The 65,071-nt window shown below is 46.4% G+C and overlaps 1 protein-coding gene across 2 annotated transcripts; it reads right to left on the reverse strand.

The window, feature by feature from the left end:
• Positions 1 to 18,939: 18,939 nt before the first annotated feature.
• On the reverse strand, positions 18,940 to 53,776 carry HACE1 (HECT domain and ankyrin repeat containing E3 ubiquitin protein ligase 1). 2 transcript variants are annotated; one of them, XM_068160451.1, is made up of 24 exons: positions 53,615 to 53,776; positions 50,514 to 50,568; positions 48,441 to 48,530; positions 47,482 to 47,586; positions 45,679 to 45,754; positions 44,722 to 44,853; positions 43,497 to 43,579; positions 41,164 to 41,260; positions 40,640 to 40,741; positions 38,182 to 38,288; positions 37,135 to 37,285; positions 35,519 to 35,841; positions 34,277 to 34,345; positions 32,958 to 33,045; positions 32,046 to 32,157; positions 31,308 to 31,405; positions 31,085 to 31,172; positions 29,849 to 29,998; positions 27,581 to 27,777; positions 23,813 to 23,944; positions 23,016 to 23,114; positions 22,644 to 22,714; positions 20,313 to 20,426; positions 18,940 to 19,871 (listed from the first exon to the last, which is right to left on the reverse strand). In XM_068160451.1, exons 1-24 carry the CDS (start codon positions 53,688 to 53,690, stop codon positions 19,769 to 19,771), a joined length of 2,718 nt encoding a protein of 905 aa, XP_068016552.1. In that variant the 5' UTR covers positions 53,691 to 53,776; the 3' UTR covers positions 18,940 to 19,768. The 2 variants fall into 2 exon arrangements, with proteins under 2 accessions (XP_068016552.1, XP_068016549.1); XM_068160448.1 differs by having other exon boundaries at positions 37,039 to 37,285.
• Between the last annotated feature and the right edge of the window lie 11,295 nt (positions 53,777 to 65,071).

Genomic DNA, 65,071 nt, shown 5'->3' on the forward strand with positions numbered 1-65,071 from the left:
GTTTGCATTTAAAGTTAGACTGGGAGAGACAGCAAAGAGTAAGAAACAATGCAGAGAGATAAAGAAGGGCTTGGAGAAGATATGTTAAATAGTAGGAAAGCTAATAAATGCAAATGAAGTTTGGTGCAGATAAGCACAGAATGAGGAGGCTGAAGCAAAGAACAGAAGGGAGGAACTGGCTGTTTGGTACCAATCAGCTCCACTGTAATGACCAAGAATAAGATCTGGGGAATTACTGTGAATGAAATCCCTAAAGCCTTCAGCCCAGGGAAGGAACTGATTGAAATAAACACAGTGATAGGCTTCATTAAACCACCAGAGGAGAATGCTCAGCTTCCACACCCTGCCAAGGGTAGGAGTGAAATGCACCAAAGCAAAAGGATTAAGCCCCTGAAGGAAAAAGCAGCACTAACCTCCTAGAGCAAGATGGATTTCTGCCCTTGGCTTGTGTCTGGAGTCTGAATCTTCTCAATTGCTCTGCTCCTTTTGTTACTATAATGCCCTCTTTTATTATTTCTCTTCCTTCTATTATTTTTTAATCCAGCCTATAAAACTTTATGAGAACTTAGCTGAGGGAGGACAGCATCTTCACAATCACCCTGATCTATTCTGTGGGTCAGGCAGATTTGAAAAGCATAAATCCAAACTCTGCATTGGATGTCTGCCTGGACTGCCAGATGACCTCGGAGGAAAAGTTAAAAGCAATATGCCTGCAGTGTAGCAACCTTCAGAGCCTGTCAGCAGAGCCTGGGATGTGGCAGAGAGGAAGCACACTGGGCAGAAGGAGAGAGAGCCTTGCACTGATAAAGGTCTGGTGTGGAGGTAATTCAAGAGCTCTGCACAGAGGAAACTCATCACTCCAGCAAGCCCCTTTGCCCAGTCATCTCTCACAATAAAGCCTCCAAGGCTGACTGGGCAGCTCCTGACCACCACTGCCAACGTCTGGGGCAACCTGATGGCTCTTCAATCCCTCATCCTCACTGCTGACTCTAAGAGCAAGGCAGAGGAGAAGAAAGGACAGAGTGTGACAGCCTGAAAAATCCTTCCTCTCAGTGCTGTAAGGGTAGCACAGAGAGCAAACGAGCAGGGTGGCCTTTAAAGGTCCCTTCCAACCCACTGCATTCCATGATTCTAGGAGCTTCTCATTCTATGCTCCCAGGACTTTTTTGAGCCTCTAAATAAAATGCAGTTGTTTGAGTGGGGCACTTCGTTTCCATGTAGTTTGTCAGGTTCTCTTTCAAGCTCATGTAAACTTTCAGCACACACAATCTTGTGGCAAGAATTGCCATGGGACTACCCAAAACAAGATCATTCTCCTAGCTGAGGCCTTTCTAGTGATGAGCAGGACAGGAGATAAAGTTTTCCTCCTTTTTTACCTCAAGAAGTAGGGAGTTCCAAAGCTTGACCTGCAGCTAACTCTTCTCCACCTTCCCACATTCACTTAGGATGCACCCAAAGTGAAAAAGAAGAAAACCAGAGGGCTTGAGGCACTCTGTTGTGGTGACGTTTTTGCTCCACAGCTTTCCTGCTCTGTTGGGAAACAAACCAACCCTTTCCTTTTGGGCATCATCCTCACCTTCAGCAGCTATGGCTGCAGAATGATTTCTTGCTGCTCCTCGTGTCTCCTGCTGGCCAAGTCGATTCTGTTTTTCATGCAGAAGAGTAACAAGCAACCAAAATGGCAGTGATGTGATCAGGGCTCCGACTGCTGAGCTTCAGCTGCAGCTCCCTTCATTGCCTGCCAATGTATTAAAAAGGCCTCCTCTGGTCTGTTCCTGCAGACAGCTGTGTTCATAATTGCACTTTCCAGGGCACATTGATTCTCATCCTCTTCTAATCCTCCTATTTTGGTCAGTCCAGTGTAGGAAAGCTCTAACAGAACATTTTCAGGCAGTCACAAAGGTTAAAAGAACCTATTTACCACAAAATGAGGCTTCACTTGCAGGACTGCAAGCATCCTCTGGCCTCAGCAGGGATCCAGTCTTTATTAGGACCCTCAAAATATCCATGCCCCAAATCAGGAGCCCTCAAGGTTGGGTCTCTCTGCCTCAGCAAGGCTACTTTGCCCTCCTCTGCTGGCACAACAGAGCCCCAAACCTGGGGTAAGTGCTGCCTGGGCATCTCTGAAGGGCACAAAGGCTCCACAGACAACCCAGCACTTTGCCCAGATGTTCCCAACACAGCTGCACAGAGCTGCTGCCTTTAACCCTTTGAGTCCTTGTGTCTTTAGTGGGAGATCCCAAAGGGCAGAGAAATGCCACAGGAAATTTTGCATCACCACCAAACCACCCAAACATCTGCACAGTGTGCCTGGCCCAGTCTCAGCTGTGGCTCTGCAGCAACAAGGGCAGCTGGCAGACATCAGAGCAAGCCCAGAGGTAGAGGAGGGAAGCAAATGTTGAAAGGGGCTAAATATCCCACCTTCAGCACCTCTCAGACACAGCTCTGTCTTTGGGTCGTTGGCTTTGTGACTTTTTTCACCCTGCAACAGAACAAAACAGAACAAACCAAAACCCACAAACACACACACACTGAATAACCCAAACAAGCCCAGCCCCAAAAGACCACAAACAAATAAACCAAGCAAAACAATGCAAACCCAACCCACACATACCCAAACCAAGACCAAAAATAAAGCACAAACCACAAAGCAAACACTAAGAAGCCACTAAAACCGACCCAGCAAACAACCAATCCTAAACCAAAACCAAAGTAACAAGGGGAGGGGGGGGGAGGAGGGGAAATAACCCAAACCCAACCCAAAACTGAAAGAAGGAGCTGGTGAAAAAGAAGCATTTGCAAAGCACACCTTTAATAGCCCCTCCTGAGCACACCCAGCTGAACTCAGATGCAAAACTGCTCTCTGCTAAGCTGCATGCAAGCATCATAAGCTCTCATTTTATCTCTGCTCTCTAGATTTATTGCGGTGCTGCTCTCTCAAACTTCCACTCCAAACAGCATTCCCATTACAGACCTCCTCCCTGTCTCAGTGCTTTCAGCTCCTCTCACTACGTGCAGGATGCTGTAGCTTGGCATCCAAAGTCCTCAGTCCAGATGTGAGGTTTATTTTATTTGGCTTTTTTTTCCCCCAAAAGAAGCTCAAATGAGTTCTGCAGTTTTTGATTTACAGGCACATAAAAAGTGTAAGATTTACACTTTAAAGAGCTGGGAAGGGTGTCTGAAAGCCAGAAATGATTGGAACTAGGGGAGAATGAACCATCCTGGGTTTTAATCCTGGAATCATCTCTTTGAAAGGCAAAATATTTTTGCTGAGATCTCATCTTCTGGGCAACTACCCCTTTAAATACAGCAAAGGCTAAATGGGTTCCACTCGCATTAAAGGGGCTTGGGGGTAAGAGGGAAGGAACAGAGAGTTTTGCCTGTGATACTTGGGAGGAGGGAACAGTTTTGGTGTTTGTAGTTATGGCTCAAGGACTCCCAAGGCATGGCCACAGGAACAAGTATAATTTAGAATAGAATAGAATAAACCAGGTTGGAAGAGACCTTCGAGGTCATCAAGTCCAACCTATCATCCAACATCATCTAATCAACTAAACCATGGCACCCAGCACCCCATCAAGTCTCCTCCTAAACACCTCCAGTGATGGGGACTCCATCACCTCCCTGGGCAGCACATCCCAAGTGCCAATCTCTCTCTCTATGAAGAATTTCTTCCTAACCTCCAGCCTGAACCTCCCCTGGCAGAGCTTGAAATTGTGTCCTCTTGTTCTGGTGCTGCTTGCCTGGGAGAAGAGACCAACCCCCACCTGGCTACAACCTCCCTTCAGGTAGTTGTAGAGAGCAATAAGGTCTGCCCTGAGCCTCCTCTTCTCCAGGCTAAGCAACCCCAGCTCCCTCAGCCTCTCCTCACAGGGCTGTGCTCCAAACCCAGGTACAAACATCAGTCAAATGGGATGCTGGCAAAGCTGGCACTGCATGCAAAAGCTTCTGACCACAAAGGAGCGTGGCTGGTGGCTGATCCCTTAGAAATGTAGCTGCTAAAAGCTGTCCACACACTCTAGAGCAGGTCTCTGAGTGTGGTCTGAGCCCAGGGCACTGTTCCAGGTTGCCCAAATGAAGCAAATTCAGTTGTTGCTGTTTTTTAGGGAAGAATTCTAGGGAAGAAAGTGTTGTGGTATCACAGCACCAAACAGTAGCCTTTGTTCTACAGCTTCACTTTTCCAAGCCTCAAAATCAAACCACTTGGACACAGAATCATTTCAAACTAAGTTAGGGAGCTCAGTGTCCTCTGCTGGGCTTGTTGCCCTGAGCAAGCTCAGCTGTGGGCAGAGACTTTTCCTCCAGAGCAATGAACCCTGCAGTGACACACAAGCCCTGAGTATTTACTTCACTCATCAACTGCCACACTTGAGAACATCAACTAAACGTTTCAGCATTCTCTTTACTCCAATCCAGTTCTACAGAAGCAGAATGCTGGTTGGAAGGAGGCCTCACACACCACATCACCACAAGACTATCAAGCAGAGGGGTGTGAGATACGCTACACTGACATTGCTGCCGAGCTGGAGAGACCTGCAATGCAGTAACTGTTTGGTAGGAAATGAAAGGCTGGGAAGGTTTTCATTTCCCTTGCAAGGACTGGGAGCATCTCCTACTTCAACACACTTTATATAAACAAATCCTTCTTCCAGGCTTTTTTTTTTGGGGGGGGAGGAGGGAAACAAACAACAAACCAAGCAGAGTTTACTACTAAATGACTACTCTCTGCAAGCGGCAATTCCAGCTAGCAGCCTGTCATTTGTCAGGGACAGAGAGCAGAATGCTCTTGGACTGCTCCCAGTTAATCCTAGCCCAGTTTATCTTGTGTGCATGCCTGCACAGCCCAGAGGTGTGAGCAGCAGCAAATCTTGAGGCACATATGCTGCTGCCTTGTTCAGCAGCTTTTAAGGCATCTCTTTTAAGCCCTTCAGTAAGCATTGCATCCAGTTCTGGGCTCCCCAGTTCAAGAGGGACAGGGATCTGCTGGAGAGTCTCCAACAGAGGGCTACAGGGAGGATGAAGGGACTGGAGCACTGCCTGATGAGGAAAGGCTGAGAGCTCTGGGGCTGTTTAGTGTGGAGAGGAGAAGACTGAGAGGGGATTTAATCAATGGTTATCAATATCTGAGGGCTGGGGGTCAAGAGGGAGGGGACAGGCTCTGCTCAGCTGCACCCTGGGATAGGACAAGGGGCAATGGATATAAACTACAGCAAGGAGGTTCCACCTCAACATGAGGTGAGGGTCACAGAGCACTGGAAGAGGCTCCTCCAGGGAGGTTGTGGAATCTCCTTCTCTGGAGACTTCCAAGACCCATCTGGATGCACTCCTGTGTGACCTGCACTAGGTTAGTCCTGCTCTGTCAGGGGACTGGACTGGATGATCTCCAGAGGTCCCTTCCAACCCCTAGCACCCTGTGATAAAATGTTCTTCCAAGGTTTGCTGAGTATAGCTTGGGCCTTTGAACTCTGGGACAACTGCAGCTTTCTGGGAACCCCAGCTCACATTCAGCAGTTTGGAGAGAGGCAATGAGAGAGGAAGAGAGATTTTCCTAAACAAATGAGTTCTGATATTGGCAAGAGTCGACTTTATGCTTTAATGCCTCATGGTGGAGCATTAAAGTGCTTTTAAAAGAGAGAATGTCAGCATCTGTGGTTAGTCACCATCCACAACACATTATTTGAAGGAAAATATTACCCACTAATGGCAGCACAGTGGAAATTGCTCCCTGGATAGAAAGGGTTTACAGCAAGTAGGAAACAACTTGGGGGGGAAGGTTTGCTAATAGTTTTACCTTCTCTTTGCAACTTTTCACATCCTTCTTTGCCTCTCCTGCAAAGTTGACTCCTTAAGAGGAGAGAGCCTTTGTCAGAGTGTGTTAGTTACTCACGTGGCTCCCGTGAGCTGCAGAAATAAACCACTGCGAGCTGCAAGCCTCTCCCAGAGACCATGCAAAACACTGCCCAGGAGCTGCTGCATTGCCTACAACTATTGCATTCATTTCCAGCTCTGCTTCTCACTTACCACCTCGGCCACTTGTCCCAGCACAAGGTACAATTTGTCTCCTCAAAAGCACCCAGCCCAGTCAAAGGTTAAATTTCCCTGGGAAGGCGACTGGTAATGATGTAGTTCATCTTCAGTCAGTGTAAGTACACTGTGCCTGGACTTTTATGTTAGCAGGCAAATGCTCCCTGGAATAGCATGGGTCCAGCATTAAGCCTGGCAGCTGCACCTTGCCTTCCACCAGCAGACACTGCTGAATGCCAAAGTTTCAGCAAAGTTTGCTTTCAGAGCCAGATTTAACTCTTTTGTTCTCTTGCACACTACAGCAGCTGCACTGATGCCTTGTCTTTCCCTCTCCCCTTCATCATATCTTTCATCTGACCAATCTCAAGTGGCTTTTGAGGTATTAAGGTATTAACCCAAAATGGTTAAGATGTGACCAAATGAGATTTCTTCCCCTGCTTTTGATCTGTTTGAGTTTCTGTTCCCTGGGTGGCTGGTATCCAAAGGTGGGATTTTTCCTGGTTTGCTTCCACAGCCATCCACAGAAGTCTCTTCAAAGCTGTGCTCCCCCTGACTCACTTTGAACTGCCAACACACAGGATGACCTTCATCAGGTGCTGATATTTGCAGAGAGTGATGCCCTTTCCGATTTCCACCCCCAGTCCTTTTCCTCAGGAGTCTGGAGAACAGCACTGAGGCAGAAGCACCTGGCAGCTCTCTCAGAGCCTCTCTCTCCTGTTGACAGAGGGCAAGGAGTCAAGGCAGGAAGTGGAGGTCAAGGGAGATGCCTGCTCACTCACAGAGCTCATGGGAGCTGAGGGGGGAATCTGAGCAAGCAGCAAGATTTTTGTCTCTCTGAGTGCCTCAAGGGAAGGAAAAATTAAATGCTGTTTTTCACCCAGTAAAATCACAAATATGCTTAACCCACACTCACTTCATGCTGCTTCAGGCAAGAACATCCCATAGTTTGGGCAGATACCTGTCATCCTGAGCTGCCAGTTCACATTCCAGCTGAGCACCCTTTTGACTCCTCAGAAGACAGGTTTGTGGGTTCAAGCCTAGCAAGTATCAGCCTTGATGCTCACAGAAATTGACACATCTTCTGCCAGCTCCCTGGATGGCTGCTCCAGGTGCTAGCCAAGAGCACAAACACAAACAGAGCTTCTCTCTTTTAGCTTGTGACAAGGACAAACCAAACTAACTCACCTGAGCATCCCTCCTGCTCAGGAGCACAGGCAGGCACAACCCTCCTCTCACATCACAAACTCCTTTCTCCAGAACTTGTAGGCAGCTCAAGGCTGAGCCCAAACAGATCACCTCTGCAGTGGGAAGAACAAAACAAGCTAATAGTCCACCAGTGGCAGGAGGAGCAAGATCCTGAGCCCTTCCAATACATTCTCCCCACCTAGCAGGAACAGGCTGTTAGCTGTCTGCACAAGTTATCCCCACAATCTGTAAAATAAGGAGACTCTGCTCAGCCTTCCCTCCCTGAATATATTGAAGCAGTAGGACATAACTCAGCTGCTGCAGATTAAAACTGTAATTCAGAGGCCCAAGTATCTCACAGGTGAATTAAACCTGTGTTTGAGTTTTGTGTCTTAAGCATTTCAGCTGAAAGGGAATGAGAAAGTTGTGTTAGTAGTTATTTAGTGTTTTCCATAGACCTCCCTATCATACTCAAAAGCAAATGGTTTGCATGAGCTGCATGTGTAGACAGGAGGCATAAAAAGGCTGTGCCAAGAGATGTTATGGTGATGCAGATGCAATAAGACTGCTCTGTAAAAGTGCTTTCCGTGCAGCAGCTCATTCAGAGGCTGGAGGATATTTTTTGTTCATGATCCCAAATCTGCACAAGACAAAGCCAATTGTTTCCATGGCTGTGGAGAGCCATTCTGCACTTTGGTCATACTCTTTCCTTACCTCTCCTCACGATATAAGTTGCCCAGGAGCCAGCAGTCTGCTCTCGTAGCCAAGGCGGCCAACAGTTTCCAGGGGTGCATGAAAAGCGTGGCCAGCAGGTCAAGGGAGGTTCTCCTCCCCCTCTGTTCTGCCCTGCTGAGGCCACATCTGGACTTTGTGTCCAGTTCTGGGCTCCCTGTTCAAGAGGGACCGGGAACTACTAGGGAGAGCCCAACAGAGGGCCGTGGAGATGATGAAGGGACAAAAGGATGAAGCAAATCCACACACTTCTTTACACTTTCCTTTGGAGCACCATCGATGCAAGTTACCTGTCCCACCAACTCTCCTTTTCTGTTGGCTAACTTCACACTTCCTAGGGGCACACTGGGTTCCACCAGGGGCTGTGCAATGTAATAAAACAAGCTAACGTGACAGGACCCAGCTCCTGTCACTGCCCAAAGCGTGAGCAGCCACCTCCCCCACGAGAAGTCAGCCTTTAAACACCAGTGTTGCAACCCAGTAGCATTTCCACCTACATTTTGCAACGATGCAGGCACCATTCCCTGCTGAAGTTCTGTCTGTCTCCTGCTGCTGAGCCCTTCCAGGTGCCAGAACCCTTCCAGGTGCCAGAACCCTTCCAGGTGCCAGCTCAATGCACACTGCTAAGAGAAAATCCAGCACACCTTCAGCTTCACAAGGCCATGCAACAATCAAAGCTTTGCTCTCTGCTACTTGACCCAGACATTCTTAACTACAAAACACTCCAATCTGCAACCCAAGATCCTGAGAAGACCTCCTGCTTCAGGGACAAAAGGCAGAAGCTGAGATCATCACAGAGTGAGTGGGGTGCTTCAACACTTGCTCTGTCATCAGTAGCTTCACACATCGGCTGCTGCCAGCAGGCTTGCAGGAAGGCAGCTTGCTGGATGTCTAGAGACAGCAGTGATGGCATGCCAGCTGTTTGAGAGGGAAAGGAAAGCAGCAAGCCTAACCTCCAGGGCCCAGCTCTGTACAGGGCCATTGGATGGCTGGGAAGCAGCAGGGAACCAGATCCACATCCTGCAGACTCCAGTTCGATCAAGGGGCCCTGTGGGATGCCAGCAGTGTGCAACAGAAAGGCTCATCAGATGGGGTGGGGAAAATGCACAGACAATTGACTGAAGCAACATTTGTGCCCAGATAACCTTCCCAGCTCTCAACTAAAACTTCAAGGAGGTGTCAAAGGAGTAATAGAGCCCCCAATAACAATTACATCACTTGTCATCCCATGAGATCTTGGTGTTTTTCAGGCTGCAGGGCTGCTCATCCATTGCCGAATTACAGCTGGCTGCAACAGCCATTTTGCAGCACTGCACAATAGCTGTTATGAAGGAAATGAAGAATAAACTTCTTCTATTGATCCAACAATGGGAATCTTCAAGAGGCAGGATGTAACTGCCTGAGCTGAAGTAGAGGAAGGTTGCAAAACGCCTGGAGGGATGAGCATTAACAGAGTACAAAGTTAGCAAAGTGAGCCTTGAAACGGCTGAGAAAGCTCTCTGAAAAGTTACAGAGGACACAGCCAGCTTTGATTGCCCACATCTGGGTGCGAGGAAGAAGGGAATCTCAGCTCTGCCCAGCTATCCCATCCTCCTTCCCCCACAAATACAGCATCCTTTCCAGCCCAAAGCCCCACTCCCCATGGTCTTGTCGCAGGAGTAAACAGCAACTCTGTATGCAAACAATAATTAACTTGGTCTGAAAATACAGAGTGAGGAAGGAAGATAAGGAAGGCATCTCTCCAAAACAGCCTTCTTCATGGTCTCTGTGGGGAATTACACTACTTACAGCCTCTTAGGGTAACAGTCCTCCCTCATTCTGCCTCCCAGAGAAGCCCTGGCTTTCTTGCAGAGCAGCAACACATCCCAGGAACACCTCGGACTGGCCTTGCACAGTGTCTGATTTGTTCCAAAACACAAGGTCCAAAAGTAGCTTCTAGGGGAGACTTTTACTCTACAGCCTGTTCTGTTGCCCAGGACAGTCAGGAGAAGGTTTTCTTCCCTTCTCTTCTAGAGGTGTTACTTATCCCTTCCCAATGCAGAAAGTCTGCAGAAGCATGTCTAGGGTAACCTGCAAAATATTTGGCAAGCAAGGGGAGAAAGAGAGAAAGAAGAAGAGGGGAAAGAAAGGGAGAGAGAGAAGAAGAGGGGGAAAGAAAGGGAGAGGGAGAAGAAGAGGGGGAAAGAAAGGGAGAGAGAGAAGAAGAGGGGGAAAGAAAGGGAGAGAGAGAAGAAGAGGGGGAAAGAAAGGGAGAGAGAGAAGAAGAGGGGGAAAGAAAGGGAGAGAGAGAAGAAGAGGGGGAAAGAAAGGGAGAGAGAGAAGAAGAGGGGGAAAGAAAGGGAGAGAAAGAAGAAGAGGGGGAAAGAAAGGGAGAGAAAGAAGAGGGGAAAGAAGCAGAGAGAAAGGAAAGGCAGCCACTGAGGCTGGGGAGGAAGAGGGAACACATCCAAGAGCTGGCATGTCCTAGGTTAGCAGCAAGCAGTGGCTCAGGTTTTTTGCCCATTGAGCTGCTAGCTTATGACATTGCTTTTATCCTCTTGCAAGCAAAGATGTTTTACTGCCCACATCTGAGAGGTGTCTGCAGCCCCAGCTCCACAGCAAACAGCTGGTGGGGACTGCTGCATTCAGCACCTGCACACAGCACCTCTCTGTGGAGACTGCTTCCCCAGTTTGCTCTGGGTACCTCTCTGACAGGCAGCAGCAGCAATGCCTTCCCCAAGCACTCAAGTTTTCCCTGGAGCCTGCTGATCAGAGTCTTTTCCTGCCATACCTGAGACCCAGCCATAAAGAGGAAATACGGTCTTAGGGCAACATAAGCAGAACCACATGCTCCTCAAACCCAGGATGTTAAGGACTCCTCCAGAATAGGTGAAAAAAAACCTATAGATGTGGTGTAGGGCAGATGTTAACTCTCATATTTCAAGGTGCTCTTCTTCGTGGGGAAAGAGAATCTAAAGAGAGTAAAAGACTGTTTTAAGAGAAGTGTCCTTAGGTGTGCTGCCTGAATTCAGTCAAGATTTAGGCCAGTTTCTGCTCAGAACATAAACACAGCAGTTTGGGCAACAAAAAGAAAAGCCAATAAACTAAAAAGGAAGGCAATGACAAAGCAAGTGAGACAAAGGTCCAAGCCCCCCACCTCCCACAGGCAGCACTCTGCTGAAGAAGGACTAACAGACAAACACTAAAGTCACTAGAGGAAAGGGGAACTGAGCTCATGATCATCTAATGCTGCTCATTAAAGCAATACTGGATGATGCCCCACTTCCAGCAGCTTCTCATACCCAGGTACAAGCACTGGGCTTCACTGTATTAAACTAAGAAGTAAAACCCCCCAAAAAGTTGTGTGCAGCAAGTCGGTATTGCAGGCACATGGTGGAGGTAGTGTCAGAGTCTCTACATATAATTTCATGATGACTTTCAGAGTTTGTGGCTGGTGAGCACTGAACATCATTTTCAGCACAGAGAATCTCCTAACTGTGTGTGTGTGACAGCCAGCAGCTCTGCTTTGCTCCAGCTGCCAGAGGAACTCAGTAGGATGGCAAGACAGGAGAGCAAGCAGACACCTGAGGCACCCAGGAGTCTACCTGAGCAAGCAGACTCCTCAAAGGCTGTCTCCGAGGAGCAGACAACAGAATTAAACCCCAGGTGAAAATACAGACACTACATCTGGACACTTCCAGATGTCCCTGCTGAGCTCATCTGCTCTGTGAGGCACCACACAGACGCACAAAGGGTGTCTCCTTCCCTCAGAAGTTTATAGTCTCCCTCTAATAGCAGGGACCTGCGTGCAGAGACACAAAGTGATTTACTGAGGTTGCAGAGGGGGTCAGTGGCAGAGGTAGACATCAAATGGGAGGCTCAGCAGTCTCTGTGTAATGTCTGTCCACTGAACTTTGCTGGCTGTTAAACACAAAGACACACGAGCAAGCAGTAGCCCCTGGTGAACTCGCATCAAACCAGTCCAGGCTGAGTAACAAAGAAACCTTGATACTGGAGTCAAGAGAGACACCGAAGCAGACACAGACCCTGCAGTCCAGCATGGCCAGACAGGGCCAGGGAGGGGTTTCTGTGAATGACAATAAGGAAAAGATTTTCTTCAGGCTTTTTACACACCCACATACACACAGAGATAAAGCCCACACATGCAGTGAACACACCGGCCTCTTGGACAGCATGGATTTAAGGATGGATGTCCTGAGGGTGGAGCTGGGCTCTGCCCCGTGATGCCCAGGGATAGGAAAAGGGGCAGGGAGTATAAACAAGAACACAGGAGGCTTCACCTGAACTTCAGGAGAAACTTCTTTCCTGTGCTGAAGCCCTGGAACAGGCTGCCCAGAGAGGTTGTGGAGTCTCCTTCTCTAGAGGCTTTCAAAACCTGCCTGGGTGTGCTCCTGTGCAGCCTGCTCAAGGCAAACCTGCTCTAGCAGGAGGGAGTTGGACTGGACGATGCCCAGAGCTCCCTTCCAAGCCTGAGCAGTCTGTGACTCCATGAAAACACCCCTGCTGTTCCACACTCAGGACACTGAGCACTTCCTCCCTGAAGCTACCCTCCCCTTTCAGCAGCCCCCTGGTAGCAGAGACACCTGGGCAAGCCTTGCCCACGGGCATGCAAACCAGCAGCGCTCCTCCAGGCTTCGGTGCTCTCTCCGGCGCACAGCCTTTGTAGAGCAAGGTGTTTTCATCAGCTGGACAGCACCAGGGTTCAGTTTCCTTCCAGCAGAGGTTAGAAATGTGACTAGACAGCAACAATTGCTTTTTAATCTAAGCAAACTGATCTGTCAGGGCCAATCAGCGCCGTGAAGCCATCCCAGGAGAATCTTAATAATCTGGATGAATCACTCGGCGACGGCTGAAGCTCGATAGCTGAACTCTTGGCACAGAATGTCACAAGCACTTAAGGCAGCAAGGACACCCAGCTGCAAACACCTGCCTCAGCCTCACACACCTTTCTCTGGGAGAATTTCTGCTTGCCTGTTAGAAAGAATGCACGGGAGGAAAAAGTCCAGCTGATTAATTAACAGATGGATAAATGTGAACTGGGGGAAGAGGAAAGAGATGAAGCTATTCCACTCTGAGCAGGCAGGCACAGGGAGCTGTGTTTAGCATCTTCTATCCCTACCATGAGCTTATAGAATGTGATACAGGTGGCGAGGAGAGGGGAACAAGAAGGGGGTTCCCCTGTTGGGGAGGGGGGGAACAAGAAGGGGGCTCCCCTGTTGGGGAGAGGGGAACAAGAAGGGGGTTCCCTGTTGGGGAGGGGGGAACAAGAAGGGGGCTCCCCTGTTGGGGAGAGGGGAACAAGAAGGGGGTTCCCTGTTGGGGAGGGGGGGAACAAGAAGGGGTTCCCCTGTTGGGGAGAGGGGAACAAGAAGGGGTTCCCCTGTTGGGGAGAGGGGAACAAGAAGGGGGTTCCCTGTTGGGGAGGGGGGAACAAGAAGGGGTTCCCCTGTTGGGGAGAGGGGAACAAGAAGGGGGGTTCCCTGTTGGAGAGGGGGGGAACAAGAAGGGGGCTCCCCTGCTGGAGAGGGGGGAACAAGAAGGGGGTTCCCCTGCTGGAGAGGGGGGAACAAGAAGGGGGTTCCCCTGTTGGGGAGAGGGGAACAAGAAGGGGGCTCCCCTGTTGGAGAGGGGGGAACAAGAAGGGGGTTCCCTGTTGGGGAGAGGGGAACAAGAAGGGGGCTCCCCTGTTGGAGAGAGGGGAACAAGAAGGGGGTTCCCCTGTTGGAGAGGGGGGAACAAGAAGGGGGTTCCCTGTTGGAGAGAGAGGAACAAGAAGGGGGCTCCCCTGTTGGGGAGAGGGGAACAAGAAGGGGGTTCCCCTGTTGGAGAGGGGGGAACAAGAAGGGGGTTCCCCTGTTGGAGAGGGGGGGAACAAGAAGGGGTTCCCTGTTGGGGAGGGGGGGAACAAGAAGGGGGCTCCCTGTTGGGGAGAGGGGAACAAGAAGGGGGCTCCCCTGTTGGGGAGAGGGGAACAAGAAGGGGGCTCCCCTGTTGGGGAGGGGGGAACAAGAAGGGGCTCCCCTGTTGGGGAGAGGGGAACAAGAAGGGGGCTCCCCTGTTGGGGAGGGGGAGAACAAGGAGGGGGGAACAAGAAGGGGGTTCCCCTGTTGGGGAGGGGGGGAACAAGAAGGGGGTTCCCCTGTTGGGGAGAGGGGAACAAGAAGGGGGTTCCCCTGTTGGGGAGGGGGGAACAAGGAGGGGGGAACAAGAAGGGGGTTCCCCTGTTGGGGAGGGGAGAACAAGGAGGGGGGGAACAAGAAGGGGGTTCCCCTGTTGGGGAGGGGGGAACAAGAAGGGGGTTCCCCTGTTGGGGAGAGGGGAACAAGAAGGGGGTTCCCCTGTTGGAGAGGGGGGGAACAAGAAGGGGGTTCCCCTGTTGGGGAGGGGAGAACAAGGAGGGGGGAACAAGAAGGGGGTTCCCCTGTTGGGGAGGGGGGAACAAGAAGGGGGTTCCCCTGTTGGGGAGAGGGGAACAAGAAGGGGGTTCCCCTGTTGGGGAGGGGGGAACAAGGAGGGGGGAACAAGAAGGGGGTTCCCCTGTTGGGGAGGGGGGAACAAGAAGAGGTTCCCCTGTTGGGGAGAGGGGAACAAGAAGGGGGTTCCCCTGTTGGGGAGGGGGGGAACAAGGAGGGGGGAACAAGAAGGGGGTTCCCCTGTTGGGGAGGGGGGAACAAGGAGGGGGGAACAAGAAGGGGGTTCCCCTGTTGGGGAGGGGGAGAACAAGGAGGGGGGGAACAAGAAGGGGGTTCCCCTGTTGGGGAGGGGAGAACAAGGAGGGGGGAACAAGAAGGGGGTTCCCCTGTTGGGGAGGGGGGAACAAGAAGGGGGTTCCCCTGTTGGGGAGAGGGGAACAAGAAGGGGGTTCCCCTGTTGGGGAGGGGGGGAACAAGGAGGGGGGAACAAGAAGGGGGTTCCCCTGTTGGGGAGGGGGGGAACAAGGAGGGGGGAACAAGAAGGGGGTTCCCCTGTTGGGGAGGGGGAGAACAAGGAGGGGGGGAACAAGAAGGGGGTTCCCCTGTTGGGGAGGGGGGAACAAGAAGGGGGTTCCCCTGTTGGGGAGAGGGGAACAAGAAGGGGGTTCCCCTGTTGGGGAGGGGGGGAACAAGGAGGTGGGAACAAGAAGGGGGTTCCCCTGTTGGGGAGGGGGGAACAAGAAGAGGTTCCCCTGTTGAGGAGGGGGGAACAAGAAGGGGGTTCCCTGTTGGAGAGAGAGGAACAAGAAGGGGGCTCCCCTGTTGAGGAGGGGGGAACAAAAAGGGGGCTCCCCTGTTGGGGAGGGGGGGAACAAGAAGGGGGTTCCCTGTTGGAGAGAGGGGAACAAGAAGGGGGCTCCCCTGTTGAGGAGGGGGGGAACAAGAAGGGGTTCCCCTGTTGGGGAGAGGGGAACAAGAAGGGGGCTCCCTGTTGGGGAGAGGGGAACAAGAAGGGGGCTCCCTGTTGGGGAGAGGGGAACAAGAAGGGGGCTCCCCAAGGCAGCCTTTCTGGTTTTGAAGGCTAATTTCTTTTTCTCTCCAGTGTCCATTTTAGAATATATATAACAATAAATATTTATAGAAGGATAAAATGCCTATATATATATATATATAAACAAGATATCAACATTTCATAGACCCAAACATTTGAATTCTATATTAGTCTGGAGAAAAAGGAGGCTGAGGGGAGACCTCGCTGCTCTCTGGTACTCCCTGAGAGGAGGTTGGAGTGAGGAGGGGGTTGGTCTCTTCTCCCTAGTATCAGGTGATAGAAGGAGAGACAGCAGCCTGAAATTGTGCCAGGGGAGGCTAAGGTTGGAGATGAGGAACAATTTCTTTGCTGCAAGAGTGGTCAGGGATTGGCACAGGCTGCCCAGGGAGGCAGAGGAGTCCCCACCCTGGAGGTGTTGAAGAAACCTTTGGCCATGGCACTGGGGGACATGGCTTAGTGGCCATGGTGGTGCTGGGGTGATGGCTGGACTGGGTGATTTTAGCTTTTCCAACCAAAACAATTCTATGATTCTACATTTTAGACAGATAGATTGATTGATTGATTAGTGGTAGTACTGAAGTGCTCCTCACCAGAGTGTTTTCTTCAGGCTGTGGAGATTCTGCTTTCCTCTAGCAGTGCTGCTAGCTGGGTGATTTTTGTGCAGATGAAATGAAGCAAGTTTCCCCTTTCAGCCTTGTAGCTGGGGCTTTTGCACACACTCCTGTGCTGACCTTACCTTCCTTTGGAATTGGTGGGTGGGTTTTCAGCTGAGCTGTTGGAATCAAGGGCAAAGCAGTGGTTTCTGTATGCTGCTGCTGCTGCATCTCTCCACAGCTGGCGCTCCCAGGAATGTTTAGCATGTCCACAGAAGAGCGTTTTGCCCCAGTTAAGAAGTTAAATTGGCCAACTCCTAAACTGATGCTAGGAATCAAAGCTTTAAATCAAGGAGATTAAACCTCCTGAGGGAGTGTGGAGCTGTAAAGATAAGTGCTTTTCCGGGAAGAACATCTGTTTACACCCGGCTTTACTCTAGATAATCATACAGCTGATAGACTGGGGGCTGTGATCTATGTCTCAGAGACACACTTGGCAGTTCAACAGGCTCTGTGCTCTCTGAAGGCAGCCACAGTCAATATACTTCTGCAGGACTGGCTCAGAGGCAGCAGGAACCACAGAAACTCATCCAGGTGTGCTCTGAATGTCTCCAGAGACACAGACTCCACAACTTTTTCAGATCTGTTTCTTCAGAGACAACCAACTACAAATAATAGCAGGTGTTGATGGCTGAGGGAGCTCTGGATTCTGTTTGTCAGCCACAGACACCAGGCTGGCAGAAAGCACCGGGAGGGATGAAAGCAGGCTAGGGCCAACACTAAGCTTCCAGTGCCTGAACGTCACAGGACCTCTTGTGTGCAGGGAGCAGAACTGCAAAGGCTGCGTTCCTTGAGAGAGAAAGCAACCTGCTGCATGCCAGAAGGGAATGGCAGTGGCTTGGCTCCACTTCTACACCCAACTGCTGAGCAACAGCCCAGCTGATTTTTCCAGTAAGGCTTCTGCTTGTCAAGTCTTGCTACAGAGGACTGCCTGCATGCATACCATGAGAGACAAAGCAGGGGGTTATCTATCTATTCACAAGCTGTAGAAGAGCCATCTGAGCAACCTTCTTTGCCCTTCCTTGCTCTGTGCACTGCACATCCAGGCTGGATGTCGTGAAGACAGCCTCCACTCCTAGCCAGACTTGGAAGGGGAAGAGCAAGGCTTTGCTGAGCACTCTTGCACTGGACTTGCAGAGCTGAATCAGCTCATTGGACTCCCAAACCAGCCCAGATAAACTAGAACCACAATGAGTTTATACTCCTAAATAAAGAGCCCACATGCTTTCCAGAGCAGAGATGGTCCTCATTTAGTCTCTTTTTACTGTCCACATGGAAGTTTCCAACTGTCTGGGAGATTCAGGCCAAGCATCTTCTCCCTCTGATCCCCTTGTCAGTCCTACTGACTATGGAACATACAGGAGGAGTCATTAAGCTACATTTCACACTTTCTGGCTTTAATGGTTTTGCAACATTAGATGCACACATTTGCAAGCATCCAAACCTAGGCTCTGCTATCTAACATTTCATACAGATAATAAAAGTTAATGAGCACTCATGATCTATGATCTGACAAGGCATCTGTTCTGCTCTTTCCCAGATAAAACACTCACCCTGCCTTGTTCTGGCACAGTGGGAGAGAACAAACACCAACCAATTAATCACTCTATGTTAAGTTACAGTTTCTCCACAGGCCTTTCACCCCCCACTGCTAGCAGGGCACAGGTGTCCTAAAGAGAGCCTTGCAATGCAATAAGGAAACCCTGCTAACTCCACATGCAGCAGACTGGACTGGTTAGAGCTGCAGCAGGACAAAAATCAACCTGTTCAAAACAAGCAATAATGAGCTTGCTGCTCTGCCAAGAGTCCTGCACCAAGAATTCTGTTCCCATTTCCTACCTATTTTCACCATACTTGACTACAGGAAAAGGGTTTGAGACACTTCCATTCTGACCTCTCTAGGGAGGTACAAACATGACAAGAAATACCACAAGGCATTTGCCATGGGACATGGCATTTGGTCAGGCAGTGGAAGAGGTTTGTCCAGGGAGGTGGAGTCACCATCCCTGAAGGTGTTCAAAAACTTGTGTGCAAAAGGCACTTTGGGGTATGGCTTAATGGTGGTGTTGGGCTGATGCTTGGACTCAATCCTAAAGGGCTTTTCTAACCCAAGCAATTCTGTGATTCCATGACTGACAGCAGTGGGGAGAGGAAGGAGTGATCTGTTTCTGAACCCTTTGTGAGGCAGGGAGTACTGTCAGGAAGGAACTGGTGAGAAGATTCAAGCTCTGCACTCCATTAGATTCCAAACCCAGCTGCTAGGGATGCTGCTTGGGACTGAATGCACCAAACCCCACTCCTAGTCTGAACCAAACCAGTATTGCAGGCCTACCCTTGGGACTCTAAAAGCCAGTCTGGTAGATATAAAGAAATTCTGTACAGTGAAGGTGGTGAGACAGTGGAACAGGTAGTGGATGTCCCCTCCTTGGAGGTGTTCAAGGCCAGGCTGGATGAGGCCTTCAGCAACCTGGGCTCAGTGGGAAGTGTCCCTGCCCAAGACAGGGAGGTTGGAACTGGATGGTCTCCAAGATCCCTTCCAACCCAACCCATTCTATGAATGCAGGAATCAGCTGCTTACCCACAACAGATGCTGATGAGCCATCCCTGTGTACTTCTATATATTCTTTGAGTAATATACTCTAATTTTAACACACATTTTGACATGAGATTCTAATCACCATCAGTCTTGCCAGACACATTCAGTAAGCTCAAGTTCCTTGTGCACTTGCTGATGTCCACTCCTACACTTGGAGAAAGCCTTCTCCAAAGCTGCTCACTGACAATTTAAATTACAGGCAGATGAGTAAAATCCTGGAAGGGGGAGGAAAAAAAAACCCCACCCCCTCCAAAGGCCTCTCCAAACCACACAGACTTGTCAGACTCTGGTAAAAATATTCAAGTTTAATAATACCCTCTGAACATACAATTATGTCAAGGAAAGAATAAAGGCATTCAAAAACAAATGGCTAGGGATCTTAAATAGTATTTACAAACTCTAAGCTGCAAGTTGCCTATAAAGTCACCAATGCTTTAAATAGTTAGTAGAATATAGTGTAAATTCCAATATAAATTAGATATGAAGTTCATCTGTTGTTTCTTCCAGGGATAACAGCTCTCATCTTTACATCCTATGTACATTAAAATACTAAAAAGGTATAAAATCTCATTTGCTGCTCTGCAAAGGAATGGAAAATACATCAGCTCTGTCTTCCTGTACAGTGTCCAAACTGAACTCTCTGTAGTGCTCCCTGCAAAAATAAATGGCACTTTCCCAGGCAATGAGGCAGAAAGTCCAAGGCTGCCCCTCAGCAGTTTCCCATCTGAGTGCAAAGTGAACTGAAAGGCAGAGGTCATTCAACCATACAGATGAGAACAGAACCAACCAAAGAAAACCCCAACCCACCAAACAGAAAGGTAAACTGTGGGAAGAGATTCCAACCAACCTCCCAACTTAGGCTGAAGTAAAAACCAAAGAAGCATGGAAAGTGACTTCCATACAGAGTCTGTCATCTTCAAACCTGAAAACACAGCACACTGAGGAGTCTGCCAGCATATCATGGAGGAAAAGTTGATGATCCTGGAGGAATTCTGAAGCCCAGCCCTGCCACTGGGCTGCAGCACCTAAGCTGCTTGCTCCTTGACAGCTTCCAAAATCGCCCCTGCCGCTTGGAATTGCACAGCAGTGGTCAAGGTGAGCTTTAGAGACTTCATTATGCCATTGTGTAACCATAGCTTCCACAGTGCAAAGCCACAAGAAGCCTGTCCTTAAGGATTTCTTTACTTGGGTATTCAGGTAACTTGAGCATGTTGATACTGCAAAGGAAAGAACAAAGCCACAGCACAGGTCAGGAAGAAACTCAAACAGCAAAGTTTTCTGGATGAAAAAACCCAAAGGCATCACACTTAGGGAAGGAAACAAAGCTGTGCTGCATTCCAGCACCACTGAGCACTTGAATGTATTGCAGGAAATGAAGGATTTCTCTTTCACTTCAGGAAACTGCAACACAATAATTGAACTTGAGCATTGCCTTATTGATCCCACTGCCTGGAGCTGAGCAAAATAAACCCTGAGCAAACATCATGTAACAACACCTGGGTTAAAAGCCATCACTTTGGTGTTGGATATTGAATACTCTACAAACTCTGATTTGTTAGTCTTTCAGTGAAACTATTCAAAATGAATCTACTTTTGACTGTGATTGACATAAAAAAGCCCTGGGTTAAAGACTCCCTCAGTGAGAGCAGCTGACCTACCACGTGCTTGAGGTTGGTAGAAGGTTGGCAGTGTATGGCACAGCAGCAATTGTGAAGTTTTGCAGTCCACTGCCACCCATGATATGGGCAAAGCCACCATGAGGCACCCTGGAACTGAGAAAAGTCACAGGAATTAGACTGTTACAAGAGTGTTATAAGCAAAAGTAGTAAAACATATCACCACTGCACTGCTCTCTTACTGCTGACCAATCACTAACCCTTTCACATCAAGCATCTCCCCTTCTTACCCATAGAATGGGGTGGGTTGGAAGGGACCTTAAAGATGACCTAGTTCCAACCCCCCTGCCATGGGCAGGAACACTGTCCACTAAACCAGGCTGCTCAAGGCCTCATCCAACCTGGCCTTGGAACAGCTGCAAGGAGGAGGCATCCATGACCTGTTCCAGTGTCCCACCTATAAGATCATCAAGTCCAAGCAGTCCCTAATTCCACCAATGAGCCAAGAGAATTCCACATTCAAGTCAGCAATAAACACAGCCCCTAGCTGCTGGAAAGTCTCCTTCAACCCATCACTAGATAAAAGATTTTACGGTGTAACTTACTAGCAGGCTTTTCATACACCAGGTCAGAATTGCACAGGATCAGGGCTTTGAACATTTAAAAGCAATACATGGCTGCCAACTTCTGCCCCCAAGAAAGAGTTTTCCTTCCAATATAGTCAAGAAAGCCTTGCAGATAGGCACCAAGAAAATCTTGCCTCTTACAAGATCTGCCCCCTTCCACTGCTTGTACAAACACCCTTCAATCCCTTTGGCAACTTCAACACCACCAAAATGTTGAAGTTTACCTCTGGACAAGATGACCTTTGAGGATCTCTTCCAACCTGATGCAATCTGTGACTCTTGAATCCTAACTCTTCTACCTATTGTTCCACTTACTCTGCATAAATGTAATTGAAAACAGCGCAGAAGAGACACTCAAGGACAGTTTCCTCCTGTTTTGCTTCACTTTGAAAAGTAGTTTTATGGATCAGTAAATTATCCCAAATGCCATGAAGCAGCAAATACCCCTCCAGGATCATTTGGAATGTTTTAAGCAGCATTTGAAAGAGGACCTTACATCTTAAAAGATCCTTATGTGAAGTCTAAACTTAGAAGTAAAGTAGCCCACTAACAATAAAAGGCAGGCAGCTGACATGCAACAGATGTGCAGCTAGAACTGCAGGACTCATTTCTGCAGAGAACTCAGTGTACACAGAGCTAGCTAAAGAATGAAACTCAGACTAAATCAAGTGAAACTAATAGAAATTAAAGACTGTGCCACTTGATACACCCATGACTGTGAAATTCCTTTGAATAAAAGATGAGGTTTGGTGACCTTGATTTGTATTTCACCAATGCTTAACCACAGAGCTTATAAACAAAGGGTCAGCTGCTCTATTACCCACAATCATGGAATATGAAGGCAGTATCACCTGCACCTACCACCAGGAAAAAACAGTACTGGGATGACACAGCTCAGGTGCCACACATTCCCATGGATCCACAACGCTACCTGGCTGCATCCACACACCCAGCAACCAGCTCAGCAACTGGCTCAGCAACTGACCCAGCTCACAGCAGCATCTGCTGCACAAAACCTTCCCCCACTGGCCCCAAACCACAAAGGAAATAAAAGTGGCTTCCCCTGAAGAAGTGGTGGAATTTAGGACAGAAATCCTACCTAAAGCAAACAGCATCTTGCATAAAGTTACAGCTTCACTTGATCCTGACACACTGCACTGACAAATTCAACTCAGCTTCAGGAGGGGGCTGTGCAGTGCACACTGACTGAGGTGATCCCTAGTTATCTCATGTATTAAAGCCTGCATTGATTACTGGAGAAGCCAAGAGCCACATAAATATGCAACAGGAAGAAGAATATAAAGTGCAGCTCAATTCACTACTGCCTTGTTAAAAAATGCCTGGCACAGCAACAGAGGCCACTTGCAAAGTAGTCAACTACAATAAATAGGTGATCAATCACTCTGCTGGCACTACAGGCAGCAAAAGTATTAACAGACACTTTGTCCACTTTGATCAACATACAGAACATCAAAGCATGCAAAAAGGTTTCTAGTTAGGCAATTTTCAATGGCAATATTTAGCCCAGGGAAGCTGTGGATGCTCCCTCCCTGGAGCTGTTCAAGGCCAGGCTTGAGCAAGCTGGGCTGGTGGGAGGTGTCTCTGCCCATGGCAAGGGGGGGGGTCAGAACTCTATAATCTTCAGGGTCCCTTCTGTCCCAAACCATTCTCTGGATCTGTGAACATGAAGTCTCCTGACTTACCTCAGAGTACCCAGACAATCAGTTGTTACAGAAGAGATTCTCACCTGCCAGTAACAAACTGCAGCAGTAAGACTCTCTCTTCCTGAGTTAGTTCTTCCACAACGTCCCAGAACCACTGCATGAAAAACAAGTTAGTTTGTATTTCCCTTTAAAGACTTGGACTTGGTAACAGCAATGCAATACATAGAGTACTCATGGGTCTGCTACATGAATGATGGACTTTTCCACATGAAATCCACACACAACTGAGGCACTGAATGTATGAACACAGGACAAAAACACTTCACAGAGGTATCTGCCAGAATAAAGCTTCCATCAATACAGGCAGCAAAGGATGCCAGCAGCAGCATCTCTTTTGCTTTTGGATTAAAATGCAATAGCCTGTAGCAAGCAACCACCACCATGAATAATCTTACCTGAATAACTTGGTCTCCTCTCTCATAGCCACTGGTGTATTCTGTATTTTTCAGCCAGTCATTCACATCAATTTCTGGCATCCCAGACAACAAAAGCTCCTGCAGAAGCAGCAGAGAGATTGTGAGCATCCTCCAGACTAACCATTTCAAGGGTGTAGGCTACTTTAAGAAGTAATGCCTTAAGAAGTGTAAAAATCAGAGAGCTTTCTCTGTTTAGTTGCAACCTCAGGAAGCTGCATTTTAATACAAGATTCAGAGAACTTCCCATGATCTCTTTCATTTAAGTACACAGCACCAAGAGAGAGAAATTACTGCCAGAGGATCAACACTAAAAAAAGCTCTGATTTTTGGCAGGACTTGAGACAAAACTTGAGATGTGTTGGTTACAGAAGATTAAACCACCACAAAAAAACTCCCAAACTTATTGGCATTTGATTTTGTCACTTGGGAAAAGCAAAGACAATAGAGAGCATCTTCTTACTTTTAAAGGACTTCTGTCCTCCTGACAGAAAACTGTTTCAAAAGGCTCCAAGGCCCCAACATCCTGACTTCACTTGGAAATGACAGTGTGAAGCATTTATCATGAAGTTAGCACCTTCCAGGATGATGGTCATTCTAATCAACTAGGATAAGCAGGAAGAGACACACTGAGAGCCTCACTGCTGGATTTCAAGAAGCAAAACCCAAGTGAAAGACACAAAATGTTTACTTTTTGAGTACTGAGCTTCACCTCTACATTGCTACTGATAAGTAAGCTGAACAAAAGCACTCTAAAAAGTGTTAAGTCTTCTGCTTACCAGTTCATATTCATCAAAGAGCTGGATCAATGATGGTGGAATGAACATATGGAAGCCTTGTAAAAAGGCATTTATCTGAGGCTGAATGGCTCTGGTCATTCTGAGCTCTGTCACAAGCTGGACATACTCAGCCTGCAATGTAAAGAACAACATTAAGACATCTAAAAGCCAATCTGCACAGAGCTGATGTGACCTCACACAAATGCAGCCCCAATACATCAGAATTCTCCCTGGAGATCTTCAAGGCCAGGTTGGATGAGGCCTTGAGCAACCTGGTCTAGTGCAAAGTGTCCTTGCCCACGGCGGGGGGTTGGAACTAGATGCTGTTTAAGGTCCCTTCCACCCCAAACCATTCCATGACTCCATGAATCTCACCTGCTATATGAGTCCCTGGCTGCTTGTCATACATGGAAGCAACTCAACAGAAATCACAAGACCCCTCAGAATTCAAAGCCCTTTCTACTCTTCCCCTTTCAGTGAATCATTCCATTCCCTCTCTGAAGCCTCAGCAGCACATCAGACACCAGGAATACCTACATACTTTCAGAGCTGCATATGCATTCCTGCACAGTGCACAACAGGTTCAAGCCAGTCTGCTTTTTTAAGAGAGATCTGATTGCACACATGAGACAGATGCCAAGAATATGATGACAAAGTCTAGTTTGGGTGAAGGGTGGCTGTGTGTTTTCCTTTGAGGTAAAGCAAGCAAAGACCTTGCTTCCCTGATTTCACAACCACATATACTGTGAGACAAGGATCAGTGCTCCTTATGATGTTCAGACTCAAGAGAGCAGCTCCACTCCAAAGCTGTTAGGGGAGGAAAAAAGCTACACCACTTTGTACTGCCAAGCAGAGAGGCCAGGCCACAGACAAGTCTTGGGAGGGCAGAGAAGGCCACAGGATTGGGGAGATTGGTACTGGTTTTTTACAACAGCATTTGGTCAGGCTTTGCCTGGCTTTAATTTGGGGCTTTTTCCTTGTAAAAGAGAAAGCTGACAAAGATGTGCAAAGAACAAAGAGAAACACACAGCATGGCCGATGGACAAAGCCTGACTCTGCCCTTTGAAGTCTCTCCATTACCATCACAAAAAGCAGCTGAACCGCTGCTAGAGCTGCCACTTCAGCTGGCACTACATGGATGCTCCACCTGCAGAATCCCGTGGTCCCACAACCATTCACCTACAGCACAGCTGGGCTGAAAACACCAAAAAAAATCCTTCTTTCCAAGAAAAAAAAACCCAAACCACTTTTCACTCCCACTCCTCTATGGGCCATCCACTCCTGGTTTGCTTTCCAGTAAGAGGGAGATAGAATCACCGAATTTCAGGGGCTGGAAGGGACCTCGAAAGATCATCCAGAAGGTTTGGCTGGTTTCATTTGAGCTCTTGGCATGGGATTGGTTGTTTCTGGTGGGTTTGTGGTTTGGACTCACTGATAATTTCCTATTTTTTTAAACTGCTGTCCTTTAAAGAGGCAATCTGCTAATGTGCAAACACAGCAAATTCCCTCAGAGGCTGAATTCCCTTCTCCCAGAGGTATAGAAAAACACAGCGAGCTTTCAACAGCGATCTTTTCTTCCTCAGATAAAAGCAAGGGGGAAAGAAAAAGAGAGAGATCTCTTACAAGGGAAAAACAACACAAATCATGTTTTATAAAGCAGACTCTTTGCAATTGGACTTGTTAGAATTGCTAAGCAAAACCACACTGCAACATTCTGCCTTGTTAAAGGCACTGGGGGAAATCCCCAGACACCACAGCTCTCAACCACTTAGTTCACCACTGTCAAAACCCAACAAGCAAGAGAGTGGCACCTTGCAGAGGTTTCTTGGCAACAGTTTTTTCCATCTTCAAGTTTAAAAGTCAGTTAATATCAAGGGTTTCAAAGCCACCAAAACAATGAAATGCTTCTTACCACCTCTCAAACGAAAGCTAGACAAACCCTCCTGCCACAGCTGAGGAGCTCACAGAGAGGCATCTGCTCGGCATGTGCTCAACCACACTTTGTAGGCTGTGTCCCCAGTCAGTAGTTAACAGAGCCATTTCAGCTGCTAATGACTGAGGGTATCCTGGAGCAGGCAAACTTCTAGTTCCATGCTGGTAAGAGTTTTTAAACTGTGATTTCCTAGCCACTATTCATGTCAACTGTTTTATACATTGAGAAGCTAAAACTGCCCAGAAAGAAGAATCACAGAGCTGTCAGGGTTGGAAGGGACCTCAAAGATCAGCCAGCTCCAAACCCCCTGCTATGGGCAGGGACACCTCACACTACAGCAGGCTGTTCAGAGCCACATCCAGCCTGGCCTTCAACACCTCCAGGGATGGGAATCAAGAGCCTTGTTTTCTCTGATAGGTAATAAAGAAGTCAATCATTCTTCACAATTAGCCTTGTTTTAGCATCTGTATTCCTCCATCACTGACTACACGGCAGGAAACAGTGCAGGAGCAGGCTGGCAACTTGCATTCCTGTTCCTGGAATGCCACTCTGCCTTCATGGAAATGAGGATTAAACACACAGGAGTCCAGTGCCAGTTGCTCCACCACCAGCGAGAAGTTTGTCAGAACAGATGCTGACACCAAGTGGTCATTTCCCACACAGCAGCTGTCTGCACGACATGTCCAGCACTGCATGCCTGCAAGGGAGGTTTGCTGGACACGTGTGAGAAACAGAACACAAAGCAGACAAAGTGCAAAGAAGTCAATGACAAAAACTGCAGCTCTGCCCAGGATACTCCTGCAGCTGGGCAGCCTGTTCCAGTTGGAGGTCTCCCTGCTGACTGCAGAGAGGTTGGACAAGATGACCTCTGAGGGTCCCTTCCAACCCAATGTAATCTGTCAATCTGTTACTCAACTGTTCATTTGTGTTCCTATTTTCTTTCCAACAGTTCTGTCAGGAAGAGCCTCACAGCTGAACACTCAGACATTTTAAATGGCACTATTTCTGTAACTTGCTAAGCTGGAAAAGGGAGAAGAGTGCTGGCAACTTTGTGTTTTTATCTCAAATGAAGCAGAACTTTTGCTTCCAGTTAGAAAGTCAACCTGAACATGAGCCAGCAATGTGCTCAGATGGCCAAGAAGGCCAACAGCATCCTGGTGGTGCCTTGGTATTTGGCATTGGTGAGGCCACACCTCAAACACTGGGTTCACTTTTAGGCTCCTCACTACAAGAGGGGCTGGAGAGTGACCAGAGAAAGGCAACAAAGCTGGTGAAGGGTCTGGAGAGGATCAACTGAGGTTGGTTAGCCTAGAGAAAAGAAGGCTGAGGGGAGACATTGCTCTCTACAACTCCCTGAAAGGAGGCTGGGGATGCTCTCTTCTCCCTAGTATCAGGTGATAGAACAAGAGGAAATGTCCTTCAATTGTGCTGGGTAGGTTTAGGTTGGATATAAGGAAAAATGTCTCTCCTGCCAGAGTGGTCAGGCATTGGAACAGGCTGCCCTGGGAGGTGGAGTCACCATCCCTGGAGGTGTCACAGAAACCTGTGGCCATGGCACCTGGGGATGTGGTTTAAGGGCCATGGTGGGGTTGGGTCAATGGTTGGACTTGATCTTAAAGGTCTTTTCCCACCTTAATGATTCCATGAACTGTTGCCAGCAGTTGTTCACAAAGTCAGCCCAAGTGTTTTTCTTATCCATCAACTTGAAATAAGCCTGTGTGACTATACTGCAGGAAGCAGTGCAGCATCAGGCTAACAATGTGCATTCCTGCTCCTGGAATGACACTCTGCCTTGATGGAGAAGAGGATGGGGAGCCCAGTGGCCCAGCACTCACCTTGTTCTCCTGTGTAACCAGTATGCCTGCACCCCCCGGCTTCAGCGGCACTTCCTCCATCGCTCCAAACACATCGGTCTCAACAGAGAAGGTCAGCTCCAAGCCCAGGTCACTGATGTCATTATCTAAAATCCACTGCAAATTCTTGGCATACTCTGGGTCAATAGATGCTACATCCTGATAATTTACAGGTATGCCTAGAAAAAGAGACAAGAGCCCTTCAAGTAAATAGGGGAAAGCAACACAACAGAACAGGCTTTGACTTTCTCTGGTAGAAGATTGCCCTCTAGAGAGAAACCAGAAGAATACAGAAGAGGAGAAAGGATTCACTGCAGCATAGCTACACTTACCACACCTTAAAAGGATTAAAGAAGTTTTCTCTGCACATGCTTCCTCCCAGTGCAGCAAATGGCACACCGTTTGAGCAACAGTCTGCACCATTTTAGCTCGCTAATGGATTGCAGTAAAAGCACCTAATTGTCCAGCACACATCAGGGGCAAGCAGCTCCCCACAGAAACCTCCCAAGTTTTCTACAGCACTTTGAGGAACCCAAATAATCCATTCCTCTACAGACTAAGCTTCTCCCCCAGAAAGTTAATTTAGTAGAGGAGAGGGAGAGAAGAAAAAGACAACCTTTCAGTCTCGGGTTCTCTTTTGAATCGTTCGCTACCGGGCTCGCTACACAACTGACAGGAATGCTGCATTTTCAAACTGGAGAGTCCATTCAGAGGCATTAAGAGAAGACTTGCTACAAGTCTGCCTTTTATCCAAGTGTAGAAACTGCCTATTTACAGTCCCTTCACAGACATGGCACTCAGATTTGAGCAAAATGCCCAGAACAGGGTGACCCTGAGTTTGCACTGCAGAGCTGCTCTCCTCTCCTCTCCGCACAAGAAGGCAAATCCCAATTATTTTAACTCTCTTCTGATAGATACTTTAGCTCCACCAAGACACAAAAACCTCAGGAAAGGGGTGAGGTTTAGTCAAAAGTGAGTTATCAGGAAGTGCTCTCTTTGCTTCACCACCTTCTGTGCATTGTGAAGTGCCACAAGGTGCCCATTAGCAGCAGTCTGATCGAGCTGTGGAGTGCAGCAGCAGTACTCCAGAGACTAACACAGAATTCAAAGGTTAGCAGTCAGTGCAAAAACTGCCACAGCACTTCCCTGGCAGAGCCAAGAGGGCTGAAATGCTGTGTGCACAAGCTGCAAGGCATTGCTTTTCTAATCAGATCAAGCAATACCCCACTCCAAGAGAGAATAGATAGGCAATTTCCCAATTAATGCACTCCAGAGGAGTAACAAAGGGAATTTACCCTTTGCCAGATCTTGATGGAAGAGGAAAGGTTGCTCATGACAATGCAGAGCAGAGCCCTCATGTTCAACAACAATCACAAGGGCTCTCCAAGAAGGGCTCTAGAGCACAGACACCACCAGCTAGCAGTGACCCTTCTCAGTTAAAAACAATTGCACTTTTATAAAGCCTCCTGACTAATGCCCTTGAATGTGGAGGAACCAACACTGCTTGGAAAGGAGGCAGGGTGAACTTGCATTAGTTCTGAAAGACTGCTTCAGGAAATAAATGCTTGTTGGAGTGGGTAGACAGAGAAGCTCACAGCACAGGGAAGCTCACAGCACAGGGAAGCTCACAGCACAGGGATTCAACTTGTTAGAACAGCCCCTGACTGAAGAACTGCAGGCACAGTGACCTGCCTGACCAGATTTTGGCCAGAGTTCACACACATAACCAGCTTTTCATGCAGGCCCTGAGTGAAATAGGGAAGGAATCTTTTCAGACTGGCATTCCACAGCAGGACAGATGAATGTCACCAAAGGAGTGCACACACCACAGCAGCAACTGGCTGCACAGCTCTGCCTTTCAGGCATTCCTTGTCAGCAGCACTAAAGACATCTAAATGCTGTAATTATGTTTTAGACAGATTAATGATGCCTGCCTTGTTTTGCATTTAAGATTCATATTTAAATTGAGAGATTAGTTATGTGATTAACAGTTGCTCACTGCATAAAACTCTTCACATAGTTTTGCTAATGCATCTCTGGATTTTGCAGCTCTAACAGTTCCTAGGAGAGGCTCAGGCTGGAGCAGCAATTACTACCACGTTATCTGGTGACTGATAGCAAGACTCATTGCCAGAAGCTTGGCACTTGTTAGATACACACACAGAGGCAAAAAAGGAAGAGGTTCAGGGTGTTGAAAGGTTTACAGGTCAACTGCTCTGACTAATAAAGAGGATTTTCATCAAGCCATACCAAGAATGTGTTTGTAGAATGATCTTGTGAAGTAGATGTTCACCAGCTGCCGGTGATTCAGGGCCAGCCCCAGGATCTGGCCTGCGAAACGGAAGTAGTTCAGATGGTCTGGATTCACAGAAGAGTTGCTGTTGGGCTGGAAAGTTGTTCCTGTAAAACAAAAAGGTTACCATGTTTAGTGACTGCCTTTTGGCTTTTCCTTCAGTGAAGCTCACATTTCTCCAGCACTCTAGGCACCTGAAAGCACTGTGAGCGTTGGACTGGGGGGGTCGGGCAGATTGATTGAGTTTGTTGACACCAAAAAGACATCAGGAAGCAATGTCTTAGAATGCACTGGCAGCCTATGACTGCAACAGTGCTGCTCAGAGCCTCTCCAAGGCACCACTCAAATAATTCTCATCAACATAAGGCTAATCATGGTCTGCTAGATTATGTCCTCCACCTTGCTACACTGCCATGTGCATTTTTGGCTCACTCTTCTATCAGCTTGTCAACATGCTCCAAGAAAGGGTCAGAACCCATCCACTTCCTTTCTTCTGGCTCCAGCCAGATGCAGACAGGAGATGGTCCACTCCTGGTCTCCCTGGAAAGGATCACCTCAAATAAATATTGCTGAACACTTCCTTTTATCTCCCAGAAACTAATCTCTGCCTCTACTGCTGACTGAATTCCTTGCCACTTCTTAAGACACTGTAAGGCAGAAAGGAAAACATTTGTCCTTGGTGATGATGTGAAATCTTTCATTGACCTAGCACCAAAAAGTCAAACACAAGGTAGAGTGGTGGAGATTAACATCTGGTTTTACCACAGGAATTAAGTGACTGGCTTTGTGGATTTCTAAAGGGAACTCAAGGAATACCTCCACAGCTCCCTCGTAGATACAGAAAAAGGAAAACAGTCTCTATACTCCTCTCCAATTGCCATGTCCTCCTACTACCAGGCAGAAATAGCACACACCCATTAAAACCAGCAATTCATTCTGCTCTTACAGAAGAGAACAAAAGAAAAATCAAGGAAACTTCCTATGAAGAAAAATATTTCACCTGTAGTTACACAAATGTACTATGAATAGATCACTCCTCTGGAGATAAGATCCAGTTTGTCAGTGGTGCCTTTAAAAAGCAACACATCTCACATTCTGAGGCCAGTGAAGGGGCTTGTTTTTCTTGGATTATAAGAAGATGACAGTCTAAAATGAAGAGGGGGGAAAAACAAAACAAGAAGTCAGAGACATACCATCAGCTGACTGTGTGAATAAGGCATAGTCTGGGTTCACGATTTCACTGGAGAGAATATCAAACCACTCACGCACCACACCCTGGCCCTGCAAGTCAAAGCAACAAAGCATGTTAGCACACAGGAATTTCACTGCAGTTACACTGGTTAGAACAATGCTGTGAAGAGGATTAGTGTGGCCACGGATAAATAGCAGAAAGGGAAGGCAAGCATGGTTACCTACCATGCCTTCCTCTCCATGAAATCTCACGGCGATCCCCTGCTTCAGTTTGGCACAGTTTGCTTTAGATACAACTTCACAGCTACTCCTGAAAATAGAATCTAAATACAAAGCACCAATTAATGGTTTAGCTCACTGCATTCATTTCAATGTATTCCACAGAATCACAGAAGTGCTGAGGCTGCAAAAGACCTTTGAGATCAAGTCCAACTGGTCGCCTAGAGCTCACAATCCCACCACTAGTGCTAATCCCTCAGCACCACATCCACAACTCTCTCAACTCCAGGGATGGTGACTCCACCAGCTGCCTGAGCAGCCTGTTCCAATGGCTGGGAACCCTCTCTGGGAAGTTATTGCTCCTAATATTCAACTTGAACCTCCCTTGGTACAACTTGAGTCCATTTCCTCCTGTCCTGTCACTTGTTGCACGTGAGAAGAGACTGACCCCCACCCCACTCCAACCTCTTTTGAGGTAGTTGTAGAGGGTGATGAGATCTCCCCTCAGTCATCTCTTCTGAAGGTTAAAAGCAACCCCAGCTCCCCCAGCCATTCCTCACAGGACCTGTGTTCAAGGCCCTTCACCAGCTTAGGTGCTCTTCTCTGGACATGCTCCAACACCTCAATGTCCTTCTTGCAGTGAGAGGCCCAAAACCGAACACAATCTTTGAGATGTGGCCTCACCAATACCAAAGGGGGGGAGCACATTTCAAACAGGTACTAATTTCAGGGACAACACAATACCTCTGTGAACCAAAAGGATGTCATTTTCATTGACAGGCCTGTGCACCATGTCTGAATCTGGCTGTCCAGCATGCAGGTGTTCATAGAACCATTCACAGCGGTCTTTAAATGGCTACAAAAGAAGGGGTAAGGCACATTAGATACATGCACTCAACCCAGTAACTCCTCACTCCTAAGCATGATTGGAAATGTTATGAATCCTTCTCAAGCCGTTTTGGAGATGTGCAGAGAGGTGCTCAGTGCTGCCTCAATATGCTGTAAAGTATTTTGGGAAAAGGAAAGGCCCAGAGATGCCCTTCAGCACTTGCTGACTCTGATATGCAGAGAGACTGGGCCACCAGTCACTCAGAAATAGCTGTGGGAGTTTGCCACGCAGCAGAAAATAGCACCACAACATTTCTTCCAGGGAAGGGAGCCAGGATTCATAGAATGGTTTGGGCTGGAAGGGACCTTAATGATCATCTAGTTCCAATCCCCCTGCCATGGGCAGGGACAGCTGCCACTAGACCAGGTCAGCCCCTGGCCGCTCTAATGCTGCTGATTATCAACCACAGCTCAGCACAGAAGCACAAGTGATAGAAAGGAGCAATCTTTGCCCTGAAGTTCATTCAAAACAATAAATACTGGCAAGTTACCTCTGTTTAACTAGAAGCTGGGACTTGTAAGGCCTGTTTAAGGCTGGCCATATCAAAAGGGCCTTACACATGAGTTTGAAGGAGTTAGAAGCACAGAAATCTGGCTGCCATGTCTGTTGAATGGGATTTGTTTCCACATCCTATGTTCAGGAGCACTGCAGCCCACACTTTGCTTTTCCATCCTCCAACACATGAATTTTTGTTTTAAAAGTATTCTCAAAGAAAACACTTCCTTGAGATCCCTGGAAGCTGGAGCTAGGCACCTCCTAACATTCACCTGAGCTTTTATGATGTGCATGAATCTGGACATTAATTCAGGACACTCCAGGAGAAAATGGAAGTGATCAAAGATTATTTTGGGATTTCTGAAAGAAAAATAGGTTAGAAGCCTGTTAGTCAGAGATCTGAGAATAATGCTTCATGACACACAAAGTTAACATAAAAAGACAAGGCAATTAGTCATAGAGAAAAGCTTCAGACTCTGTTTTGAGATGTTCCCCTAACTATTGATTGCAAATGACTTACAGAATCACAGAATGGTTTAGGTTGGAAGAGACCTCCAAAAATCATCTAATCCAACCCCTCTGCAGCCAGCAGGGACATCCTCCACTAGATCAGGCTGCTCAGAGTCCTGTCCAGCCTGACCTTGAATAGCTCTACAGACAGGGCCTCAACTACCTCCCTGGGCAACCTGTTGCAGTGTTCCAGCAGCCACATGGTACAGAACTTGCTCCTAACATCCAATCTAAATCTGCTCTGCTCTCATTTCAGACCATTGCCCCTTGTCCTCTCACTGCAGGCCTTCACAAGGAGTCCCTCTGCAGGCTTCTTGTAGCCCCCTTCAGGTACTGGAAGGCCACTGGGTCTCCCTGGAGCCTACTGTCCTCCAGGTAGCTCTCCAGTCAGGAGGTTATAAATTGGGAAGTCACAGAGAATCAAAGAGGCTTAGACTTCTTTAAGAGTTCAACAAATAGAAACCCTTCTGAGGAAGAGTGGAAGTTTTCATCAGCCTCCAAAGGGCAGGCTTTATTTGGAACAAAGCTGAGGAAAGAATCCATTAAAGAAATCATTTTGCTGCTCTGTGAAAAAGATTTTCTTCACAAGACTCTTAAGAAGGGCTTACACACAGATTGGTTTGGGTTGGAAGGGACCTTAACCCTAAAACCACAGGTAGGGACACCTTCCACTAGCCCGGGCTGCTCAAGCTTTCATCCAGCCTGGCCTGGAACTCCTTCGGTGAGGCAGCATCCATCACCTTTTTGGGCAGCCCGTTCCAGTGCCTCCTCACCCTCACTGCCAAGCCTTTCTTCCTAATCTCCTATCTAAATGTTCCCTCCTCAAGCTTCAATCCAGTCCCTCTTGTCCTATCACTACGAGCCCTTGTAAAAACTCCCTCCTTAGCTTTCTTACATGTAGAGGAATTCATTGAAGCCTGAGCTCACTTGTATTTGGTTAAGACCATTCTAGTGCATGTGGCACATATGTCACAACAATAACCTAACCCCACAACTGGGCAAGAAGAAAACGACGAGTCTGAATTACTGAGGGGAGATTTAACAGCAAGAAATGATAAACTCCCTATGTTTTGAAGCTCACCTGTTCACAAAACACTTGAGGACATCATCATGTTTGCAGACAAACTCTATAAAACGAGGTGATGTCATCCTGGTCAAAGAAACCACAAGATGCTTTCGGTTAATGAAGCTGGAAAGAACTTGAATTACACAAACTGTTGCACTGTTTTGTTGGTTCCCCCCCCCCCCCCCCCCCCAATAAAACACTATGCAGATAGAAGCTGATGTTCTTGAGCTGGTCAATCATGGAACAAAACACTCAGCAGCATTAAGATTTCACAATAAACTGATAGAAAAGGCACAAAAAATGCCAGTAATCAAGAAGGTCAAGCAACCTACCCACTAACTGTTAACAGCTACTGGAACAAGTGGAGGTACACACCTGGCCATTGAAGCCTTCCAGCCCTCAACACATCAGTGGATGCACCTCAAGCATCAGCTCTTCCACAGATCCACACCATCCACACACTGTTCTATACACTTGATCACCCCATAAACACTCCCACCACACATTTCCATCATGGTAAGTGATAAAGAGGGAGAGGAAGAAATATCATTGGGTTGTCAAACTCAATCTTGGGGGGCAAGGAGGTATTGAAAAGCTTTGTGAAATCAAAGAACTGCTTGCCAAGGAAGAATAAGCACTACCTAAATCCTGTTCCACACAAAACTCTGTTTGTAAAGCCAGGACAGGATTCCAAGTGACCATCACTTTGAGACTGAGCTTTTCTTGTTAGACCTTTCTGCAGCACAGCCAAATGAGTTTTACCCCAAGCTGTCACTGTCATGCACAAACACAACTCTTAAGCTTTTTTTTCTGAGCTTGTAGCTCTTCTTGTTGGATAATGCCATTAAATTCAGAGGCAATTTCACAACAGCAAGAGCAGTTAACTTTCAGGAGACAAAAACTGCATTACCTGCAAGTGTCCCATGTTTAGAAAGGGCCATCAGATGTTTAGTACAATGCCCCAGCACAGCTACATTCACAGGCAGCAGCACAATGGACATGTTACTGTGCCATGAGAGCCCAAAAAACCCAAACCAAACAAACAAAGGGGGAAAAACCAAACCAAACACCACCCCACAAACAAAAAACCAACAACAAACCCCAGTGTTCCAATACTTGAACCAGCAAAAGCATTAAAAAGCATCCCTTTGACTGTCACTGCTATCATCTGGTCAGCACCAACATTCTCCCAAGAAAGAGCATATGGTTTTTAAATGGCAACAGTTCAGGTAAGAAACAGCCCCTTCTTCTCCTTACCCCTGAGGCATCTGACAGGAGCAGCACATATAAAAGGCTTGAATGACAGCACTTAGCCTGTTTGCTGTCATGGAGATAACATCCTGGCAATCAGCACAGGCTTCCTGCTTCCCAGCAGGATCGTAAGCATCAGCAGATAGCTCTTCTCTGCCCTCAGTTCCTGCAGTAGGGAAGGAAGGTGTAGGAGCAGCATCCTGGTGATCTGGTGCTTTTTGCTTCAGTAAAATAGAAGTGATGTCGGCAGAGTCCCTTTTGTTTGTCATCAGCTCGGTGGCTATAAGAACGAGCCACTCGTCCAGGGAATGCCAGAGCAGTTCCAGTGGCTGCAATAAACACATGCAAAAAACCAAACCAAAACAGGGACACGTTGCCATTAGAGAATAGTCACAGTGTGGTAATGCCCTCAAGGCAAATAAACACCATGCAAATTTCAAAGTTTTAAATGATCCTTTAGAAGTCATTTTAGAGAGAGGAGTCAAATACTCAGGAAAAAAAGAAGTCTCTACTTGCAGCCATGGAGCACAGAGGAAAAAAGCAACATAGAAAGAAAATAATCAAGCAGCAGATAAAGTCATTTAGAAAGGGTGAAACACTACACAATCAAACAGTTTGGCCTCATGGCTGTCACCCAGCACACTGCTGCAGTCAAGGAGAGAAACAATACACATGCTGAGCTGCCAGAGTGTGTCAGTTCTTTGAGGCCCTGCTCAGAGAAGCTCCCTGTACACAGCAGATGGAGCAAACCCCAGACAACACAACTGAGATTCAAATCCATAGGCACATATCCAGTGAGATGTGAGCTCCTACAGTTCATTTTGATAGTAGCCCAGATGCCTCACAGTAAAGGTCACCAATACCTAGCCCTGTGAAACTGAAAAGCATCAGCAGAAGCTCACATCCATTTTTCATGTTGTCCATTTTAACACAGTCAATCTTCACTCACTACCACCAGCTTCAAATCAACAAAACTGAAGTCTGGTACAATTCCATCACTGCACATCTTATAACCAATACATCCAGCTTTAACAACCAGATCCAAACCAGTAGAACTGAAATCTGGTAGAATTCCAGCCTCACTCTTTTGTTCTGAGGTGCTGACAGAGGAGGCAAAGAGCTGGGAGGCCTGTGGCTTGTAATACAATTCAAGAGCAACTTGGAACAAGCATCATGGTCACAGTGAAAACACTGACCAGACTAAGAATTCAGCTGTGAAGCTGGACACAACTGAACTCCCAAGGCATCTCCAAACAGCATTTTGGAATTACATTAACGCCATTTATTATACCCAGAGCCCTGCTTTGAGATTACTACACTCTGAACTAGCATCATAGAAAATGGAAACTGAGGTCACCAAAATCAGCTGGGTAATTAAACCATCAACAACTAATAAACAATGCATTTAATAAGAAACAAACAGAAATCATGAGGTGAGAGGTGCACAGCAGTTCAATGAAGCCAGTGGAAGAAGTAAAAGGAGGAGGCTTAACTTAAGAAGGGGGAGGGACATCAACCAAACTTACTTCCTGTTCATGAGATGTCTGATTAATGAATGCATGCTTTGTGAAATTCATCTCTTTAAGGTCTATCTTCCTAACAACATCATATACTTTTCTGACCTTGAACACCTGACTTCTTGGAGTTTTATTTCCATTGTAGCCCATGTCATTGCCATTACTGGGAGAGGATGGGCCAATGCGAAAGACATGGCAAAATATCCTCACGATCCTCAAGAGACTCTTCATTTGAGCTTCGTAATTGCTTGACAAGCTGGGAGGGGGGGAAAAGGGAATATTTAAGTTTCTCTTCCTAGAGGAAACAATTTAGTATATTGAGGAGTAAGCAAATCTAATGGCAGGGCCTGACACACATGCTGAACAAAACAACCCAACACACCCTCAAGCTTAAATCCTAAAGAATCTTCACTTTCACCTCCTGCACCTGCCCCAGAGCCAGACAGAAGCACTGTAACCTTAGTAATGAGGTCACAATCTCAGCTAGGAGTGAAGAACAGCAAATTCCACATCTTGCAAGATGCTTGTTTTCACACACATCTACACCTCTTATCAACCACTGGTAAGAAAGTCAATGTCCTACAGTAAGGATCTGGAGATCTGCATGAAACAAATTGGGATATCCAGATGAAAATGTTTTTCAATCCAGAGGAGAGAGCATCCAACAGTAACAGCACACTCACTGATCTGAGCTGCTGCCACAGCCCACCCTCACCCAGCTGCTACCCTCAGTGCCCAGTAACTACCTCAGTCAGACAAGGGACCAGTAAAGATCAACCAAACTAACCCAACACACTTCTGGGTGAGCTACAGAGAGTCACAGACTGCCAGCTTGGAAGGGACCCCAAGGATCATCTAGTCCAGCCTTCCGAGGTGACAGTGGAGTTGAAACAAGCTGGCCCAGCACCCTGTCAAGCTGAGTCTTCAAACTGACCAACCCAAGCTTCTTGGCATTAGCAGCTCTACATGAGAGCATCAACTTTCTGTCCTGAAGCCCTCATGAAGACAGTGATCTAGACAGGCACTGTCATGCAGAATCACATCTGAGAACCACCTACTGCAACACATGCTCAGTATCAGATCCTTTCAATTATTGAAACTACTACATGACACTAACTACTATCAGCCTACTTATGATCTTCCCACACTTACCTAAGCAGTTTGTGACCATTTGTTGTAGCAACTTCAGCAAGACTTGTTAGGATTTTCAGATACTGGCTTTCACTCTGCTGGGACAAGTGCTCCAGAACCTGCCGCAGCTGACGGATTAAAAGAGAAGAAATTGCATCCTGGCGGTGTCAGATCAGTCACACACCAGCAGCCAAGCATTAGTATTTACCAATATCAATGTGTCTGTACTGGCCAACATCTAATTGCACCTCTGGTCATGTGTCATTACCAAGAATGCCAGAAGGCATCCATCCTAGTGTCAATGTCTGCTCCAGGATAGGTGCTACTCTAGAATGCTAGGAGCACACCATGCTTAACCAGCTGCTTTAGCCAGCTGCTAATTCATAAAAGCAAGTTATTGTAATTGGGGGGAAAAAATACCAGTGGGATACACTTTCAACATCTGAAAGCTAAAAAGCCTATTTTGAGTTTCATAATCCATAGTTTACCTGTTCATGACACAGTGTGAATGAACCTTGCACTGTAAAGCTTGTTCCCACTAGCTCCATTTTTGCTCAATACCCTGAATGCCCTTGCTTGGGCAAGAAGTCATACCCTGCTCATCAGTAATTGTTATCATCACCTTCACCTCAAAAACATCCTTTTTCTTGATGATGCCATCACTTGTCTCACAAAGACTAAATGCTGCAGATGTCCAGACACTGCCCTGTCTTCAGCTCCTTCGTTCTATGCTTTTCTCTAGCTTGGACCTTATTCTGCAGAGAAGCTAACTCTTGAGTGGCACTGCCCTTCATGCACTCCTAATGCAGCCTCATCTACTTCCTTCTCTCTCACCTCCAGAAAGCTCAGTAATCCTCCTCTCCTCCTGCAGAAAGCTGGAATGAAAAGGAACCTCATAAAGCTCATCTGCCCCCATCATTCTGCCCCGAGGCAGGAGGATTTGAATCAGCAATCCAAAGTGGATTCCCTACTCACCTACCCAATTTCCAGATGTCTTCTACTCTGGAGGCTCTGCATCTTCACTGATTGATCTCTTCTAAGACTTAATTGTCCTTGACTAGGCTGAAGTTTCTCAAGGTTCAACTGAATCTCTTGTTGCAAGTGGCTAAGGCAGCATCCTGCAGCCTGCAGGTCATTTTTCCAGTTTGCCAATAACATTTCAAATGTGACTCCTGACTTCTAAGACACATTAGTCTCTTCATGCCATCTCTTTCAGATATGAGCTAGTCACTAACCAAGACATTGGGCAGAACAGCTCAGGTCTGGCCACAGAAGACCATACTTAAAATATGCTTCCATGCTGGCAATGAAGCATGCCTGCACCATGGATTATCTACTAGATTTTGCACACTCCCTCGTTCAGATCTTGGCTTTGCACACACCTCCACCATTACTCACACAGATGAAATCATTTTTCTTGCTGTCTTCACTTCTACACTTTGCCATTTCCCTCTCTGTAGAAAGCCTTTTTTGTTCTGTTTTGTTCAGCTTTCCCTTTTATCTGAAATCCCCTACACCATCTCCCAATGCTTCTAACACACACTTCTGGGAATTCTCACCTGTCATCTCACTTTGTAAAACTCAGCCCTGGCTCTGAAATTTAAACAGTGTCTCTGTAGAGACTTATAAATCCTCAGTCTTGTAGTGGAACTAATGGGATTACAGAGAACAATAACACCTTCAAAAACTCTAGCAAACAAAGTTCAGTGAAGTGGCAGCCTGTACCTCACTAAAGCTAAGCTTTTTATTCCTTAAGAGAGAGAAATAAATTACAGGCTGTGAAATGGTGTGCAGTTATTTCCAACCAAACAGTAGATTAAAAATTCACAGCCAGCTAGATTTGGAAAGGGGGGGAAAAAAAAAACCCCACCTCATTTTTCCTTCCTCCTAAGCAATCAAGCAACAAAAATTATTTGCCTTGCCTTTGCTTTAGATTGCACTGCCCCACAATAATAGAAGAAACAAGACACAGAAGAAAAGGGAACAGAAGAGTTTCATCTACAGCCATAATAAGAAAAGGGAATTGTGGCTGCAATCTTTCACACTCTAATTGTAGCAGGCAGCTTCAAAGAGATGAGAGCTCATACTCCGAGTGCTCAAGCTCATTCTAGATGATTCAAGCCTTGAGACACAGCCTAGAATGGATATCTGCAGATAAGCACTAAATGAAGGAAAATAGACCTCATCACACAAAGTAATTGCTGGCAGAGAATTCTATACATGCACCCTTCTAGTGAAGGCTGCAACAGGTCTGCTCTTCCAATTCTTACCCTGTCTAGATCGCCTTGCCAGATAGGAAGGTAGAACACTACATTAGAATAAAAACTCTATCCACAGGGGAAGAAAAATAGAGTGGCCAACCACTGTGGCACTGACAGTCAGCTGCTGGTGGTGGCTTCTAATCAGGACACTCATGAGATGAGCAATGAGATCTCCACAAGAGAGATCAGGAAGTCCCAAAGCCAGCCCCCCGGATTACCATGTTCTCCCGGAGATCTTCATTCTGTGTCATCTGAATTATTGTCTGGAAGAGTCGAGGATGGTACTGTATTAGGACTTCACAAGTCTCTCCATAACCACCCTAAGAAGACCAAAAACCATTTTAATTACAGATCAGAACAGCAAACACCAGGTGTCACTACTCACACCTAAGAAAAAGCTGACAGAACTTTATACATCAAAGTGGAGCCCTACAGACTGGAAACTGGAGACTGAGGAAGACATTTGCACCCAGGATTCACAAACCTTCCAGTCAAATGGAGTTCTGCAAGCTCTGTTTTTCATGAGCTCCAATCCTGCAAAGCCTTTAAAGATGTTAAAGGCTTTTGCAAAGGGTACAAACTTGAAGCCTGCCTGCAGGAGCAATTTAATTACAAGGAAAAAAAATGGTTTTGCATTTCTGTTTCACTGAAGGCTTCAAAACACCAAAAGAAGAACACTGAGCAGCTGGCACTGCAGTTAGTGACAGAAATCCACAGGAAAAGAGTGCTGCTAACTCAGTACCTGGACACAGAGATCCAGTGGAGTGACACCATTTTTGTCTGGTAAATATTTGGCTCCTCTCATCAAGAGAATTTGTGCAGTGTCTCTCTGCCCATGGCTATGCAAAAGAAGAGAAGAAAGAGTTAATAGAGCATTCATGCTCTGAGTGAGAAATCTGACTTTACTGCATCCAACAAATAAACCCAACATGATAGGAGAAAACAAATAGTTATGGTATGAAGCTAAGGAGAAGCACAGGGTGGAAGATAATGTCATTTATATTCTTCTGCTCCTTTTCAAGGCCACTGCAGAAGCACTGTGTAAAATTAGGTATAGCCCATTTATCAAGCCAGAGGTACCCTCATCACTCAGAAATGATTAATCTTAGCCCAGCCTCATAAATACACATGAGCTGCATTTCCTGAAAAAATAGGAGAAAAAATCCCAACCAAACAAAGCTTTCTCAATTTACATCCTAATTTCCTTCACACAGTTTGCTTCACTGAGTTCCTTGCTCACTCCTATCTGTTTCCTTCAGCTGAGAACTTCACCACTCTTCCAACAGCCCATCATTGTAGAGAGAAAAAGATGACCAAAGATTATTTCTACCCCTCAACATCTAGAACATATACTTCCCAATACTCTTTCTTCTGAAGAAAACAAGAAATTGGGTACCAGCAATTAGATGTTGACTTCATCAAAAACATATGGAGAAGAACAGTTGATTACATTGACAAATGTAAAGGGTGAAATGAGAGACTGATAGAAAACATTGCAATTGGGGTTAGGGATACAAGCTCCTCAATGAAGCTTGAGATCATAACCCAGCTTGCAGAGCAGCCTTTACACAGATCTGTGAGTATCTGCTGCCCTGGAACACACCAAGGCTGCCTGCACTAATAAGGGCATAGGAAATGTGACAACAGCTCAGGGTCAGGAGAGCTCCACTGGCTTCAGTAGTTCCCAGTTGAGTTCTCCTTGTCTATCTCCTTATTCAGGTCCTTCCAGTCCAGCTAACCACCAGGTCAACCTAACAGACTTTGCCCCAGTGCAAAGATCCAGAGTCACCTCCCAGATTTCAGAAAGGAGCTACCAGCCTGCTCAAAGCCTCCCCACTGCAGTTCTCTAGGCTAAGGGCACAACCTTTATTCAACAGTGGTGTCAAAGCCAGACTTGGAGCACCGATACCCATCACCAGCCACTGCTACCACATTCTGGTCTGTCACCAGGGATCTGCAACCTCTCTTCCAGGTGGCAGCAGCACCCACTGACACTTCTGACAAGGAGACACAGGCTTCCACTCACACCCTGTTTATACCACCCTGCCAGCTGCTCCAGTTGTTAATTCCTAAAGGAACATCCCTGCTGTACTAGCAACACGTTCCCTTCTCCTGGAAAGCCTCCAAACCCAGGCAAGCTGCTTACTTCTTTTGAACTGCATGCCAATACTAGTCCCTAAATCAAGCACCAAGGCATCTGATTAGGCAGCACCTAATTATTCTCCCCTTCTCAGCTAACAAGAGTCAGCACACACTAGCTGCAGAGATCAGGGTTCCCACAGCGTAACTCTTGGCAGGCCACCAGGTCAGTTCATCTCTCCTTTTGCTTAGATTAACATTTAATCAGAGGTGAACCAGTTAATCTGTAACCAAAGCAGAGGGATTATAAAAATGTAAATGTTCTACAGAACTGTGCCAATTAAAATAAAAGGTCATTTATCACAGGTGATTAGTTTTGAAATAAAACTAAACTGTGAGGGGAAGAGAACCGCTCAAAGCAACAAGGTGAGGTCAACGCAGCATTGCCAATTCTAAGGCACAAATGCACATTGCACACACACACACTGCAATACCACAACACACTTTCTGGTCACACTTGCCTTATAAAAGGCTGCATTTTTAGTTTGCTGACAAGAACCTAAGCTGGCAGACCTCATTTTCTCAGTTGAGGAGTCACAGATTTCTGACTCATGCTAGAGCATGCACAGCTGTGTGTTTAACATGTCTGACAGAAAAAGGTCCACAAGCCTGCAGTACTCAGGGAAGTACTTAGGTGACTACATTCAAACACTAGACAAGACCAAATAGCAGTCAGCTTTGCTGTTTCACAGTCTCACCAAGGTTGGAAGAGACCTCAAAGATCATCAAGTCCAACCTGTCACCACAGACCTCATGGCTAGACCATGGCACCAAGTGCCACATCCAATCCCCTCTTGGGGACGGTGACTCCACCAGCTCCGACATGCTTCCTACATTTTGTGCTTTCTAGTCACTGTTACTGCAGAAAGGGAGGGAGAAATGAAAATACATCTACTTCACTTTGAGCACAGTATTGAAAAGTTAAACTTGTGTAACCTGCAAGCAAAATAGAGTGGAGTTGCCCCTGACACGTTCGGCCTGTTTATATCTGCGCCGCTGTCCAGCAAACACTGCACAGTCTGGAAGAGAAGAAAACAGCAGCATTAGGACCAAAACAAAACACCACAAAGGTCTCTTGGCTTGCAACTATGTAATGTCATGCATGGCTGGATACACTGAAGGATTTACATTTTTTAGTGATGAGTCTCAAACCCACAGTTCCTAAACACTATCTGGAAAATCATGGCCAGCAGAGCTCAGAAAGCTGCCTCTGAACTTCCCAGTTTAGTAACAAGGCCTTTTACTGAAGTTCAGCTAACCCCAAGGACCCCTAGAACTCCAGCCTGTTGGGAGAGGAACCCTACATTTTTCAGGGAGGCAAACCACAAGACAGTGACAGCCATGAACAGCCTTATCAGAAGGTGGAAGTTTTAACCACACAGTAGAAGCCAGCAAAATCTGAGGTATGAAAACCCTGAGCAGATTCTCAAACAACTTTTGCTATACTCCAGTCACCTAAAGCAGGTTAAGTCTACAGAGAGCAACTCCATGCAATTTGGTCTTCCAAAGCCAAGATCTGACAATTACAAGAGAGCAGAAAGAGAATTTGGGTTTTTGAGCAGTAAATAGCTCTGTGTAGCTGTAATGCAGCCCAAGTAAAGCATACAGAGCTCTACTCTGAAAGCAAATAGTCAAACCTAATGCAAGGCCAGGCCTCAACATTCTCCACACAGATCAATAAAAAAGCCTGGGTGAACTTGTTTACTTCCCATGTTAAATATCTAACTGACCCCACTCTGTGGTCTTGTTTTTATCCACAGGGAATGACTATGTGCTCCAGAAATCTGAAACAACAGCAGCTGGTACAATTACAAACCCAGCACCTTCTAAATGAGCAAGGAAGAACATTCTCAAGTGTTTAAAGTTCCATCAAGACCTGCAATCAACAAGGCAACAGCAGCACTGCAGAAGGGCTGAACAGTGTGAAATAGGCCATTTCAACTCCCACAAACAGCAAGATCAATCACCTCCACGAGGAGAAAGAAGCTGTCCCCACAGAAGGGCATGCAGCCAAGATTAAGTTAAACCATAGTTCTTCCTACTTCTAACTGCTGCCTGTGCAAACTACCCTGGAGTTCATAGCAAACCCACGTGCACCAACACGTGGTGCATCAGCCAGCCCTCCACAAACCCAATGTGTTGACAGAATTTAGAGACTTACTGTCTTGTGTCCGTTCTGACAAGCCACATGAAGGGCTGTCTGACCCATGGCATCTTCAACATCCACATTACTGACATGCTGAACAAGATCATGAAGCAGTTCTGTTCGTCCATTAACAGCCAACCAGTGGATCTAAGGGCCAGATGATGAGGTTTCCTTCAGCAGTGATGCAAGCATTTCAGAAACAGGATTTTAAACCTGACTATTACTGGCAACATTTTCACAAAGGGAAGCTTTGAACAATACTAACACAGAGATAGCTACTTGCACAGAGTCACAGCTTGCACTGACCCTCCGAGGTCATCTTGTCCAACCCCCCTGCAGTCAGCAGGGGCACCCCCAACCAGAGCAGGCTACCCAGGGCCACATCAAGTCTGATCTTGGATGTCTCCAGGGACATGGCCTCAACCATTACTATGAGAAATATTACTTATGTCCAATCTAAATCTATTCTGCTCCAGTTTCAAACCATTCCCCTTCATCCTGTTCCCACAGGCCCTTCTAAACAGCTCCTCCCCAGCCTTCCTGTAGGTCCCCCTCAGATACTGAAATGCAGTTAGAAGGTCTCCTTGCAGCTTTGTCTTCTCCAGGCTGAACATCCCCAACTCTCTCAGCCTGCCTTTGTAGGAGAGGTTCTCCAGCACTCTGATCATCTTCATGGACCCACTCCAACAGGTCCACACCTTGTTGTGCTGGGCACAGCACTCCAGGTGAGGTCTCACCAGAGCAGAGAGATGTAACAGAATCACCCCTCTTGATCTGCTGGCCACGCTTCCCTTGATGCAGCCCAGGATGTGAGTTGCCTTCTGGGCTTTGATCACATCTTGTGATTCTTAAGGGTACTGGAGACACAGCAGTGTTGTTTGTTTACATGTGAAGCAGCAGAAGGTTAGGAAATTAGAATCTGCCTATACTCCACTCATTTTTAAGAGCACCACAATAATCAACAGCACTTACTGCAGTCAAGCCTTCATTATTACAGATGTTGACATCTGCACTGTATTCCAGCAGCTTGCTCATACATTTCTTCTGGCTATAAACAGAAGAATACATTAAAACCCTGTCAGGAAAAATCATTTACAAAGACCAGGAGCTCCACTCACTGTAATTCAAACAAATAACTGCAGGCAGTTTTACTTTATAAGGAATATAGCACTGAGCATGTGAATAAGGGAATCATAGAATGGTAGGGGTTGGAAGGGACCACTGCAAGGGCCTGAAGGGACCAATCCCCTAGCCAGAGCAGGATCCCTTAGGTCAGGTCACACAGGAATGCATCCAGATGGGTCTTGAAAGTCTCCAGAGAAGGAAACTCCACAGCCCCTCTGGACAGCCAGCTCTAGAGCTCTGTCACCAGTAAAGAATTCAGTAAAGGATTTTTTCCTCGTGCTGAGGTGGAACTTGCTGGGTTCCAGTTTATATCCATTGCCCCTTGTGCTACCACAGGACATCACTGAAATGTGACTGGCCTCTTCTTGACAGCCACCCTTCAGATACTTATAAACATTCATAAGATCTCCTCCCAGACTGCTCTTTTCCAGACTAAACTGCCCCAGGTCTCTCAGCCTTAAGTGATCATCAGTAGCACCAGAGAGACATTCAGTACATGTGTAGCACAGCACAGGGCTAAAAATAGTCATGTAGCTGAATGTTCTTGTGGAAAGTCTAAGAAGTGCTTAGCCATCACTCTAACAGCTTCAGCTCAACACTAACTACACTCTAAAGACAAGAAACCAGAGCTCAGCTAATGGAAATCCATGAAGTTCATCATCATCTGTACACTTCAGTGAACACATTTACAGTACAGCACTAAATCATTATTTAATGAGACACTCATTGTAACACTACCTAAATCTTTGGCAGCCCAGCTGCCTCACTGAAAGCAGGGGTGGTTTTCCTCCTGCATCTTTTGTTTGGTCTTCTAATGCTCTCTAGTAAAGCTCTAAGTGCTTTACCCTTAAGAAATTCATCCTTATTCTTCCTTGGCTATTTGGTACCTTTCACACCCTTCTCATGCCTCCTTTCCACACAGCTGTCTCCTAAGTGCATTGCTGCATTTCATCACGAACCACTTGGCTACCTCTTCCTCCCTTATCCTACAAACATTGGTCCCACACACCCAAAAGCCACTGAACACTAACTAAATTCCATGTGAAGTACCACTGATGATCTAGTCCAGTTGCTGTAAGACACACATGCTCTAGAGGAAAAAACAAATAACCAGTTATCAGCTGTGTGTTTCCACATCCTAACAATTAAAGAAATGAGATCTTAAAAGATCTTAAAAAGGTGCTTGCTCCCTGTTTTGATTTGGGTTTCTTTTTAATGCTCTCCTGGTATTGTGGAGGTGAACTTTGTATCCTTCTCCTTGTACTAAGAATTCCCTTGGAGACACCAGCTGAGAAAAATCTGGAATTCCTGAACCCTCCACTCTTCTCTTTGAAATCTTCTCTTATTTAACTGACAGGTGAATGCCTCCCTTGTGCAATCACTGTTGCAAGAATCATTAAGCTGCTGCTCAACAGCAAACATGAAAATGACTGGCACTGACCCTGGCATTTCAGACACTTCCTAGGAATAAAAAACATCTATTTTCTGAATATTGAAAGCATGGATTTGAACTGCCCAGTCCCTGGGTGCCATCCCCATCTTCAAAGGGAAAGCCAAAGCATTTTGGCTGAACTATGCAAAAATATTACAGATGTCAGCTCAAAGGTGTTCTGCACAAAACCTAAGAGGTACAAAAGACATTTTCCTTACCCATTCCTTGCTGCTAAATGGAGAGGTGTGCATCCTGAGATGTCCTGGTAGTTTGGATTTGCTCCTTTTTTTAATAACAGAACAAGGCATTCAACTGATCCACAGCTAAGAACAAGATAAGGAAGGGGGGGAAAAGTGCAACAAGGATATTTACTGACCGAGCCTGCAGCAATGTAAAGACAACAGCAATGCTATGGAGAGATTGCAGGCAGTAGAAAATCTTCACACAAACCCATTTTTACAGCCTCATAGTTCAAGTTACACAAAGCTAGAGGGAAGACACCTAAGTGAGAACTGACAGATCACAGCTTGCATTAATGAACAGGTTCCAGCTCTCTGTGTGATTTCAGTCACTTTAGAACCCAACAGTGAATCTTTAGGACTGCCACCTGTTTCAAATGTAAACAATTTAAAGTGTTCTGCTCACTGTTTCCTCTCACCTCCCTCACCAATTCACAAAACACAACTTTCCTTTAAATAACCATTCCATTACCCATTTGTTTTCCCTGTTATGCTCCAGCATCTGGAAGTTACACTTAAAAATGTAAATCCCAGAAGAATCCCAAACCTCCTGTAAATCACAGAATAGCTCAGGTTGGAAGGGACCTTGGAGATCATCTACTCCATGAGCAGAGGCACCTCTCAAGTAGGCCCAGCTGCTCAAGGCCTCATCCAACCTGGCTTTGATACAGGATACACAGAATGGCTGCATTGCCTCACAGACAGGAAGAAAGTATTCACCAAGACTTCCCTCACTAAAAACTGGAAAGCCATTTGGTGTCAAGGGTGAAACCTTTTCTCTCAGGGAGGCAGGCACATGGCTAAAAGGACAAACAGAACAGAAGTGTCAAAACAAAATGTTAAACTCTGTAGTAGAGTTTTCCAGCTTACATTGGTGCCTTAGATTTGTGGGCATACTGTCATTGTTAACTTCTGGACTGGACTCAAGTAAGCCTTACTTTGCTGCAATATGAAGCAAACTTCTCTTCACGCGTCCAAAGGCGTAATTCACATCAAACTTGGAATTTGATAGCAGCTCCGAGACAGACCTTCAAACAGAAACAGCATTTGAATTCAGATTAGCTCACACCCCCCCAGCAAAGTACCTGCTGGAAGCTGTGCACACATAGAACAGAACAGAACCAGAACAGAATCGACCTTCAAGATCATTGCGTCCAACCTATCAACCAATCCAACAGCACCCAATCAACTAACCCATGGCACCAAGCACCCTGTCAAGTCTCCTCCTGAACATCTCCAATGATGGTGACTCCACCACCTCCCCAGGCAGCCCATTTTAATGGGCAATCACTCTCTCTGTATAGAACTTCTTCCTAACACACAACCTAAACCTCCCCTGGCACAGCTTGAGACTGTGTCCTCTTGTCCTGGTGCTGGCTGCCTGGGAGAAGAGACCATCATCCGCCTGTCTACAGCCTCCCTTCAGGTAGTTGTAGAGAGCAATAAGGTCACCCCAGAGTTTCCTCTTCTCCAGGCTAAGCAGCCCCAGTTCCCTCAGCCTCTCATCATAGGACTTGTGTTCCAAACCCCTCACCAACTTTGTTGCCCTTCTCTGGACACGTTCCAGCAAGTCAACCTCCTTCCTAAACTGAGGAGCCCAGAACTGGACACAGGACTCAAGGTGTGGCCTAACCAGTGCAGTGTGCAGGGGCAGAATGACCTCCCTGCTCCTGCTGGCCACACTGTTCCTGATGCAGGCCAGGATACCACTGGCCCTCCTGGTTGCCTGGGCACACTGCAGGCTCATGTTCAGCCTGCCATCAACCAGCACCCCCAGGTCCCTCTCTGCCTGGCTGCTCTCAGCCACTCTGTCCCCAGCCTGTAGCTCTGCATGGGGTTGTTGTGGCCAATGTGTAGAACCTGGCACTTGGATGTGTTCAATCTCATGCCCTTGGACTCTGCCCATCTGTCCAGCCTGTCCAGGTCCCTCTGCAAAGCCTCTCTACCCTCTACTCTCTACATAGTCTGTTTCTTACTTGACCAGTATTGCTTTTCCCTCCAATTACTTTCAGATCCAGAGACCCAGCAGCTTTCAAGCATCTGCATATTAGCAGCATTTTTTACCCTGTCACTTGTACACCAAAAGATGCATTGTGACACTGAGCAAACTGGGAAGAACTAGACCAGATGGTCAGGTCACTTGTTCACAAGTAATAGTGTCCAAAACTATCAGTTCCCCTTTTCCTCCTTATCTCAAGGCAGACACCCTAACCAGTTATCCAGCAGCTTTCCTACCCCCAGGCAAAGTTCAGAGGGATGTGAAATCAGCATGATGTAGGACACATCATAGGCCAATAGGGTAAGAAATTTAAATAGGTCCCTTCAAGCTGTAATGAATTAGTAAAGAGAAAGTATTAGTTAAGATAAAATACTTCCAAGCAGGCCAAACTGCACGGGAACTGGTGATTCCAACCTCCAGTAATGAGTAATTTAAAAGCCTTGCACACAATCTCAGCAAGATATTACCTAGCAGAACAAATGTTTATCCTGATTAGATAAAAAGTTTACAGTTTCAAGTAAGGGTTACTACCTGCTTGCCCACAAAGCTCACCAGAAGGCAGCAGCACTTAGCTGGCACTGCACAATCCCCCCAGGTCCCAGCTATGAGGACAACTGGGCAGGAGAAATTCAAATTGCCCATTTGAGGAACCCCAGAAGTATCAGTGTCATTGGCCAACTCTTACTCCCCATCAGAGACATCTAATGAGACTAAAAGCTTCCTTATCATCAATAAATACACACTCAGAGCCACCATCCAATTACAACACTATGCTTTTGTTCTTATCCTTGGACAATTTTCTCCCATCTATGGCACAAAACTAAAGAGGATGCTCAAGTAAAAATAAGCTGGGATGCAGACAGTCAGTAAATAGCTTCAGCTACAGAAGATATCTCAGCAGCAAACCCCTCAAGAGTGATCTAGAAGCTACAACTCTAGCAAACATGCTGGGTTTTTTGGACCTTAAAAAACCCAAACATAAACACAGAAGGAAATGTCAAGCAGCTCTCACCTATGCTGGTCAGCCATAACCATTGGCATTAACGTGTAGACTGCAGTTTCATTATCTGTAAAGAAATCAAATCACTCCATTATCAGAAAGCAATCTTATATCAAATAAATTCACCTAGCACGAGTGGCCTACCTTGCAAAGTGCCCACTGTCCAACAGATCATTCTTTATACACAGGTTATACACACCTGAAGTGTCATTACAAAGAAAAAGCCACCAGGCTTAGATAAGAGAGGTAAATAACAGGACTGAGAATATGAGACATTTTAATGTGGCTTTCTCCTTTTACAAAGCAACCACTGCAGAATTTTCAGTGCAGCACCCATGTCTTTAAGCTGACAATTCTGTCCATTAAAAGCCTTTAAGAGATGTGCATTAACACACACCAAAAAGAAAAGCTTATTTTAGGAAGGAAGTTTCCTGTGCTCCAAGGTGACACAGAAGTGGTTTCTTTGAACTAAGTTACTCCATGACCACTTTTGTCTCTAAATTTGAATATCTAAATGCAGTAGATTTCATTTCAATTTCTAACCAGCTTCATGTGCCAAGTTTGAAGGTAATGAAAAAAGGCCAAGGCACAAATATTCATGTCAGTGGTGGGAACAGACTGAAATTCCCCTGTCCAGACCCTGCATGGATGTCACAGTGCCTGTTTGGTCACTTACAGACTTTCTGGAGTTAAATATTCATTTCAAAGGATTAGCCTGACAAATTTAAAGTGCCTTAATGGAAATTAATTAGTAATAATCTTAATACACTATCATCATTATTACTGCTGCATAATTATTCTGTTTTCTAGCTTAACACAAACTCCTCATTGTTGGGGTTACAATCCCCACAGAGGCCTCAGGCCAACGCCAGCTTATGAGATCATTTTTAAAAGCACACTCAAAACGCAGAGTCAGAGCCAACAAAGAGCCTCAAACCTACAGCTCTGAGATGTAAGACCTAGTCTGCAGGCACTGAGCCTTCACAGTGGAAGCCAGAAATGTGTCAAGCTCTTAAGTGCTCAGAAAACATCTGCTGAATGATACTATCTCTTCCTCCTGGCAAGGCCACCTCAGTGCGTTCACTGGCACTGGACTCAGGTGTTAATACTTGCTTCAAAAGTTAAAAAGCTCACTTAGGATTCATCAGCTACAATCCTGCCCTGACAATATAAGTTTGTTTTACTTCCTAAGAGATATCTGCTTGAATTTGGCAGAGATCCCAACGTTACAAACCTGTCAGCACCATCCAGACAATACCCTAATGGCTACAGTACAAACAACGGAAGTTAATTAAGAACCTGGATTCAGTGCCACCTTCAGTGTGAGGAAGCTCAGGCATACATCTCCACTTCCTAAGAGTATTATGACTCTGAATTTAAGGATGAAGAGCTGAACTATTGCCTCTTTTGAATTAAAGCTATCCAGATATATGTGGGAGACAAAAACCAACCCCATCTAATCCAAGAAGCCAGACACAACGCACCAGAAGCCACCAAACCACACACCACACTAGGGCTGGTGGTGGTATTGCCCAGGCTGATTCTGTCAGGATATGTTTGGCACAGACACTACAATCCAAACCTGCTTCTCAAGAAGAGTTTGGGCAGGCCTGCAGGAACCTAGAGAACACCAAAGAAAGAAGACCTGTAACGAGCCAAGATGTACCCACAGTTAGATATGCTCAGAATGCAGGCTGAGATTTCAGTCCCTGAAGTCCATTTATCTCCTTATTTCAGGCTGGTTGTGATTTGTTTCATGTAATCCTTAGAAAACACCGAGGACTGACATTCCTTCCACACTACAGGGTGAGTGAAGTACTTGCTCCAGAGCTCACAGGACTTGCACTACCACAGACCTAATTACCCCTGAAGTGTAAGATGATAGCACCTAAAATAGGGGAAAAAAACCCAGCTGAAGTCATGAATTTGCCTACCCTGGTACTGGAGTGAATTTCAAGCAGCTCCAGCTGGCAGAGGTCGTGCTAAGCATCATTCACATAGCCATCACCAATGAGTTAAAGTGGTGCTACTACACTATTTCTGTGAGTCTGAGCTCACTTTGACAGTATTGCATCACTTTTCCCTGCTGCCACACACGGGTTTACCAGAGGCTGTAAAAACTGCCTGAGACTTCTCTTGTCAGTTTTGTGACCTGCTCTGGCAGACACTGAAACTGTTGACAGGTGACAATAAGGAAAAGGCACATCAGGTCAGCAGGCGGGGGAGGTCCCTATGCAGCAGCCAGGAAGTCCGAACAGAGAAAACAGAGCATTACTCACTTCCCTCCAGCAGCGGAGAGGAAAGCTGGCAGACAGACAGATAGACAGAGACCCGTCCATAAAAATAAACCGCGGAGAAAGCGCAATGGCAGCGCCTAGCTCACGACAGAAACTTCGGCACCTCCAGAAGTTTTCTTTTTGCAGAGGTGGTCTTCCCAGGAGCTGGACCTGACTGCAGCACTAAAACTACTTGCTGCAAAACCCCGAGGCTGTATTTTCATGCCTACCCCGATACTGGGTGGCCAGCACCCGTGTGAAGTAGTTCAGAGCCAAAAAAACCCATAATAATAATTAAGCTGTGTCCAATGACAGTGACTTACAAGACTTTTTCAAGCAGAATTCGACCCAAGTGGAAAAGAATATATTAAAGGAAAAAAAAACCAAACCGACCAAACCCCCTCCCAAATCATACCCCCTCCCCAAACCAACCCAACAAAACCCCAAACGCAGGGGAACACAAAACAAAACAAACAAACAAAGCACAAAGATTTGTCGCCGCTGGTGTGTCAGCACCCACGAAGCAGCTAACGGAGGGGTTAGTACCGGACAAAAAGAAGGTCCGGCACCCCGAGCAGCCGCTCGCCCGGACCCCGGGGCGGCCGCAGCAGGCAGGGGACCGCCAGGCGCCGGCGGAAGGATGAAGAGGGGCAGCCGCGGCTGCGCCTTATCACCACTAGAAACTTAAGCAGCACCTCGGGGCTGCCGGAGCGAGACCGTTACCCTTCTCCCGAGCCTCCTCGCCCACACGACGACCCCCCCGGGCCCCCTTAGGATGGGCAGGCCGAGCCCCGGGCACCGACGGCCTCGCTACCGCCCCAGCCGCCCCTCTCCTACCGTCCGGCAGCTCCACGGTGCGGGCGCGGCGCAGGGACCTCGTCAGACGGTTGAGCTGCTCCATGGCTCTCTCCATCCTCGGGTCGCCCAACCCCGAGCCGCTAACACGGCAGCCGCTGCTGCCGCCTCTCCCCTCAGCCCATGGCGGCGGTGGCGGCGGCGGCGCCGAGGCTCCCCGGGCCGCCGCCAGCTCGGTCCCTCCGCGCAGGCGCCGGCGCCGGTGAGTGAGCGCATGGGCGGCGGGCGGAGCGTCGGAGGGCGGGCAGGCTTTGCCTCAGCCCGCTTCTGCCTGGGCGGCGGGGAAACGCTGGTGGGATGCACTCGGTTTGTCCAAACCTGCGGAATAGGAGGACTGAAACATGTCCCCGGTACAGTGTTTGTGCTAAGGACTCAGCTGCTGCTGTTGGAAATCCTCTCTGCTGGGTGTAGCAGTGGCGCTGGTCGAGTTAGGTAACGGCTGGACGTGATGATCGTAGAACCAGAGAGTTGTAACAGCTGGAAATCACCTCTGAGAAGATGAAGTCCAACCGTTCACCTAACACCGCCATGGCCACTGAACCGTGTCCCCGAAGTGCCATGGCCACAGGTTTCTTGAACACCCCCGGGGATGGTGACTCCAGCACCTCCCTGGGCAGCCTGTGCCAACCCCTGACCACTCTATCAGGAAAGAAATGTTTCCTAATATCCAACCTAGACCTCCCCTGGCCTAATTTCAGGCCATTTCCTCTCATCCTATCATTTGTTTCTAGGGAGAAGAGACCCAGCTCCCACTTCACTGCAGCCTCCTTTCAGGCAGTTGTAGAGAGCAATGAGGTCTCCCCTCAGCCTCCCTCTACCCAAACTAAACCCTCCCTCAGCTGCTCCTCACCAGCCCTGTCCTCCAGACCCTTCACCAGCATCGCTGCCATTCTCTGGCCACTCTCCAGAGAGGGAACCCTGTCTGGCTTGTAGTGAGGGTCCCAGAACTGAACCCAGTATTTGAGGTGCAGCCTCACCAATGCCAACAGCAATGGCACAATCACTTCCCTGGTCCTGCTGGCCACACCATTGCTGATCCAAGCCAGGATGTCCCAGCATCCTTCTTGGCCCCCCCAGCACACTGCTGGCTTGTGTTCAGCCAGCTCTCAACCACCCAGGCCCTTTTCTGCTGGTCAGTTTCCAGCCACTCTTCTCCTCCATCCACTGACACAGGAATCTCTGTCTTTCCAGATGCCTTTTGGACTCCAAAACCTATCTTTAGTCTTGTAGAGAGTAAGAAAATGTAGCATTAAGCTGTTTCTTTTTTTAGCTGTTCTCCAGACTGGAAATCAATTGTTTCATTTGCATATCCATCTTTAAAAAAAAAAACAATCAATGCAACCTCACTGAGCTATCAATGAGATTTATAAGACAATAATCATGATATGGATTATCTCCACACTCATTTCTACTGCCCAATGGAATGTGAACTTGGCTGTGCTCAGACTTGAGTGCTGAGCCTCCTTATTTGTGCTGGAGGTGCCAAACAGTACTAATAGAGGCTATGATAATAAAAAATAACTCCCCAAAAGATGTGGTTTTTCCTGTCTTCTCTTATTTTTGAAGAGTATTATCCCATGTAAAAAGATGCTGGTTTTATACTCAATTAAAACCATTTCAATGCTTTCTTTTAAAGGATTAACTTAGTTCCCTTGATAATTCTGGAAAGCATGCTCCAGAACAGCACAAAGTGTGTATATTTTAACTGGATTTCTTTTCATTTTGCTATTTAGAGATTTCATCAAAGGGAGAAGTTCCCTCCGAGCAAGCTGTGAAGGCACTGCAGCTGCTGACAGGTGAGTAGCTGCATGTCAGGGCACCAGAGAAACTCCTCATCACTTTTTCTGGTTTCATTTTATCTGCACTGTTAAATTCATTCCTGCCTTGCCGTGTGAACTACACTGAATCCCAGTTTCTGAGATTTATGGGAGTGCTGGAAAAGAGGTACAGCTCTTGTTTTGCTTTGTTTAGCTTTGATTGGAACCTGACATATGGCTTAAAGATGTTATTATCTATTTCCATGACCCACATGATTTATGCTGACTCTCAACAATGTTTCTGAGCTAGAGGACCATCGATTACAGTTTGGACAGCATCCATTTCTATTCTCCCTGGAGCAGTTAGTGCTACTTGACGCCTACCTACATTTCCTTCAAGCTGAGCTGCTGAAACTTCTCAGTCATAAAGAGTCCAGGCTTGAAGATGTATTTTTTAACTCTAACACATCCATGCTCCTGGTCTGAAGCAGCTCTGTCAGTTTTATTTCTGTTACTGCTCCAACATAAGCAGAGACACCTTAAGGAGGGCTGTGCTTGCAGTGGTAAGGATGCTGCTGGACATTAGCACCAAAGAAGATGTTGATACCAACATTGCTTCTTTTTTTCAGCTCCCTGTTAGGTTTACTGAATACTTTTCAGGGTCCTGTAGCTAATACACAATCAAGGACAAGGAGAAGATGTACCACAGCTATTTAAACCAAGGGAGAAATTGTCTTGCCTAAGAAACTGAAGCAGAAGGAGGCATACAAAAAAGCAACCACAAGATGTCAGCCTTAATGAATTACAGCAGATTATTCTGATGGGCTTCCTCCTGATAGCTCGACAGGGGGAAAACTACCACGGCCAACATTTTGTGGAGAAAGTAAGCTGAGAAAAATAGTCCTGGGCATAAACACATTCAGAAAAGAAGTTCAATGATCAGCTCCAAATTTAGTCAGTGTGCATGTTTATTTCCACTAGGAGAGAAACCCTGAACAGCTATGCTTGTCCCAGGTGGCAGGTGACTTTCAGCCATGGGATGCAAAGATTCAGACTTCTGGAGGCTCCCCACTAGTTCATCTCCCTCCTTACCCTGTATGAATGCATTTTGGCTGTCCCTGCTTCAGGGGTAGTATTGGGCAGCTGCAGGGTGGTGTTGCTGCTCTCTGTCTGCTTCTCACCACTGAAAATCTCAGAGCTAAGCCCCACAGCATCTTTTATCTGCATATTACAATGCTTGCTCTCCTCATCAAGTAGAGGCAAATGTCCCAAAGGAGAGTGGGAATCATCAGACAGTGCATTATGAAAGCTGGTTTCATTGCAGGGCTGCATGTGTGAGTTGGGTGTTGGTCTCTTCTTCCAAGCAAGGAATTGTAGAAGAGGGAATGGCCTCAGGCTGCATTAGAGGAGGTTTAGGCTAAAGGGTTGTCAGGCATTGGGACAGGCTACCCAGGGAGGTGGCTGAGTCACCATCCCTGAATGTGTTTAAAAGCCATGGAAGTGTGGTGTTTGAGGATATGGCTTAGTGGTGGAGTTGACAGAGTAGGTTGGACTTGATGGTTTTGAAGGTCTTTTCCAGCCTAGATGATTCTGTGGTTCTATGACTGTGCTCTGCAGAGCTTGCCCAGAAAGATGGTGCAAAACCCAGGAGTTTGGAAACTCTTATAAGGAGGTGTAGGGCCTCCTGAGCTGGCACATAACAATTGTTAAGGCAGCTTAGCACCTACAGACTGTGCTTGGCTTCTGCTTCCCTTGACATGTTTCACAGCTGACACAAGTGAAATTAGGCTGTGCTAGACCAAGACATGCAGATCTCACATTAACAATGTAGTGTATAGCCTACACCAAAATACAGGCTCTGACAGACCACTGGGATGTTGGCACTTCTTGCAATGACCTAGTTTCTGACTGTTCATAAAAACAGACAATAGCTGTTTTCATCTGAACCTTTGATTTTCATACCACACCTAAATAATTAAGCAACAAAAATGAACATCTAAACAGATTCATCCTCAAAAGTACCTGGAGCCAAGAGAAACAGGGTGTTTTGGTCTCTGTCCTTGGAAAAAAACTCCCCAAACTCTCAATAAAACTGGAACAGAGGTTCAATAATCCTTTTTTCCTGGTCAGCTTTTCATTTATAGCAAAGGCATCAGATAATATGCAGAATATTCTTCCTTGTGAGTAAGGGAATCAGAATCCAGCCATAAAGGGATTAATATCTATTTATTTACATACAAATTATATTCTTATGTACATATTTAACCAAGGTACTGGGGAGGTATCCAAGCCCATGCAAGGCCACCTTTGTTTATGTGTGTGTGTGTGTATGTGAACAATTCTTTGATGAGCTATTAAGCAAACCCTGATTTCTAAACATGCCAGCTGCAGAACCTGTCTGCTCCACAGGTTTAATGTCTGTATCTAATCCTGCTTATTCCTAATCTTAAATCAGAGAAAATCCTCCCCTCCCCTCTGCAATCACCTGATCTTTATTCCTAGATTGCCTTACAAATACTTAACTGCTTATTAACATGAATCTTCACCTTCTTTAAATATATATTTTACATAAATAGGGGCTGACCTGATTTTCTCAGTCCAAAGAATTCCTCTCATGCTACCATGACTCCTAGATATAGCATTACAAAGTTAGTCTTCTCTGATTTCTGAACATTTGTCTCCTGCTCCAAAACACAGAACAAATACATGTGGAAACAACACCACAGATTGGAGAGGACCTGCACCCAGGCAGTGTACACACCACAGTGATGATCTTACCAGCCCTCAGCTTCTCTGACTAAATCAGTGCCTTGAACTGTCACTGGGTGCTGGGACTGAAGTTTCTGTATTGCCAAATGGTTGACAGAGTCCTTGGAAGAGTTTTGCCCAGGGTCACCTCTCCTAGGAACTGCTCATGCATATTTACCACCCTGGTTTAGAAACAAAGGCCCCAAAGAACTATTTTGTAAGCCCCAAAGAACTATTAGTTTGTTAATCAATTGGCTGGTGAGCCCATTCCTTCAGGGGTGAAATGTGAACTCATTTTATTTTGAAGAGCTGATGATGGCTCCTAAGAGAAGTCCCATGCTAGGTCTGGTAGGAGGAATCCCACAAGGAGAGATCTCCACCACCTCTGCCAAGGCCTGTCAGCAATGGTGCCCCATGGTATTTGCAGGGATGTTCAAAGTTATGAAGCTGCTCCCATCTGAGGAGTTTCTAAGTACCCAAAGCCAAGGATGGAGGTGATGAGGAAGGGATAATAGAGCTGTGTGAAGTCAGGAATAGCACAGAAAATGTGCACCCCAAGTGACTGTGGAGCATCAAGTGAAATTTCCAGGCAGCATTCTGAACACAAACAAAAGGAAGGATTATCCCTAAGGTCCCATCCAACCCAAATCATTCTGTGATTCTTCCAGACACTGCATTGGAAACTGGAACTTGTTGCCACAGGCCAAAGTATAGATGGATTCTGAGAGCTGCTAGAGGAGTTCTAGGAAAAAGTTCATCAAAGGCTGTTAAAACAAAGTCCTGGATACAACTCTGGCTCTACAATCCCAGTGGGACAAGGCCAAGGCCAGGAGAATATGCTAAGTATCACTATAAGCCTGGCATGCTTTAGTCAGTCCTGCTGAGCACTGCTTGACAGCTTTGGGCTTCACATTTAAATTAGTAAAATCACCCTGATTTTCTATTCCCCAATAGATTTCATTACAGAGTTAATTACAGAGTTAGTTGTTAATTACTGCCAGGCCATAATTTGCCTTGGCCATGCTATGAGTGTCCAGTGTTTCACAAACTGTTGGTCTGCTCTGAAGTATGTTAATTCATGCAATTACAGATCATAGTGCAAAGCCTGTTGGCACCTTTGTTCCATTGCTCAAACATTTGCATCATAAACAGAAGTAATCCAAAAGATGTGTTCAGCTCATAATACAATCATCTTCAAGCACTGATGAAAATTCAAGCTGGCCTTCCCAAAAACCCAAATGATCTTTGGTTTGAATCTTTGCCTTCTCTAAAGGCAAGTAACTTTGAAGAAGAATCAGATGCTGGCCTGCCAGGTATCCAAGATGTGCAATTGAATAGGTGTTAGGGGCAGTTTGAAAGAAGACAGAGCAAAGCTTCCATGTCTGTTGTTACAGGGATAGATGATCATCACTCCAGCTCAGAGCTGGATTAACTTTGGATATACAAAAATAGCCTCAGTGGCTGCATAAGGTGAGTTTTGACTTTGGAGATCAGCCTCTCACAGGAAGAAAAGAGGTGCTGCCAAAGTCTCTACTCACAGCCATGTCTTGGGAGTTAATGAAGTCAGGCCAACTAAGCTGATGCTTCACTTCAGTAACAACACTGAAAAAGGGCTTCACTTCATGTAGCTTTAGCCCCTGTTTCTGCTAAATTAGACACTGAGTGAGTTGCAGAGGAATGGGCATCGATGTAGCAAGTTCTGGGCACAGGAAGGGACACAACATTTGTTTAATGTCCTGATCCTTAAACTAATCAGGGGGAATGAGTAATGCAGAAGATGCAAGTCAGAAACTGAGGGCTCTTGTGAATCTGGAAGAGTTTCCATGTTAAAATAATCATAATAGTTTATCAATACATTTCATCAAACCTCCAGCCTTCTTTCGTAACTTCAACAAAAGGAGAGGTTTTCTGTTTGTTTCCCATGAAGGAGAGCTGATGATCAGCTTCAGGAGTATGCTAAAAATCTGACCCTGCAGATAGGGCAAGGAAGCAATTTCACAGTTGTGACACATTACTGCTCACCAGTTCCTTTCCTGTTGAAATGAACAATCTGCTAGCTGGGAAACCTAATTCCTGTGATATTCATTGGTAGGTGAAAGAGTTATCAGGTGACAGCAGGACACAAAATTCTTTAACACTTCCTTTGAAGAAAAAAGAATAACTGAAGTTAGCAAAGATCAGTGTCACAAATGGTAGAAAGATGTCTTTAAAAGTGGAAGGTTTGCATCATTTCCTGCTCAGCATCATCCTCTTCTCCAGAAGCTTGCCCTGTCTCTGTATCTCTCTGACAGAGAAAGTTTTGTCTCCAGCCCTCCAGAGCTTTGCATTGTCCAAGAGGAGCACAGCTCTGGTGATACTTCAAAGGTCAGGACCCAATCTGTAAGGAAGGACACAGATAAATTGGTTCAGAAGTCACCAGAACAAGGGTGGAAGTTTGCCTCTGACTGCTTTGGTGTCTTTCATACACATAGCAAATGATTGTCTCAAGTTTCATTTACTTTGTGCTCTGTGGAGGTTTTGTTTGAGTTTCCGAGAGGACAGGAGAGTTGCTCTGCTGCTGGAGCCCTCCTGGTTAGGTAGAGTTTGTTGGACAAAAGTGATTGATTTGCAGTAGTTGCATAGCTTGCACACCCCTTGCTGGGTTTTCAGGAAACAGGTTGCTTTGGTGAGCACCAGTGAAAGGCAAAGCCAGCAGAAAGAGTGCCCAACTTCATTTAGCACAAAATACAAGAAGGAAAGGGATAAAAGTTTAAGTTTCTTCAAATTATACCTAAGAAAGGCTCCTCACTTGCCTTGTCAAGTCCTGGAGTAGGCATTGGAAGGCTGAGACAATAGCAGCATTGTTTGATGGAGTCTCTGGGACAATGGCTTCACACAGCATCTGGAGGATGTCAGGAGCGCCTTGGGGTGGGAGAGGAAGGGGGAATGAGAGAGCAGCTTCATTTCAAAGAGTTTGGTTTGCTCCCAGTCTACTTTCTTCTGTGTCAACAGGGATTCAGCAGGAGCATTCATGCAGGAGATAGCAGGTGACAGGACTGCTGGCTCTGGGAGGGGTCAGTGCTGTCACATCTCCAGCTGCCGCTCCACATAGCACTCCCCACCGAACTCGACTGGTGGTGATGGAGTAACTTGTTAGTAAGATGGCAGTTCCTGTCCCAGGTCAGGCTCTACATAGCTTATTTGTTACACTAATTTTAGGAAAAAAACCCAAGCCCAAAGCAAAGATCTTTGTGATCCATCCCATGCTATGCCCTGCCCTCAGCAGGAGCTCTCTACTGCAAGGCCATTTCGTTATCCTTTCACAGACAGACTCCTCACACTTTCTGCATAATGCCTGCAGAAAATAGGGCAACAGTTAGACTACTGATGTGCTGTGATCACTGTTACCTCCTTCTCTCTTGATACCCTCTTATCAGTCCTCATGCTTGTTTGGAAAGGTAAGCTCTGCTGAAGATTTTGCCTTTCTCTGTTGGCATGACCCCTTACACCAGCAGCCTTGCCACTTAGATGTCAGCTAAGGACAAAAAGAGAAAAGGCAAGAAAAATAATCCACCCCACCAGCTAATTCACCTATTCCTTGCCTGCTCCACTCACTTTGTAAGCTCTAGGTCCCCTGGAATAAATACAAATTGTAGAAGACTTGCCTAGCTACAGCTCAGCTTTCCTGACCAGAGCCTGAAGGATGAATCAGCACAGGAGGATGCAGGCACAACCGAAAAATCTCTTCTGTTTTTAACAGACTTTTATTCCTGACCACAGATATAATGAAGGGATAAAGCCTTTATCCCCTCTCCTGCTTTTTGCTGTTTATCCCCTCTTCGTTGCTGACTGGTCAGGCAAAAGAAAAGAAGAAGAGGAATCCTTTTTTCCTTCAGTTTTCCAGCTGTGTTAGCCTATCTGTTATTTAGATGTTCCCAAGTCTGGTGCAGCACAATAGGATGGCTCTGTAGGGCTGTATGAGACTTGTCTCTCCTTATTAAGTGTCAGTTTATGGTTGAATGGCAAAGGAATTTATAAGCAGAGTTAGATATCCAGGCCTGGAAAGGGCTATAAGGAAGGATAGGAAGCGTTCTGAATCTACGTCTATTGAGGAGTTACAGAAAGCTCCTCATTGTGCTGTGGTTTCCATTTAATTTTCCTCTGAGGGTGCCACTATTAGCTGTTAAGTAGCACACACAGCAGGTCATCAAGCTGAAGTATGTGAATCCCAGGATTTGTCACCTACCCTAAGGCAATGGCATGCTGAGGGAGGCAGCAGGTCTCTGGGCTTCCTTGCCTCTTCCTCAGATTGCCAATTATGTTAGCTTTGTTTTTCCAGAAAGGCAGAGCCATGGTTAACAAACTTTGTGAAAAATTATTTTGCCTTAAGGGATGTTTTAATTCTTGTGCTGTGAAAAGGGAACAGTGGGGGAGTCAGATTCCCATGGGAGAGAGGAATTTTAACAGGCAGAATAGATCCCCCAAATTCCAATGGGCTCTGCATTTAATGTTGTCACTGAATCACTGAGCAATGCTGGGCAATTCATTCTTTTGTCTTAATCTCTGTGTCCCTAGAGTGAGGCTCACATCTTTGTGAGTACCAAAAAGAGCTCACTAGGAGGATGCTACGTGGCATGTTTCCCTGCTACACAGAGTAGCACATACAGTTAGGAGAACACTGATCTGGTCTCATTGTCATCTTAGAGCAGTAGCCAATACATAAAAGAGAAATTCTTAAGCCACCAAAGAAAAAAGTCCTGCAGTCATTCAAGACTCAACTAGCCTCATGAAGTACTCCAAAGGAACACTTAATTGTGATGAACTCAGGGTAGTGTTGCAACTAGGTGATCTTTAAGGTCCCTTCCAACCCAAACCATTTGATGGCAAATCTGCCTTAAAGGGTCTTTAATGGCAGAGGGGAGCTAACTGCTCTAAGTGAGCAGTTCACTTGATCTCAAAGGTATCTTCCACCCTCAACAGTTCTGTGAATCTGTGATCCCAGGAAATTCAGTCACTCTCCTTTCAAAAGAAAAACTGCATATTTGATAAAGCCTTATGTCTTCAAACAGCTTGGTGGAAACCAAGACCTTAGAAGAGATCTTTGCAGTGGTTTTAGAGGGGGTCCTAGAAGCAATCCGTATTTGAAGAGAAGCTGTAAAATGAAATACCCTCATTAACGTCTGTGTAAGGCAGGTTCTGAAGCAATAAATATTAGCAGTATGTTTGGAAGGGTAAGAAGGGCACTGCAAGCTGCTAAGCAATGTCACATGTATGAAGTGTGCCATTAGACCAGGGGATTGTCACCCTGGAAAGGCAGATGTTTCTAAATAAGCTCTGGTCAGCTGTGACTATTCACAGTGATGTTTCAGTCCTCTATGTCTATGTAATAAGTTGAGTAGGTGTAGCAAAAGCTCATTAAGATGATTAAGGGATTGCAGCACCTGTCATAGGAGAGGCTGAGAGCTGGGCTCCTTTACTTGGAGAAGGCTCTTCTCAGCGGTATCCAGCAACAGGACAAGAAGCAAAGAGCACAAGCTGAAATACAGCAAATTACATTTAAGCAGAAAACTCTTTTACTGTGAGGGTGGTTGAATGCTGACACAGCATTGCCTGGTGAGATTGGATAGATTCCATTCCTGGAGGTACCAGAACCTGATGGGACATGGCACTGAGCACCCTGCTGTAAGTGACCCTGCTTTGAGCAGAGCTGAATTAGGTGATCTCCAGAGGTGCCTTCCAAACTCAACCATTCTGTGACACTGTTTGGGGATCCTGTTTTGTTGAATGGGCACTGAAGTTTTCAGGTATCCTAAAGACCTCTTCTCTTTAAGGTACTGAGCTATGGTGTCTTATTTGAAAGAGAAACTGAGCAGGAGCTGCATCATGACAGAATGAAGAGATCTGTGACACTCTCTCACCCAAGTCCATCTCATCATGCTGTTGGCACAGCTCAGAGCCTGCTATGACCACTATAGTCTTTTGGTAGCTCTGTTCCTGCCTTAAGAACACAGCAAGCCAGGAACTAAATCAGACATGACAGATGGGGTTGCTTTTCCCCTCTTCCCACACAACTCACTCTCATTCACTTGCCCAGTGAACCACAACCATAGGACTTACCTCGCTGGAAAAAGTCACCTCTCTGTAAAAAGTATCTCAGTGAATGGCTCAAATTCTGATGCATGAGAAGCTGTCTGTATGAAAAGGGACCAGACCTGGGAAAAGAACAAAGACCTATCTCTGAGACAGGTCTTGTGTCATCGAGACTAGAGCCTCTTCCAAACTGTACTGTTGAAAATAGGTGTTTTACATCAGGACCAAAAGATGTTGGTGTCTTGCAAAACCCAGCTCCTTACCACACTGTAACTGCTGTGTCTGATTCTCTCTGGCCTGTAGTCAGTTTGTAATCTTGTGTTGCTGTCACACTTGTTTGTGCAAGGGGAAAGAAAAAAGCCAACACAAACCCTGTGTATAGCAGCAAGTATCTCCTGCTTTTTCTCTGTCTTGCTTTGTATGGTTTCACCATCCCAGGCTGAAGAGAGCTCAGTTTTCATCTCTCCCATGAATGCTTTATCCCCTCACTCCTTTCCAGGCATGTTTGTTAGCTTTTCCCTTTTCTTCAGAAGCAAGCAAAGCTTGATAGGTTGTTAAGAATGATCAAACCATCTCCTCTACACTGACTATAACACACATATAATTAATGATGGAAGCAAAAGGTTAAGTAAACCAAAGGTCATGGCAATTACGGCTGATTTCATTAGACAGAGGCGGGATGGGATTGTTCCTGGTGCAGAAATTGGGGGTAAAGGAAGCTAAAGTGGGACACAGAAAATGCTCATTCTTCTGTTACTTTTGGGTCACCTGCAACTACCATTGTAATTAGGGTCACAAGCAGTCATTGCTAATAAATAACCTGAAGATCAGATATGAAGGTGCTTTTCTCAGAATCATCCCCAAA

This window comes from Melanerpes formicivorus, unplaced genomic scaffold, assembly GCF_026170545.1.
Source record: "Melanerpes formicivorus ecotype bairdi unplaced genomic scaffold, bMelFor1.0.p_v2 SCAF_50, whole genome shotgun sequence".
Classification (NCBI taxonomy): domain Eukaryota; kingdom Metazoa; phylum Chordata; class Aves; order Piciformes; family Picidae; genus Melanerpes; species Melanerpes formicivorus.

Coding starts and splice junctions, on each gene's coding strand:
- HACE1 (XM_068160448.1), bottom strand. CDS start 53,690: ATGGAGAGAGCCATGGAGCAGCTCAACCGTCTGACGAGGTCCCTGCGC. Junction 43,580..44,721: donor GTCAGAACGGACACAAGACA/GTAAGTCTCTAA, acceptor CTTCTCTTCCAG/ACTGTGCAGTGTTTGCTGGA. Junction 23,115..23,812: donor TCTTTGATGAATATGAACTG/GTAAGCAGAAGA, acceptor CTGCTTCTGCAG/GAGCTTTTGTTGTCTGGGAT.